At 42.9% G+C, this 72,089-nt stretch overlaps 2 long non-coding RNA genes across 2 annotated transcripts; both read left to right on the top strand.

The window, feature by feature from the left end:
- Positions 1-7,721: 7,721 nt before the first annotated feature.
- LOC131515089 (uncharacterized) lies at positions 7,722-13,642 on the top strand. Its single transcript, XR_009263429.1, has 4 exons — positions 7,722-8,166; positions 8,684-8,801; positions 11,711-11,745; positions 13,359-13,642. It is a non-coding gene; the product is annotated as an uncharacterized LOC131515089 (long non-coding RNA).
- Positions 13,643-41,320: 27,678 nt separating this feature from the next.
- LOC131515091 (uncharacterized) lies at positions 41,321-70,632 on the top strand. The gene is made up of 3 exons (XR_009263431.1): positions 41,321-41,545; positions 51,353-51,736; positions 69,842-70,632. It is a non-coding gene; the product is annotated as an uncharacterized LOC131515091 (long non-coding RNA).
- The last annotated feature ends 1,457 nt before the right edge of the window (positions 70,633-72,089 follow it).

Raw genomic sequence — 72,089 nt, 5'->3', positions numbered from 1 at the left:
GCCGGCGTTTACTATTTTCCCCTTTCCATGGGACCATAATTTCCTTGAGAGTCAGAAAATATGTTTTGTTCCTTTTATATCTTCAGTCTTTAGCATAGAAGTGAAGATGTTTGTTGACTGACTGAACATTTTTAGACTCAAGGACTCAAGACTAAGGGGGACCTCAGAAACCATCTTAGCCAAAACATGAGGAAACTGATATCTGAAAGGGTTTATTAGACCCTCTCGTGTACTGGACACCATGATCAAGCACTGTGCTGGCACTTCATTAATCCAGCGACAGTCGTGTGACTTAGGTGCGTCACCAATCCTTTCACAAACAAGGCAACTGAATCTCAGAAAGGGTCGGCAACCTGGTAGAAAGCAGTGAAGATTCGACCCAGGGTCTGTCATGCTTCCAATTGTGTGTTTTCCCCCATTATATCGTAGGATCATCCCTCACTATTGTCTGACCATCCTAGACTGATAGATGCTTCTAGATCCTTCTAGGATGGTCAACTCATTTTGATTCATACCCACTAAAGGGTATTAAGGTGAGCTAAACATGATCCCTGCCTGCTAACAGTTTACAATCGAGGAGAAGCAGATGTGTGCAAACCTGGAGTATTGCCATAGCTTCTTCCCCCAGTTTCCAGCCTTATTGAGGTATAATTGACAAAATTGTAACATGTTTAAAGTGTACGATGTGGCGAATTGATATGCATATACATAGTGAAATGAATACAATAATCAAGTCAGTTAATATATCTATCATCTTACGTACGTGTGTGTGTGTGTGTGTGTGTGTGTGTGTAAGAACTCTCAAGGTCTAGTTTCTTAGCAAATTTCAAGTATACAATACAGTATTATTAGCTGTAATTAACATACTGTACATTAGATGCTCAGAACTTATTCACTTAAAATTGGAAGTTTGTACTCTTTGACTGACGTCTCCCCTTACCCCCCACCCCTCACTTTCCTAGGCCCTGGCACCTACTGTTCTACTCTGCTTCTACGAATTCAACTTAAAAAAAATTTTTTTTTTAGATTCCCCATATAAATGATACCATCCTGTGTTTATTTTTCTCCGTTTGGCTTATGTCACTTAGCATAATGCCCTCCAAGTTCACCCCTGTTGTTGCAAATAGCAGGATTTCCTTCTTTATGGCTAAACAATAAATGGAATATTATTTATACACACACATGTGTGTGTATGTATATATATATCACAAATATAAATATCAGATTTTCTTTCTGTGGATAGACACTTGAGTTGTTTCTATATGTAAGTGGTTTTAAATAATGGTGCAGTAAACACAGAGATACAGATATCTCTTTGGGAAATGATTTCATTTCCTTTGGTTACATACTTACAAGTGTATTGTTCTATTATTAATTTTTTGAGGAAACTCCATACTGTTTTCTATAATAGCTATACCAATTCACATTCCTACCAGCAGTATAAAAGGGTTCCCTTTTCTCTATATCCTCGACAAGACTTGTTAACTTTTATGTTTTTCATTTTAACAGCTATGGGGTACTATCTCATTGTGGTTTTGATTTGCATTTCCCTGATGCTTTGTGATGTTGAGCATCTTTTCATGTGCCTAATGGCCATTTCTATCTTCTTTGGAAAAAATGTCTATTCAGGTCCTTGGCCCATTTTTTAACTGTGAGATCTATATCTATATCTATATCTCTATCTCTATCTCTATCTATATCTATATCTATATCTCTATCTATCTATCATCTATCTATATAGCTATTGAGTTGCAAGAGTTTCTTGCATACTTTGGATATTAACCCCTTATTGGGTGGACAAAAAGCTTACTTTTTGTCTATTTTTGTACTTTATACAAATGGAGTCATGTTGTATGTACTGTTTTATATGTGGTTTATTTTGCTTCTTGTTTTTGAGCTCTGTCTATACTATTTTGTCTATCAGCTGATAGATGATATACATTCTTATGTATTGCCAAGTAGTATTTCTTTATACACGTGTTGTTTATCCATTCTCCTGTTGATGGACTTTTTGGGTTATTTCCAGTTCTTGGCTATTCTTATGAATAACGCTGCTATTATCAGCCTTATATATGTCTTTTTGTGGAAATACATTTTAATTTTGCTTGAGTAAATATCTAGGAGTTGAATTTCTAGGTCACAGGGTAAATTTACATTGAACTTTATTAGAAGCTGTCAATTGTGTTTTTTCTTTCTCTCTTTATTGTCAGTCACACTAGGGATAAATCAATTTTACTAATATTTTTATCTTTACTATTTATTTACTTATTTTGAGAAAGAGAGGGAGAGCGCATGAGCAGGGGAGGGGCAGAGAGAGAGACTGGGAGAGAGAGAGAATCCCAAGCAGGTTCCACACTGTCAGCATGGAGCTTGAGGCGGGGCTCAAACTCACAAACTGGGAGATCATGCCCTGAGCCGAAAGCAAGGGTCAGTTGCTTGACTGACTAAACGACCCAGGTGCCCCTTACTAATATTCTTAAAGAAAAAACCTTTTGATTTTGTTAGTTTTTCTACTGTTTTTCATTTTATTTATTTGTGCTCTGATCTTTATGATTTTATCCTATTTACCTTGGGTTTAAATTCCTCATTGCTTTCTGGATTCTTAAGGTGAAAATCTAAATCACTAATTTTAAACCTTTCTTCTTTTATCATATAAGCATCTAAAGCTATAGTTTTTCCTCTAAGCACTGCTTTAGCTGTATCTCATACGATTCAATATGTTAGATTTACGTTAATGTTCAATATGAAATGTTTTCTAATTCCCTTGTGATTTCTTCTTTGACTCATTGGTTGCTTAGAAGTATATCGCACTAAGTCCAAACACTTGAGGGACTTCTCGCTTTTTAAAACTGATTTAAGATTAATTGCTTTGTGGTTAGAGAACATACTTTGTACGATTTGAATCCTTTGAAAGTTATTGATATTTGTTTTCTCCATTTATTTTTTGTTCCATTTTTGCTCTTTCTTGCCCTTTGAAAGTCAATATTTTTCATATCCCATTTTATCTCTTCTATTCGCTTTTCAGCTTAATTACTGTTTTAATTTCCTATTGCTGATATAGCAAATTGCAATAGATGTAGTGGCCTAAAACAATGTAAATTTATTATTTTATAGTTTTAGAAGTCAAAAGTCTAAAATTAAGATGGCTACATTTCTTCTGTAGACTTGAGGGGAGAACCCACATTCTTGCATTTTCCAGCTTTTCGAGGCTGCCCATATTCTGTGGATCATTGCTCCTTTCCATCTACAAAACCAGCTATTATGTCACTCTGACCTCTGCTTCCATTACCACATCTCATTTTCTGGCCCTCTTTCACTTATAAGGACCTTTGGGATTGCATTAGGTCCACCTAGATAAAACGCGATAATTTCCTGATCTCCACATCTTTAATTTAATCGTTATCTGCTAAGTCACCTTTTCCATGAGAGATTACGTATTCACAGGTTCTGGGGATTAGGGTCTGTACATCTTTTGGGAGCTGTTATTTCACCTATCACAATGACTTTGTTCTATCTATTAGTATTTGCTGAAGGGATTATAATACACATCTTTTATTTATCATAGTCTAGCTTGCATTAATATTTAATCACTTTGTGTGTCATTATGTGTTATGTAAGAACTTAACAACCATATAGTTTTATACCCTCCAATCCTTTGTGATACTGTTCCCACACATTTTACTTTTCTGTGTGGTATGCCTCCCAGAGGCATGTGGTATGCCAATAACTTTGTTATTATTTTTTCTTTAAACAGGAAATTTTCATTTAAAGGAATTAAGAGACAATAACGAGTCTTTTATATTTAACCATATATTTACAATTTCTGGCATTCTTCCTTCCATCAGGTAAACCTGTTTCTGTCTTATACAATTTTCCTGTAGCCTGAAGAAATTCCTTTAATCCCATTATGGAGGTCTCCTGTTAACTAATTCTTTCAGGTTTTGTTTAGCTCATAAGGTCTTTATTTCGCTTTCATTTTTGAAGAACATTTATGCTGAATGTAGAATTCTAGTTTAATAACTTTTTTCCCTTTACCACTTTAAAGATGCCATCGTATTGTCTTCCTGCTTTGCATGTCTGATGAGACTGCATTCATTCTTTTTGTTGTTCTTTTGTATAGAAGGTGTCTTTTTTTTTTTTTTCTTTTTGGTTTGTCTGCATTTGTGATTTTCTCTTACTTTTGGTTTCCAGCATTTTGAATATTATGTATCTTTGTGTGGAATTTTTGTGTGGGTTATTGGGTTTCACTGATTTTTTTTGGTTCTGTACATTTGAAATTTGGGAAAAAAATGGAAAAAATTCTGCCATATTTTCTTAATTTTTTGGTATCTCAATTTTTCCTTCATTGTTTTAAGTTCCAATTACATATATGTTAGATTTTTTGATATTATTCCACATACTATAAGGGTCTGTTCATTTTTATTTAGTCCATTTTCTCTCTGTGCTTCAGTTTCCTTGGTTCCATATTTGTCTTCAAGTTCACCAATATATTCTGCAATGTCAAATCTGCTTTTAATTCCATGCAATGAATATTTGACTTCAGATCTTTTATTTTTTAGTTCTGGAAATTCCATTTAATTGTTTCAAATATTTTCCCTTTCTCAGTTTAGATCCCTTATCCATGGAGTCATTTGTTCATACTTTCTTTTAAATATCTCAACATATTTACAAACCTGTTTTACAATTTTTATCTGATAATTCTAATAGCTATGTCATCTCTGAGACTGTTTATATCAATGTTTTTTTCTACCAAGGATTATGAATCACATTTTCTTGCATTTCCATATATCTAGTGCTTTTTGATTATCTGCTAGGCCTTGTATGCTAACCTATCGATAGTGTGGATTGTGTCCTTTACTTACAAGGAATATTAGCTTTTGTTCTGTCAAGCAGTGAGTTAAGAGGCTCAGTTTAATACAGAGCAGAAGCGCTCTTAAAGTGTGAACTTTCATAAGTGAATGCCCAGGGTGTCCATCTTGGGATCTCCACTTTGCTCGGTCAATGTCCCATGTCATACCATGATAAAACCTCCAGAATCTTGGTTGGACCTCCCCATATGCTAGGCTTTCTGAAGTCTTTCAGTGAGCACGCACTGCATCGTTTTGTTTGAAGACTCACAGTGACCCCATACAGATTTCTGGGAATCCTTCACTTTTCGCCTTCCCCCGACCTGCAAATTCTGGCGGCCGCCGTAACCCCAAGCAGATATCTGTTTCCTTTTTCCAGTGAGACCACCAATCTCTGTTTTGGTTTTACTTTCATGTGCTGCACTTTGTCAAGTGCTTCCAGGCAGAAAACTGGGGTAGATGTGAAGTTGATCTCTCGTACTTCCCTTTTTTCATGGATCACAGCCTTGTGATTTGTAGTGCCAATGTTTGAAATTATTTGCTTCATACCATTTGTGAAGTTTAGTGGCTGTTTACAGTGGCTGAGTAAGTCTGATACTCATTCCTCTATCACGGCCCAAACTGGAAGTCTATCATCAAAGCTATTTGAGTTTAATTCCAATTATGAAAACCTGCTAGTTCGCTTCTTGGTGGCTAAACCACCACAAGGTACAGAGTTGACTAACAGTGGGCCGGCTATGTTGTATGCCATGTATCTATAGACAGATCTTATTTCATATGTGATTTAGTGATGGGCCTAATAGTGTAATCTCAAACTATTGTTGAGTATAAATATTAAGACATCTGCAATAACTGTGATGGGATTCTTATTGATGATAAGATCACAGGCATTGCTAATATTACTTGACTTATAATTTCTATTTGGCCTAGTTTCAGGTTCATTGATCTTTTCTTCTTCAGTGTCCAATTTGCTATTAAGGCTATCCAGTGAGTTTTTAATTTCAGATATTGTATTTTTCAGTTTTAGAAATTCCAATTCTTTTTTTGCCCCCCACTCTCTGTTTTTATTAAGATTCCCTATCTTCTAATGCTACTGTGGTTTGCCGTCTACACTGATGGTTAAAGGAAGTGCAAAATTTCAGTAAGGGTACATAGATGTATTTTTTTTCCTCTCCAAATTCACGGGTCGCCTAGGATCTAAAATATTTTTTTTTAAATTTTTTTTTCAACGTTTTTTATTTTATTTTTGGGACAGAGAGAGACAGAGCATGAACGGGGAAGGGGCAGAGAGAGAGGGAGACACACAGAATTGGAAACAGGCTCCAGGCTCCGAGCCATCAGCCCAGAGCCTGACGCGGGGCTCGAACTCACAGACCGCGAGATCGTGACCTGGCTGAAGTCGGACGCTTAACCGACTGCGCCACCCAGGCGCCCCGGATCTAAAATATTAGTAACGGTTACCTCTGGGTGAGGATTATGGGAGATTGTTTTTTTCTTCTTTGTTATTTTCTGTTTTTCTCTCCTAACATTTCTTCAATGAGCACGTATTACTTTGTAATTATAAAGAACAAATGTAGCTGAAAATCTATTAACACTTAAGTGGCATGTAATATTCTTTTCAATAATGTTAATGTGAATTGAAAATATACTGTATAATTTTTTCATTATTATATTCTATTTAAGGTGAAATGATTAAACAGACATGTCAAAATGATGGTGATTTTTCTTAAGGATAGAAAACAGAGAAAAAAGCAATATGATTAAGATCATATTGATATCTTTTGTAACTGTTTTTTCAATTTTAACATATTTCATATCCTCTAATAAATTCATTTCATATATAGAAAAACCATTACTTTAAAAATGATAATTTATATGACCAGTATAACTGCAAATACTACGTGGTATATATGTGCATCTTTAGTCTATTACATTTTATTTTTCAGTGTTGGAATTCATAATAATTATGTCTTGTCATTGAGAGGAGATAGTTACTTGATTATTCATTACAGTTAACCACAAGTATCTAACCAGATTATTTAAAGGTATGAGTTATGTCGTGGGAGTAGGTTAAACTCTTGAGAAGTGAGTATTTTTTCCTTCAGGATATGTATTAAATCACTATTATGTGAACTGAGGTCATAAGCCAGTACTGATTAACTTCCAAATAATCATTTTAAGCAATCATTACTTAATATAAAATGATGCCACTTTCCTTTAGCTGTGTGTCTAATCCTGCTAGGCTTGGGCAGTGGTGTAGACAGAATAGATGCTGAAGGAAGCGGCATTTCTAGATAAATAGTGAACTCTATTTAAAAGGTGACCTATTTACAGATTTAAAAACACGAGACAGGTGACTGTTAAGTGAACCATCCCGTGGGACTTTAATAAAAGCACAAAGTCTTTTCTCTGAAGGTGAGCCCTCTTACAACTTGGGGTCTGGGGCAGTCTGTGGGATTCCAGCATGTTCCTCAAACACTGCCCTTCATGGGGGAAAAGGTGCCCGAACTCTGGATTTTGTCTGCCTCTCCAGTGCTTCACTGCCGTGTTCTGGGTGCCATTATTAACATTACTCGGTTGTACATGGCTAAGTGATCCAGCCCGGGACCATTAGTGCATTTCCCTTAGCGCATCTGGCATACAGATTCATTTCTAGGGGTATGGAAACAGCACTCCATCTTGAGCCCGAGCCCCAGTGATTTGTAGTACATTCTGTATTAATTGCTCACTATTCTGGGAACTTCACATATCAATTTGACTCTGTCATATAGTGCGATCATTCACCACAAATGTGTTGGAAATATATCCTTGCAGCAGCAACTGCTGAAATGAACAGATATTCCTTTTTATCGTAAAATGAGTTATATCCTAGGCCCTCAGGCTTGAAAGGGGGTGTGTGCAGCCACCTACATAAATAACAAGGGAAAGAGAGACCTTCATGTATAAGTTTAGGTGAAACATCTGGCAAGTGGGCGATATTTCGATTGTACGAAACATAGATGCTTGGCATCTTCCACGGTGGAGACGGTCAGGTCCTCCAGAAACACAATCGGCTCACAAAATGTGGTCAGGAAGCGCGCTCTCTGCTCGTCTCAGTAGAGGCCCCAGGACAGTGAGGGTGGCTGGGAGATTTCTGGGGCTTCGCATCACTTTTACATCAAAATGAAGAGCAGTGAGAACAGGTTCCATCACTATTTTCCTCTCCAAGGCACTCCAGTTGCAAGAACTTTCTGGAATTTCTGTCAGGGCACAAATTCCCAGAATTGCATTTGGGCCCCTCACCTGTACTTCCTCTCTCTCCGCTGACCTCAGAACGCAGGTACCTCTTTATTCTGGGTCCTCCACAAAAGAGGACACGCCGTCTACTACTTTTAATCATTCAGACTCCCCTTTCTTGAGTATATAAAGCTGTTGGCAGGGGCGCTTGGGTGGCTCAGTCGGATGAGCATCAGACTCAATTTTGGCTCAGGTCGTGATCCCCACATCAGGCTCTGTGCTGAGTGTGGAGTCTGCTTAAGATTCTCTCTCTCTCTCTCTCTCTCTCTCTCTCTCTCTCTCTCCCCCTTACTTGTGCTCACACACTCTCTCTTTTAAAAAAATAATAAATAAAAGCTGTTGTCTTGCTGATAACTACAGGAAGAGAGATAGGTATAGTATAAAATGACAAATCAGAGAGCTCATAAGAAATCTAAAAAAAAGTAGAGTAATGGTCCCCCCTTCTCTCCTGGTCTACACAGAAATAAAAAGTGAGGCAGGATATCTCTTAGGGCTTGCCTATTTCTTTGCGTGTTCCTTCCAAGTTATCTCCATCCACACCCCTCCCTTCTATTCTTTAGGATGAGGTGAATCCTGATTTTGCCCGACCGCACAGAACACAGCTTGCCGAACCACCCAATTATAGGAGATAACCGAAGCTCTGGGCAAAAATATGGATCGAAAGGCCCCACTCATGAGGTAAAACGTCAGCCTCTTCAGAGGAGAGAGTCTGCTTGTCTGTGTTTTAAATAATTGCTCAGGTAATTTATATTATCAGAGAAACTTGGGAAACATGGTAGAGACCAGCTTTTAGCACCAAGTAAAAGTCCCTCTCCACTTTTCTATCCACTTCTGGACTTCACACGGAGTGGGGGAAAGGTAAGGCTACACAAGCTGGTGTGCAGGGCACCTGGACGGCTCAGGCGGTTCAGCGTCCGACTTCGGCTCAGGTCACGATCTTGCAGTTTGTGGGTTCAGGCCCCGCGTCGGGCTCTGTGCTGACAGCTCGGAGCCCGGATCCTGTTTCGGATTCTGTGTCTCCCTTTCTCTCTGCTCCTCCCCCACTCATGCTCTGTCACTCTCTCTCAAAAAGAAAATAAACATAAAAAAAAAAAAAAAAAAAAGGAAGAGTAGGCCTGGTGTGATCTCCTGTCGTATGTGTGGAAATTGAAGGAAACGTCCGTGAGAACACAGCCCCCTGTTACTGGGGTGCGGAATGGGTTTGGGTTTTGGTCTATATAGTTCAGTCTTTGATGGTCTTCTACCCATATGTTGCAATACACAATAAATATTGTCCCTATTTTTAGAACTAATAAGAGCTTTTAAAAAAGACAGTCGCCTTTCTCAGCAACAGCCTGTTAAGCTTTCTCCACCTTCAGGAGGCCAGCACAGCCATTTGCGACTGATCACAGACAGCAGCTGAGGCCACCCCTCTGTGAACTGAATTTGATTGACGCTTTCATTCCTGTGTCTGGTTCCTTTTTGGCCATGATTAGATTTTCCGAGCCTCTTTTTTTCCTGTGGCCTTTTCAGGGAGCTCTGCAGAGGCCCCTGCTTCTCAGGAGAGCCATTCAGGAAGCCTGGAGATGGGCCGGAGCAGGGCTGCATGAAAAAAAAACAAAAAAACAACAGAAAAAACCCAAACGCCAAACTGCATAAGAAAACAATCTTCCTGCCATCCAGCAAGTAGCAAAGTGCTCTTTTAATTGTAGCCGTTGCTATAATTTAAACGGAAAGTATTTTACATCCATTTTTCTCAAACTGCTCTAATCATAGTAGTTTTCGTTTTGCCTTAATGTAGCAAATACATCCGACTACTTAATTTTGCTCCTTTATAAGATCTCACTTTACAATTAAGCGTCGCAGGCTGCTCTTGTGTGTTTCCAGAATAGAAATAGACTGAGACATCTCCCTTAGTTATGCTATGACTTTAAAAAATTAAACTGTACTTCCAAATGACTTACTTCATTCAACTCCAAATGAAATAATGGCTTTAGATGTCTCTTGTATTTTAAATTTAGATAATTAAATTCAACACAAATCACATCGGGTATATAATAGTCAAATATCATTTTAAGAGATTATTATTTGAATGGATCATTTTCTCAGGGGCTACTATTTGTAGCTAAGTGAATAACACTGGATTCTGCCTATCCTTATTAATGCCTGGGTATCTTTTCTTGTTTTCAATCCTACAGATAAAAATCTTTTTCCAAAGACAGATATATAGGGAGAGACAAAAATTCCCACGGGGATATTGTACTTTTTTTTTTTTTCTCCTAGGATAGATAAATTTCTCCATACACTTATCTTGAAATATTAGCTTACCCATTGTCCAGAGAGTGGCACTAGATTGAATGATTTTAAGTGCACTTTGAGATTATAATTTTTCCTGTAAACATTGTGTTTCAGGTTAATCAGCATCATGGGTGGGTCCTCAAATGATCGCAGATCCCGTGTGCCGTGAGGGGGGGAGGGGGGGTCAGGGCAGAAGTAAGCAATCACGTTGGACGGGAGTCTGAACTTGATAATGTTAACCTCTCAAACTTGATGCAGTCCTCTTCCAATTATTCTCTTGCCAAATCTGGACCAAGAGCCTGAAGAAGTGTAGCAAACCTGCCACAGAACAGAAGACTTGCCTACAGGTGTCGGTCACAGTCGGCCACGTCGTCTTGTAACTTTTGCGATAACCTTACGCTGCTTGACGTGACTAGTTTACCTGTCTGTTCTCACTCTTTTCATTTGAATTAAAATTTATGAAATGCACGAAGAGTATAATTAAGAGAAGTTAGCACCATTGGGCACAGATGTCAGTCTCAGGCCAAAGAAAGGGCTCATACCTGAAGGTAGAAGGTCTACACTTCATCATTTTTCTGTGCTCATTGCGATCTGGGGAAGGCGTGGAACATTTCAGGGCTATGTTCTCCTCGTCTACAAAGTGGAGATATGCTGGTGTGGCCCACGATGGACTTCACCTCTACCTTCACATCGAGCTAGATCACTTTTCCAACTGTGGTTCCCCCTCATTGTGTCCTACCGTGAATTGTTGTTTAAACATATGAAACAAGTCTAAAAGCGTCTTTAAATATCTATCGAATGCAAAGCATTGCCTTTAAGAGATTTGACATAGATCTTGGCCATCTTAAAAAAGATAGGATTTCAAAAAAAAAAAAAAAAAAAAAGATAGGATTTCGAGGCAGGATTCTGACATGAAGAGGGGAGAGGCAGTTATTTTTGGAAATCCTAAAAATTAAGCCTTATCTTTCCTGAAGAGAGAAAAATAGCTCTTAAATTTATGTTGACATGAATATTAAAAAAACCCAAATTCCTCCTTTGGTTCTGCAGGCAGGCCTCAGATGGACTAGGGCTGATAGGCAGTTTGTGGCAAAGGCTTTCATCTGTAGCTTGGCTTAACTTTTTCTGAATTACATTAAAAAAAAAATCGCTAAGCAGGTAACAAATTTCCTTAACTGGTTGGATGCAGCTTTTGCCTGTATTTAGGGTGTGTGATGCCTATTTTTAAAAAGCAGGACATAAATAAAAGATATAAATAAAATATCATTTCACTAACGTTTTTCTTTTTCTTTTTTCCTCCGGCTTTTTCCAAGGGTGTTGAAATCTGCTGAGATTTATTTTGATGAAGGTAAGTCGCTTCTCGTTATCAGGCAGTAAAGATGTTCTGTTATTGTTTACTGTTTCAGCAGCTCTGAAAGGTGCCATCTGAACACTTGTGGTTATAATAGGCAGAAACAATGAAAAGCCATTTTTTTGCTGGTTATGTCCAAAGCTTTGATTTACCTCTTCAGAAGGTGAAAGATCTATTACTGACACCTAAGGTGGTTTTGAAAGATAACGGGTCACGGAGCCTCGTGAGAGACTTTCGAGGTTTGATCTTGGGAACAATGGTTAGTAGATGGAGGACGGTTTTCAGAGATGTAGATCATGGTCACGGACGCTGTGAGGCTTGTGCGGACCAGGCGACCACTAGGTATAGTAATCCAGGTCAAGCAGAGAAGGTATAAAGTCATCACCTTGAGTTGCTTCTCGGAAAATGCCATGTGTTAAAGGGAGCACGTGTGTCCCAAGGGCAGTGATGCGGCCTGATCGTGTCTGTATATAACGGACAACCCTAGACTGGGGAACAACAGGACCTACCTGGGTCTGATGCTGGCCATGTGATCTTGAGCAAGTTATCTGCATTTTCTGGAACCCAACCCGGACTAGATCAATGACCAGGGAGCTCAAATCCCCCAAATGAATTTATTTTATTTAAATATGCATTTGTTGAATATCTAGATGTTAGGCATCTAAATGTGAATAAAACTCGGTTCTGGTGGTGGTGTTGAGCTAGATACAAAGGTGAATATGGACAGTGCAGTGTAGTGAGAGACATATTGGAGAATGGATATGGAATGACAGACACACAAATTTGGAAGCCATTTCTTTAGGGGTAAAAGGACTATTCAGGGGAAGTGAGGTTGCTTCTGGACGTCCTACGTGATGGTTCAGAGAAAAAAGGCTAACAGGGAAACAAAAGTGTTTCCCATAAAGGGCCAGACAGTAAATGTTTTTGGCTTTGCAGGCCACTTGGTTTCTGTGACAACCACTCTACTCCGACATAGCACACAGGCAGCAATGGTAAGCGAACATACGTGACCGTGTTCGGATAAAACTTTATTTATGGAAACAGGCCAGCTTTGGCTGGCTTGCAGTCTTTAGTTTGATGACTCCTGCTACACAAAGATGATTTGCAAAGATGAACTTCATCAAACACCCTGGTTAACTCATTGTGGCGCTTTTTCCCATCTTTGGGATTTTTACGAATGTGACTTCACAGACTTGTATATGGGGGTGTATGTCTAAACCTGGGCACGTGCATCAGGAAACTGCTCATATCCTTGCAGCACTTACAATTTCTAGGCGTGGGAGCCCCGCTTCCCTCTCCCACACTTGCAGCTCATTGTCTGCCAGAGCTATGAGGCCATGCATGGGGAGCGGGGCAGGCGTGACTCTCCCCTCCCCTAGGTTCTCAGTCAGTGACTGACTAGACGTGGCGGAAGAGTGTCTGGGCTCCTGCCCCCTGGGGGGCGGGTTCCCTCTCAGCATTGGCTCCATGGACTGTGTCTTAGCTCTCCAGTGGGATTAAGTCCAATGGCCCGCTGTTGTACCTTGCGTCACAACACGCTCTTATTGGCTTATTTCCTCCCCTGTGTCCCGTACCTCCTTCGCCTATACGTCCACGCTTATCTCCTAAAGCACCACCTTGTACTCAAACCCATACATTGACATTAGTTTCTGGAGGAATGCAAACCAAGACGGTATTTGGGACATGAAGGACATAAACTCACCTCTATGTGATTACTTAGAAACTCCTCATTTAAGCGAGGCTGTGGGAAAACAACAACAACAACAACGACAACAACAACAACAAAACGGTTCGTGAGTTCAAGCCCCGCGTCGGGCTCTGTGCTGACTGCTCAGAGCCTGGAGCCTGCTTTGGATTCTGTGACTCCCTCTCTCTGTGCCCCTCTCCTGCTCATTCTCTGTCTCTCAAAAAATAAATAAATGTTAAACAAAAATTTTGTTTTAAGAGATGGTGTGGAAAGCCCTTCTCCAAGTAGGGTCGTCGCAGTGCCATTATTGAAGATTTTATTTGGATGCAGGGACCCAATATTTTTCCTAACGATTGACAGATTTCCCTACTTATTGGTTAGGGTCAGTAGCAGAGGCCCCCATGATCTCCCTCTTGATGACCCCCACCCCTGCCTGTGGCTGATGATAGTAACCCCCCCTGCCCCTCTCTCAGGCACCTACATTCATCTCTTTTCCTCCTACTTTAGGGCCAGGCACAGGTGCATCCTGGATATGTTGAGTGATCAGGGTTGGAGGAGGTTTGGAGAGATGGGGCTTACTGGGACGGCTTGGGAGGAGGTGAGGCCAGACACACTGCAGAGGAGGGGTGTGGCCGTGATGGGCCCCGAATGACTGGCTGAAGAACTTGGATTTCATCTTGCACCTAAGTTGAGCTACTGGCCATCTTTGAGGACAGTGGCAAGAGAGCTCAATAACATTCAATAAGTACTTGTCGATGACCGACATATGCTACAAATAGTGAACAGGTGCAGCAGCGAGGACAGGGAGATGCTGACGCGTCACCTTAAAAGTCACTTTAGGAAACCCCTCCTGATCCTGCAGGTAGATGGCACCCCTCCGCATCCCACTGTTCCTTCTAATATGGCACCTCCCTCACTTTGGTGCATTTATGAAATACCACCCGTTTCCACCCCTACAGCCTGTCTTATCCACTTCCTCATTGAGCTTTGTGCTACAGTTAGCCATAATTAATGGGCTTCCCCAACTTCTTTTTTTTTTTCCTTTATGTGTCACTAGGTTAATAAAAACATTGAGCTCAGCCTCTAGGGAGAGAGAAGTCATAATCAGTCAACACGCTTCCTGAGAGGGGTAGTCTTCTTGCCCAAAGATCATCGATCATCTTTACCCTAATGCCCGAGACCTCAGGGCTCTTTAAGTGGAGCTTAGTTAGTGAGCTGTCTCTTTCTCCCTCCGCCAGATAAACGCCCAGGAAACTCTTAGACCCCTGGTTTATGGACCTGCAACTTTTTGAGTAAGGGGAACTCCATTAAGTATTCATTGTGAAGATTTTCAAACATACACGAATGTCTTAATAATGAGAACAGTAATAATGAATCCTCATATGCCCTTGACTCAGATTCAGTTGTCCAGAGTTTCCCTTTCTTGTTTCCTCCATTCACTTCTTTTCATTTTTGCTTAAGTGATGGGTATTGAGGAGGGCACCTTTTGGGATGAGCACTGGGTGTTGTATGGAAACCAATTTGACAGTAAATTTCATATATTAAAAAATAAATAAATAAATAAATAAATAAATAAAAAAGAAATCAGCTCAGGTTCAAAGCTCACACCCACTCTTACTCAGGTGTATGATTCAGCCATACAGAAAGCTTCTTATATATATTGTGATATCATTAAACATAACATTAGTGGCCTCATAAAATAAATAAATAAATAAATAAATCCCAGCCAGTTCTCATTTCACCCATACATACGTGAATATGCAGCTCTTAAAAACATGGCCATTTTCGGGGCACCTGGATGGCTCGGTTGAAGGTCTGACTCCTGGTTTTGGCTCAGGTCATGATCTCACAGTTCCTTGAGTTTGAGACCCATGTCGGGCTCGGCCCTGACAGTGCAGAGCCTGCTTGGGATTGCCTCTCTCTCCCTCTCTCTCTGCCCCTCCCACACATTCAGTCTCTCTCTCAAAATAAATGAACTTAAACAAAAAAGAAACAATGGCCATTTTCTCTCATGTTACTAACAAAATTAAAAAATTAACCATAATGGGTATCATCTAATGCCCAGTACTACACTTGTTGCCCTGATTTTTTTTTTCCTTTTTTAAAGTTTGAATCAGGAATTAAATGAAATCCACATGTCACTTCCTTGTGTTTTCCTCAATTTCCCCTCTGTGAACTCAGCGTTCTCTGCGATGTGACCTTACTTCTGCTGGGGACATCTAGACTTGTGACAATCTTTCTGTGACAGTTTTTCTCCACCTCCTCTTTCTTTTTGCCCTTTCTTAGTAGCAGAAAATTAGGCTGAATGTAGATCGTTTGGGCGGGGTACTGAATTTGAACCTGTGTTTTTATGTTAGAATGCTGGTTCTCGTCTTTGAAGATTTGGCCAGAAGGTTAAAGCATCGTGAAAAATAAAACTACAGGTGTAAACCTGCAGTCTTTTTACCCCTTACAGCTTTGGCCTTATTACCTCAAGCAATAAGTCTGACCCTTTTTCCTCGGTGTATTGAAACTAAAGAGTAAGTAGTTGATCCCCACTGTTCTTCCCACAAGTTTTCAGCAGGGTGAGGCCAATTCACTGCTTGTTTTAGGCTTAAAACTGCTCCTGACATGTAGGGATGAAAGGTGGTGTGTAATTGAAGTCGCTGGGTATTGTGTGCCTAAGATGGGAGAGTGAGTTGAATTTCATGGGCTTTTCTGAAGCTTGCTCTCTTAACTGAAAATGTTGGCATTTTCTGCGAAGTCCGCTGTATGTTTATGGAGAAAGAGAGACTTCTCTTCAAGCACGGTGTGACATTTCTACAAAAATCAATGATTTAGAGGCAGGTAACCGAAATGAAATGTGCAACTTCACTTTCCATCTGTTGGAAAGCCTGCTGGGCTGGTTTTGAAATCTTCATATATGTTTGGTGTCCCTTCGGGGGGTAAAAATTATATTGACTCTGCACTTTGGAACATGTAACAAATATCTTTCGGAATGTGGCAAGAAATAGAACAGCCACCTAGTCCTATGTTTTCCAAAATGGATTTTGTAGTAATGTCTTAATTAAACGAACAAACAAACAGAAAAACACCCACTTTTAGGACTAGGGTTTGCTTTTTCCTTTTTTCTTGAAAGATTTTCATCTTTATTAAACCTGATTACCTAATCCAGTGGAGGGGACGGTCATGAATGTGGCTCAGCACTGCCTTATCCGTGTGTCAAGCCGAAACTTGCTCTTTGATTATTAGAGGTAGTGAAGCTTATAGGAGCATGATGATGTTTTAATTTGAATTTTGAAAATTAAAAAAGCCAGGCGTAACTATTGACACAATGAACAGGGAGAGCTCAAGCCGCTTTGAAATCCAGCCCCTCCCCCAGGATCCTCGAGAGGTTTTATATCTTCTTTAAAGTCCTTAAAATATAAAAGGATTAACTTCTAAAGTGACTGATAAAGCCAGAGAGAAAAATATGGAAGAGTATGGAAAGGGTCTAATGAAAACTCAGCACAGGGCTGGCACTTAATTCCATCTCACAATAATAAGAGAAAAAGCATAATGGAGAGTGAGAAGCAGAGCCATTTACATAATAACTTCCTAGCAACAGCGTAATGAACAAATACGGGCAGATGAGTCAATTCTCCAAGACACCACCTCACATCAGAGCTTAGAAAAAAGGGGGAAAGGAAGGCACGAGTAAATATGGGAGAGCCCCTGAATTCGGGTTCTTTTCTATGCAGTTGCAGACCGGATCGCTTGCTCTTTGCTATTGTGGCTTAAAACCCGTTTGGCAAAGGAGAAGCAATCTGGTGAGAGAGAGAGAGAGAGAGAGAGAGCACGCGCGCGCTTGTGCGGCCATCCAGGCCCAGCCGTGGGGGATGGGAGCTTCCAGGGGGAGGTCAACCTTTGCTGCAAGTGGGTGTTTAGGGCTGATGCCTGTGAATTTCCTGGCTTGGCTCCAGGGGCACTAACATCAAAATCCTCCCCCTCCTCCTCCCCCCTCATCTCAATCCTCAGCATCACAACCATCACGTGCTGAACACTTCCTCGCTCGGTCAGGCACGGGCGCTCCACGCTCCACGTCTGTTTCTTGCAGACCTCGCAGTGCTCCTGTAAACGTACATATGATCGTCGCCACTTTACAGATAAGGAAGGGGAAGCTCAGAGCAGGAAAAGCGATTGATAGCGAAGTAAAAATAGTTCACTTTCATGGAGCGTGTCCTGACCCGATGTGCCCGGCACCGTGCCGAGCGCTTTCCACGGGCTGTGGGATGCGACCGAGCTCAGATCGTAGATGAGGAAGGAGAGACTCCGGGAGGGCAGATGATTTGCCTGAGGTCGCATAGCTGCTCCCGGTGAGAGCCGAACTCGAATTCAAGCGGTTGAGTCAGGAGGGGGCAATGTTAGGAGTCAGACCTAAGGGTGCCTGATGCTGGAGCTGGCGCTGGTGCAGCCGCTCACGGGCGTGCACTCACACTTGGAGAGTGTAGCAGCCAACGATCAGACTGGATGTCCTCATGGCCACGTCAGCGGATGGGACAAGATTATGAGCGGGCAACCTGGGCTTCTGACATCTAAGTCCAATCCTGGCCAAAATCGTAGAGTGTGCGTGTCTCAAAGTGTGTGGGGTGTGTGTGTGTGTGTGTGTGTGTGTGCTTCTTTTGGTGGCACTCCAACTAGACAGTATCTCTCACCCCGGGACTTACCGTCAATACGTACTTAACTCACTTACCTGTGCCTCGTTCGAGTAACTGGCCGGATACCCCGAGAAAACTCTTTGTGCCACAACTTTAACAACTAAGAATGGATCAAAGGATTCTCCTTCCAAAGTAGCACACACATTTTTTTTTTTTTAGATGCAGATGTTTTCAGTGCTTTAACCAAAGATATGAACTTCAGGCCCTTGACAGGGAGCAGGGGATATCTTGGTGTGTGTGTGTGCGGATGCACAGGGGGAATGGCTCAGAAAGGATTTTCCGGGCAAAAGAGAGACCTGAGTCTCTCTCTGTCTCAAAAAACTGTCAAGCAGGCCCCTGTTGCTTATTCCGTCTACGTTGTGATCCCCAGACCTACTCTTTTCTCCCTATTGGTTAACAGGAAGATTCAGCGAGGGGCAGGGATCTGGGGAGATGTAGCCCAAGGAAAGTGGGTCAGTAGGCTGAGAGACAGGGGACAAATCCCTATTCAATTTCCTAGATTGTGCCCTTTGTCAGAGTTGCCTACAGATACGTTGCCTGTGTTCCAATTTTGCAGAATTACCTTCCCTGGTTAGCACCTACCCCCCAACCGCAGGCTCTGCAGAAATCCTCCCCACCTACACCCTCTTCCCTTCCCCTCTCCTTCAAGCGGTTCATCCTCCTCCGGCTCTGCCCGTGATTTGGGGTATCTGAGGAATTCGCCGTTTATCGAGCAGGTCCTTAAGCACAGGTGAATGTCTCCACTGCCTTATTTTAAGCTGGCTCCTTGTCCCAGGGCACCTCTGAGTTCTCTTCACACAGGCAGGCTCCTCGGCCTCCCGGCCACCTGGAGGTGGGGGGTGGGGACTGGGGCGCAGTCAGCAGCCTGGGCGCGGGGCCCTGGCGCGCAGGGACGGCCGGCACCCGGCTCCCTGTGATCTCGGCCCGGCCAACGCTGCTCCACGGGGCTCGCTGGTACTCACACCTGAGGCCATTAAAAAAGGCCTAAGGCTTAACTCGCTGGCGCGCGGGGGGATGAATTACCCAGTAACCTCAGGCGCCGGGGCTGCGCAGAGACAACAGAGAAAACTGGGACAGCGGAGGTGGGCGGTGGCGACGTCCCCCGTGGAGTTCACCTGGCGTGTGGGCACCACCTTCTGGCAGCCTTCCCCTCGCATCCGGGGCGGGTGGAGGCGCTCCCCCTGCGGCTGCAGTCCTGGGGTGCGGGGACGCGGGGGTGACAGCCGACGACTCCGTTCTCCAGCGCTGGTGTCTGAAGGTCGTGAGCTAGACTCTCTTAAACATGTTTTTCTTTTTTTCTCTCCCTCACGTTTTCGCTCTCGGTTCCTCGCTAATCCTGGGATTGGAAAAATTCTTTGATTTCTAGCCTTGAAATGGTCGGGGTGGCGGGGGTGGGGGGTGGGGTGGGGGGAGACCCATCAGGCTTGTTTTTCCAGCTTTTGTTTGGGGTCCATAGGAAAGGTTTTGCATGGACAGAATGGTGCAAATTTCTTCTTTCTTCTTTCCCAGGTGGGAAAAAAAAAAAGTGCAGTTTACCTTCACAGTGAGAACCCCCCCCACCTCTCTTTTGGAGAATTTCGTTCACAGCCACCAGCATCCTATATTAATAGACCAGAAAGGGCTACATTTCCCACCATGGAGGTTTCCCTCTGAAGCGACAGTCCCGTTGGGAGACTGTGGTGGGGGCTTAAACCGAGCACCTAAGGTCCTGGGCCGGCGAGCATTTCCCCACCTCTCATCTTTTTCCCCCGAACCTTTCAATGGAACTTACGCTTCTCTGGGTAGCAGCAGGGCTTCCAGTTGGAGTTCCATGGCTTAGTTCGGTTCTTTAGAGAAGATTCTAAGACCCCCCAGTTGCATCCAGAGATGCACTGGCGGGCCTGGGTTTGAGAGGAAAGCGTGAAGCCTCACGCACATGCTGCGCACCGTGGTTTCAAATCGGGGCTTTGGAGATGAAGCCGTGAAGCCTCCCAAACCCAAGCCCTTAGCCGAAATCACCGGCTTCGATTTGCACATTGGCTTTGCCACAACGTTTTCGCTCAGCCCCGTTCCAGGGGCTGTGACGTCTGGCGAGTAAGAATATTTTCTGATGTTTAAGCCCTCTTGCTCTTTCCAAAAGTCAGCTGCCTGAGACAACGGAGGCACCTGTGCTGTGGTTTGCACGGTATTACTTCATGTACTCAGGGGCTGGCTGTTCCTCCAGCCTAAATAAATCTGGTGTCACCCTCTATTAAGTTGAAAAAAATATCTTTCCGCCGACTGAAATACGAAAAGAAAATGCAGAAAGCTTGGGCTTTCCTTTTGTTGTGCCTTCTCTTTTCAATCCTTGCAGAGGGTTGAAATACATATTTCGGTGTTCAGCCAGTGAGGCTGTGTTTTATTAGCGGCGGTTGGCATCGTAGGCTTGAATTTACCATTTGCTGTAGGGTTGATTGACCCGGTCACAGCCAGACCGGAGGAAGCCACTATTTCGCTGCACCTGTCGTCATCTTTCCCCTCCCTTCCATACCGGAAGGCAAAGCAATGTCTCTAATCGCAAGGGGTGAAAAACATGTTTATTGGTTTTTCGTTAATTGGTAAAAGAGAATTAAGTCCGTTGGCAACAGGTGCCTATTCTACCATGCGTCGGGGAGGGAGGCACCGGGTGACGCGGGCCTTTGCCTGTGCCTGTGGATCTAGGGCGAGCCGAAATCATAACCACTACCAACCCCCTAGCAAAGCCCATTTAGTTCCAGCAGTTGGCTCATTTGGCAACTGTTTGAATCACTACCCAGGGTTTCACAGATGCATTTCTGCTGCAGAGACCCTTCTCTTAGTCACACAGGAAAAGAAAAGGAGAAGAAAAAGAAAGGGGAGGCTATCCAGCAGGCGCACTGCTCATGGCTCAGGGTTGAGCACCCGCAGGCCTGATTGTTACAGAGTTTGTGGGAAGATGGCCTTTTCCTCCATGACCAAAACTGGTGAAGAACTATCAGGTGATGAGGAACCAAAAAGAAGGCTGGCATCTTTGAAATTTTTATTTTTATTTTTTAATGCTGAGTTATTTTTTAGAGAGCGAGAGAGAGAGTGAAAAGTGGGGGAGAGGCAGAGAAAGAGGGCGACATAGAATCTGAAGCAGGTTCGAGGCTCTGAGCTGTCAGCACAGAGCCCGACGCGGGGCTTGAACTCACAAACCACGAGATCATGATCTGGGCTCAAACTCACAAACCACGAGATCATGACCTGAGCCGAATTTGGATGCTTAACCAACTGAGCCACCCAGGTGCCCCTGAAAATTTTAACTAAGGGTTTTGTACTAAGAGCGTTACATGAGGCCCAGGTAGCTTAAGGCCCCTTTAGACCTTTCTGCTCTGAGAGCCTTCTTTTAATTACTTACAGGAAAGAAAGCTCTTCGACTGCTGGTTGAAATATATGTAAACAGATCAGACATCCCACAAGTTTTTGATCTTGAACACTGCTGTAATTGAGTATCCCACATAGAATGTTAAGGTGAGGGGTCATTCTTTTTGAAATATATTCTAAAATCTCTGATGCAGAAGCATTCGTCTCCTTGTTAAAGATGTTAGTCATGAAGGAAGTTCTTATCTTGGAGACTTTGATAGTTGATACAAATCTTGAAAGCTCTATTTTCTTGAACTGATTTTGTCAAGGCAGATTTCATTTGGAGTAATAATTATCCACCCTGGTCTTACGATATCTCAAGGCACCACTAATTCTTTGGTACTGAAAACTTTTCTGTTTTCAAAACTTTTCATAGATCTTTTCAAGACAACATTTTGTCCCATCACCTTGTCTCAAGACTTTTGATGGTTCTCCATGGCCCTTTGAATCTCGGAATGGCAGGGACCATCGAAGGTGGAAATAATCTCCCCAATAATCTTTTTTTCTCTGTCCCCAATTTATCGTTTCCAGCACTAGGGACTTCACTACCTCATGAAGTAATTGGTTTCATTTTAGGCAGTCTGAGGTATTAACATATTTGATTTTGTATTGTGGTGAGCTCAGTTCCTTGAAGGTTGCACCAGTTGGACCCGGTTTTGCCCATGAGAGCAACTATCACAATATCTGATCTCTTTTAGATATGATATTTGAAGACCTTACTCTGTCTTACATTATTCTCACCGATGTGGGCTCGGAGTCCTTTCACTATTTCACATGTCTGGTGGCAAGACTAGGAAAGCCCTGGGGACGGTTTCATTCACCATTGCTTCTCTCAAAGTGCACAGCCACATCAAGCCCACACTTACCAGCTTCCGAGAGCTGCCCTGCCAGCCTGTTGTATCTTATCCACATTTGTTTACAGGACTTCCCAGTACAACCCCCCCCAACTCAGGCTGTCTCTTCACTGTTGCCTACATATAGGAATGATAATTCTTTTTGGTCAGTCTGTAAGAAACAAGAGAAATCTAAGTTATGGTAATATAATAACATCATGATTTCAGGATATGTGGAGTGCTGATGCTGGATGAATGAATCATAGTCTCTGCCATCTTGGGGCTAACAGTAAGCTGCTTAGATGGACGGTAAAAAAGAGAACAAAGAGATTAGTGATTGCAAATTTCAGTAAGTAAATTTCAGCCACAAAGCTGAGAGCCATGGGGCGCTGTGCTGGAGAGTTATGCCTTGGGTAGGTTTGTGTATAGGAAACCCAATTTAGATAGGATTGTCACGAAGGCCTCTTTAGGGAGACAGTATTGAAGTGATGTCTGAAGGATGGTAAGAGGCTGGGGCTCTCGGAAGAGTGGAGGAAGAAGAGGAGAGGAGAAAGAGAAGGAGGAGGGAGAGGCGAGGGAAGAGGAAGAGGAGACAGCTGCAGGTGCAGGCGTCAGAGGCGGCAAGGGCGTCCGTGCTCTAGGAACCTAAAGAAGCAGCAAGGGGCTGGGGTGCGGAGAGAGTGTTAAGGGCAGAGGCCAGATCTTGAAGGGCTTTGCGAGCCATTGGAAGATTTGAATTTGTCCCTAAAAGCAAAGGGAAGTTCTACTCTGAAAGTAATAAAACAAAAGTGTGCGTGTGTGTGTGTGTGTGTGTGTGTGTGTGTGTGTGTCTGTGTGTGTATGCATGCATGTGAGTGCTTTTGTGCGAGAGGGAGAGGGGAGGAGAGAGGGAGAAAGAGGAGGTTCAATTTCAGAAAGATTACCCTGGCAGCAATGTGAAGAAGGATTCGGATGTCCAGCCCTGAGATGGGTGCCATGGTGGGGGAGCCTGGCCGTGGAGGGGACGGTGGAGAGCATGCCTGTCTGGTCAGAGCTTGTCCTGAGAGTCTCTCAGGGTAACTGGGTATGAAGTAAGAGCACTGCAGGAGAGCTCAGCGTGCGCCTGCCCACCAGGCGGGGCTTGTTCAGAGGAAACTCAGGCAAGAAGAGCTTGCACCTTGGTAAAGCTCCATGGTAAAGAGCTGGCACCTGAGGTCTGGGACCGTTGGTCAGTTCCCTCCACTGTCTTGCTCTCTCCTAGGGACCTGGAAAGCCACCTGACAGTAGGGTCTTAGTGACCCCAGAGGGAAGGATTGCTCTATTTGGAGGAGGAGATAGACTTGACGACAGGTGCATACGTGGGTCTTCCTGAGTTGTGGGTGGGAGGCACCCGGGAGAGATGTCAGGTGAATGGAGACCAGACTGGCTTCCTTCAGTCTGTGCCCCTAACCCTCATCTTTTCAGTCTGGCTTCCTGGCTTCTCAGAAGTTCGGTGAGGATCAAGGTGGTGAAGAGGGAGGGTAGGTTTGTTCCTCACCCCAGCCTCAAAGAGGGGTATTCCTTCCCTAAGCCCCCTCCCCCATTTCCTTCCCATTGTTTTCAACCCCCTCTGGTCCTTCCTTAATTGTACCTGAACTATAGTCCACACCACCACCCAGTGAAATGAAAGGAAGGATTTAGGCGTACGCATGCCTCTAACCTTGACCTCTGCAGGGAGGGCCTCACTCTATTAAGCAGACATCACAGGAAGAAAGAGTCCTTGTTTTTAGTTATTAGGCTTCTGCACTTGAGGAGAAACAGCCTGCTCTGGGTCCGAGTGGATGAGGCCCAGGGAGAAGGGCAGTTAGCGGTGGGAGAGCGGGAGCTTAGAAGTGGAGAAAAGCCATTGAGAAAGTTCATCCAGCGGCTCCTGGGTTGGCTCAGTGGGTTGAGTGTTCAACTCTTGATTTCAGCTCAGGTTATGTTCTTACAGTTGGTGGGATTGAGCCCCGAGTTGGGCTTTGCGCTGACAGTGCGGAGCCTGCTTGGGACTCTCTCTCTCCCTCTCTCTCTGCCCCTCCCCTGCTCATGCTGTCCCCCTCTCTCAAAATAAATAAACATTAAAAAAATCTTATCCGTTTCTGCTGGGCGGCTTCTGTAATGAGACTCCTCCCCTATTTCTCCAAAAGAAAAAAAAAATCAGCTGAATATAAATTTCCCCCTGATCTACAGAATTGGACTTCTTTTTGGCTGCCATGAGTTAAAATGCTTTTTGCCAGCTCGATGCCGAGGGCAGGGTGTGTCTGTGGGGCGCTGTGAAATCAGTTCACAAACTTGCGAAATAGAAGGTGTGCCCGCCGCACGCACATGTGTTTATATTGGTTTTGTCTTGAGTTTTGGTTGCCTACAGTTTTTGGTTACTCACGAGGCCCGTGCGCCTTAAAATTCTGCATTATCGTTGATTCACGAAAGAGAAGAATCCGGTACTTCCAGAACCCTGGCACGGTATTCTGTAATTGCATTATATTTCATAATTGTTTGGAGCTGGATTATTTGTCCAATTCCATCACACATGATTATTTCCTTCTCTTGCCTTATAAATTGGATAAAGCTCTTATCAGTATTCGCTCAGCCATAGGAAACAGACTGAGTTTTTCAGGCCCTCACATCGTGCTTAAAGAGAATTTTAACGTATCTAAAAATACCAGGCCCGGCGCTATTTGTTTAACACTGTTATTGCAGAGCTTTTTTTTTCTTTTTTTCAACTAAACCAATCCCAGCTGCAGAAAGCAAAGATTACAATGAATGAAAATCCAGAAATCGGGAGCACTGCTAGCTGGCAGATGGTAGATGGAGAAAACTCAGCGGCTGCTGCCTGGGGTCAGTAGACAGGGTCTTTGGCACAGAAGGGGCAGCTCGCCATTCCCTCCGGTGGACGGCCGGGAAACCGGCCTTCTTGGGTTTCCTCGTGGAGGGTCTCAGAGCCTGCCCGTGTAGGGACAGAGGCACTTTGTGTGGCAGGCAAGGCTCTGGACCAGCGGGGATATTGGTACCGTGTGGCCCCGACGTCCGTCTCCAACGATCTCTCCATCACCTGTATTTGTAGACACCGTGATGCACGCTCGAACATACTTTTGCTTCCCACCAGCCTTAGGGAGGATGCAGAGATGGTGGGATTTCTGTGTACAGATGAGTGATTCCCGTCTACAGGCTCAGAGAGGGCTCATAGCACAAATGCAAGTCGGAGACTTCAGCGGGCCTTGAACCTTTGCTTTCTGACTCTGCTCTGAGCGCTCTTTCCACAACATTTTGCTGGCTTATTCCGCTCCCTGGGGCAAATGCTTCTAGCTGTGCAATAAAAGCCTTGAGTCAGGGAAAGGCTGAGATGGCTGGGTTTGAACATTCTTGACGTCAACAGAGATTTTAGCAGAGAGAGAAGAGGAGGGTTTGGGCTTTCGCCCAAGGGATTGGCTCAAGCTGTTTTGTGGACGTTGTATAGACCAGAACATTCAATAGCGCGGCCTTGGATCTGGACAGGTGTAGGTAGCTGAGACCCACACCTGGGCTTGAGGTGACATTTGCATGACGCTCCTTTGGATTTGGGTATTCCTAGCTTCAGCCCCTGGGTGTTATAAAGTAAGTAAGGATTTAAAAATACCCTGAATCGTGAATGTTCACGATAAGGGCAGCAAATCCTTTTAACGGAAGGAACCATGAGCACTGCCTGAGTTCGGGGAATCTGATATAATTTCAAAGAGAACACTCACTATTTTAATTTTTGTTGTTAGCTGTAATATTCTTAACAATCCTAATGTATCCCTAACCAGTTTTTACAGAGTTAAACAGTCTGGTTAAAAAAAAAAAAATGTCAAAAAAAGTTAAAATTTCTAAAACGGATTCCTGGGTTGGATTTATTTAAACTCTACTTATGTATTAGTATATACAAATGACAAATATAAACAATGTCACAAAGCAAGAAACACAACCCATGTTTAAAATTCTATTATTATTCAACTAAGAAAAAGCTGTTCTATTTTTCATTTGAAAGAACAGCTTTCCTAAGTGAGGAGTCACTAAGATTACTGATAATATAGCATGATGAATTTCACAATGTTACAAGTGCTTCTTAATTTCTCTTGTGTTTCTTCCCTTCTGCTTTTCGACTTTGCCTCCCATTCAGTTGTACAAGTTTTCTGTTCTTTTCTGAATGGGCCATCTTTCTTTTTTTTTATTAAAAAAATTTTTTTAATGTTTACTTATTTTTGAGACAGAGAGAGACAGAGCATGAACGGGGAGGGTCAGAGAGAGGGAGACACAGAATCCGAAGCAGGCTCCAGGCTCTGAGCTGTCAGCACAGAGCCTGACGCGGGCCTCAAACTCACGGACCATGAGATCATGACCTGAGCCGAAGTGGGACGCTTAACCGACTGAACCACCCAGGCGCCCCAAATGGGCCATCTTTCTGTGTTTTCATCTCTGCTTCCTGTCCACCTTGGGCCTGGCTCCCTCAATGTAAAGGTCCTTGATTTGTATATGACATCTCCACTCTTCTTTTAGTAGCTACGACTGGTGGAACCATCTCGACCGTGGATGTGGTCCCCCTCGAGGATAATGCTTTGGTCCCCGGCACCTGAAGCCTCAGGTAGCTTTCAGCCTTCGTGGCATTCACTGCTGACCTGCCCTGGGATCTGAGTTCCCCGATCAGGGGCTTGGCCAGGTCTAGCTGACCAATGTGATGGATGGCGCCAACATTTCCTTTGTTCTTCTCTTTCGAATTCAAAAGGAGACCTCAAAGGGAATTCAGAGCTATTGCAAGTCTCCAGGCGGATAGGTTGCAAGTCAGGAAGACTTTTAAATGAAGATACAACCGAGGGTGTCTGGGGGGCTGTCAATTAGTATCACATGGAAAGGTGTTTTGGAATCTAGCCTAGACCCCTCTCGACTTCCACCGAGAATCTCCATGGGGGCCTCCTCTTTGGAAAAAGTTGTCGGGGGATGCTGGCCGACCTCACACTGAAGAGCCACTGGTTTAGAAAAAATTACCCCTCGAGTTGTCTGGAGGCCATCGGACATCTGGGCTGTGGGGGTATTCCTCCCGGCTTTCATCCCCTGCGGCACACATTGTTTCCTAGGGCATCAAGGTATCTCTCACTCAGAGCGCCTGACATAGTGCTGGAGGGCGGACCCGTGGGTGCTCACTCAGGAAAACAAGTATTCAGCAAGTTCCGTCATCCTTCACTGCGCAAAAGAACGTAGGCACCTTCACTGGGGAAGGGCTGGGCCGAGAGCCATGGGCTGGTGATAAGCAGACAGATTCTACTCCCAGCTCTGTTTTTAATTAGCTCACTTGATTTCTCTGGGCTTTGGTTTTCTTGCTGCTAAAACGATTAGATTGAGTAAGGGTAAGGTCCTCTGAAGTTCTAGGCTACTTTGAGTTCAACTTAAAAAAAACCTTAAAGTGTTAGACAATTGACCTATTTTTACTGTAGAAAACCATAAAACGTTGGGGTAAGCAAAAAGGAAAGAAAAACCTCATTATCCCATGAGCCCGCCACCCTGAGATGACCTTTAAATATAATTTTTTTTCGTTCTTATGCGATGATAAACACAGATTTGGATGTGTGCACATAAACATGAAAATTCATATATTTTAATGTGATAGTATTTTCCCAAAAGGTGTTCGTCCTGTGTGCTACCTTATGATCTGTCTTTTTAGTTAATATAACAGGAACACGGGAAGACCTTTCCAGGGCACTAAATGCACATTTGACACCTTTAACTTGGGGGCAGATAACTTAGTGATCAAGAGCCTGGCCTTAGAGACTATCACTGGCTCTGCTGTTCACTAGCTGTGTAACCTTGAGCAAATCACTTCACCTCTCTAAATCTCAATGTCCTCCCGTGGAAAATGGCCATAATAATAATACCCACTTCATAAAGTGTTCTGAGGGTTAAATCAGACAGTGCATGTTAAGTATTCAGTGCAGTGCCTAGTAAGGGCCCATAGCAAGGACCCAATAAATGGTAACTAAGAATGCTGCATATCAGTTCATTTTGTTAACGTGCATAGTTTAACCAATTCTCTATTATTGCTTATTTAGATTTTCCTTTGCAATTATACACAATGCCGCACTGATTGTTTCATAGATAAATATTTGTATCTATTCTTAAGGCATACTTCTAGAGGCAGAATCACTGTGCTAAAGGACACTTACTTTTAAAGATGTCGATATGTAAACCCAACGGGCCCAGTAGAAGTAACAGTCTAGGAGAATGCCCATCCCCCACATCTAAGGGGTGCATTAGTTCTCCTTTATCTTAATTTATATTTTTTTCAAATGCTTTTTTATTATTTATTTATTTATTTATTTATTTATTTTTTGAGAGAGGGAGAGACAGAGCATCAACAGGGGAGGGTCAGAGAGAGGGAGACACAGAATCGGAAACAGGCTCCAGGCTCTGAGCCATCAGCACAGAGCCCGACGTGGGGCTCGAACTCAAGGACCGCGAGATCATGACCTGAGCCGAAGTCGGCGGCTTAACTGACTGAGCCACCCAGGCGCCCCATATGCAAACAGAAGAAAAACTGGGTGAAAGTGCCATCTTTTAATTTTGCATTTATTTTCGTAAACACACTCACTTTGCCCAGGCTTCTGCAGTGTTTGCCTCATTATTAAGGATTCGGGACGATGTTCACGCATCTAGAGACACAGCCCTTTGCTTCAGGTATTCATTCATGAGCGTGAGCTCCGCAGTCAGGGGCTGGGGTAGGCGCCGGTGGTGAAGATAGCAGTCCCAGGTCCTTGCCCTCATGCATGTAAGGTTCAGGGAGAAAGTGGATATTAAAGGAATAATTAAAACCTGCGACGAAGGAGGAAGACAGGACCATCCTGGGAGACTTCCTGGAGACGGTGATGAGTGAAGAGAAACTCAAGAGGACTAAGCTAGGTACAAATGGGGTTTCAGGCATGGAGAAACATTTTCCTTAGTTGGTTCTTTGCTTTTTTTTTTTTTTTTTTTAACTTGGCTCATGGTCTATGTTGAAACCTCAAGTTTTTTAAATGAGTAAAATTTATAAATGTTTATATTCATGTGTATTTTCCACCTTTGGTGTTTTGCTTGGCAAGCATATCAAATTAGGTTTTTCTTGTAAAATTTTAATACTTCTAGAACCCTTCATCCTATGTGAGACAGATGCATGTTTAAAAGAAACACCAAAGATTGTACTTCTAGAAGTATCTTGTGGGGCTAGGTTCATGGACAGTAAGACTAACATTTAAAACCTGTGCTCGGTGGTGACAGAAGCTGGATAAGAGGGAAAATGTGATTCACAGGAGACCTGGGAAGAGGAAAGTTTATTTTCAGACCTCTCTCTTTTGAGCTATTTGATTTGTGGTACCTCATACTGTTAACAAATCTCTATGGCCCCAGGTCTTGGTGCAAGAAAGTTTTCTATCAAACTAATTCATGCTAACATGTGAATGGCTGAATAAGCTGTCTGTCTTTAGTCTATTTAAATTTAACAGAGCACCATAACGAGGGATCAAAGCTTACCCAAATAAATGGGAGAATTTCAGACATCCAAGTCAGACTGAACGTAGGAAATAGTTTTGGTTAAACGAATCCTCCCTGTATTCCTAGACCTATCCATGAAAGCATCAGACTTACTCACCTTAGATGCTAAAGGCTGAGAGGTATTGAGTATACTGGGTAAGAGAATGAACCCAAGAGGCAGAATACCAGGGTCTGGTTCTAGGTCTTTCATTGACTCATTATGTGACTGTGGGCAAGTTTATTAATCTCTCTGTGCTTCAGCGTCCTTATCTGTGACATGACAATGAATGTACCCATCTCATAGTAATGGTGAGAAGACTGGATGACTTATTAAATGTCTGGTACCCAGATCACTGCCTGATACAAAGCCGGTGCTCAACAGATAATAGTAATTGTTGGGGCGTCTGGGTGGCTCAGTTGGTTAAGGGTCTGACTGTTGATTTCGGCTCAGGCCATGATCTCACAGTCATGGGATCCAGCCCCGTGTCAGGCTCCACACCCTGCTTAAGATTCTCTCTCTCCCTCCCTCTACTCCTCCCCAACTTGTGCACACACACATGTGCATGCATGCTCGCGCTCTCCCCCCCCCCCCAAAACAGTAATAGTTATTTCGACTGAGGACCTTTCCTTAAGGAAAAACTAGAAAGCTGGAATCTTCCCTTTATGCATGCCCTGGGGATTTCAATATTTCATTCTCTTGGTTTTCCTCTTACCTACCTAACTAACTCTTTGTTTCTTTGTTTCTTTGTTTCTTTTTTTTCCTTTCCTCCCTCCTTCCTTCCTTCTTTCTTCTCTTCTCTTCTCTTCTCTTCTCTTCTCTTCTCTTCTCTTCTCTTCTCTTTTTTTTTCTTTTCTCTCTTGACTCCTCCGTGCTTCACACTTCCCTTGCACATGATTTACACAACCTGATTCTTGTCATCTTTTATCCCTCATTCCTCTCTCCCTGGACTGCCCTTGCTCTCTCACTTCATGTATCACCTCTTTGAACTGGTTTCCCAAATGTGTATGACCAGCCCACGATACCAGTACATAGCATTTGGATATTTTGTCAGTTAATTAGCTGGAAAATCCAGAATATATGGCTTCAGGTATGGTTTGACCCAGGGGCCCCCATGGTATAATGAAAGCCCTGGATTTTCTCATGTTTGCTCTGGCCTTCCCTGTGATTGGATCCATTGTCTGACAGCCAGGAGCTGAGCTAGAATCAACAAAGTGCTCATGCTTCTTTGCCTACCATATTACTGATGGAGAAGGGAGAGCCTCTGTCTCTTATTTCTGAAGGGAACCAGTTTTGCCACAGTGCACAGCTTAATATCTGGGCACTGCTTTATGGAAAGAAGTGTGAATGGATGCCGATGTGCAAAGCAGCAGAAATTCCCTGCAAATGTATCGCTTTTCCTCAAATTTATCATAACACAACCAAGAGTGTACTTAATTCCTCTGTTTTGACTTGGCTAATTCTATTGGGGCAGTTATCATTATCCATGATCCCATAGGTTCAAATGTTCAGTATACACATTTGTGTTCCCTTCTTGATGACGTCACTTGTGTTCCAGTTCATAGATCCTAGAATACACTCCCACCTTGATGTTGATGCCTCACTGACTGGTCCCGTTCAGTATAAGACCTATCTGCTCTGTACGGTGTTCTGTGGACACTAGGATCCACACTGAATTCATCTGCCCAACTCTTATAACAAGGATATTCATAGTATTCATGCATTTCTTTTTTTTTTTTTTTTTTTTTTTTTAAATTTTTTTTTCAACGTTTTTTATTTATTTTTGGGACAGAGAGAGACAGAGCATGAACGGGGGACGGGCAGAGAGAGAGGGAGACACAGAATCGGAAACAGGCTCCAGGCTCCGAGCCATCAGTCCAGAGCCTGACGCGGGGCTCGAACTCACGGACCGCGAGATCGTGACCTGGCTGAAGTCGGACGCTTAACCGACTGCGCCACCCAGGCGCCCCTCATGCATTTCTTATTCTATTCTGTTTTACATTATTATTTATCTCTACCTTATGTCCTTTCCTACTGTTACTGCCCAGTTGGACTTGGAATGCCTCAGAAGCATATCTCCTATTTCCCTGAGTCTTTCCACACTGTCTGGTGTAAGCTCTCTGTGGTATGGAGACTCAGTTAAAGCTCCTGTTGACTGGGAGAGACCGGACCCCATGGAAGCATGCTGGGGTAGGATTCTCTGCAGTCAGCATGTACTTTGGGTTGGCCCAAGTCTTCACAGAGCTGCCCAGTGATGTGCACTGTGGAATTGTGTGTCCACAGCATATGAAGAGATGTGATATGGAAAATGTTCAGGGGTCAGATATGTTGGAGGAATGGCGTCTCAAACAAGGTTAGCATTTTCTTCACTATATGAGTTTTCAGACCCTTGATAGTGTAATATGTGTGTGAATCTGCATAAAAAGGGTTGTGATGGCTAGACTGTATACGTCCCAAATTCATATGTTAAAGTCCTGACCCCTTGTGGAACGTGACTGCACTTGGAGTAGGGTCTTTTCCCCCAAAATGTTTATTTATTTTTGAGAGAGAGAGAGTGCACACATGCCACAAGTAGGGGAGGAGGAGGTGGCAGAGAGAAAATCCCAAGCAGGTTCTGCTGTTGGCACAGAGCCTGATGCAGGGCTTGATCTCATGAATCATGAGATCATTACCTGAGCTTAAATCAAGAGTTGGTCATTTATTTTCATTTTTTCCCCATATTTATTTTTTTATTTTTATTTATTTATTTTTTTTATTTTTATTTTTATTTTATTTTATTTTATTTTATTTTATTTTATTTTATTTTATTTTATTTTATTTTATTTTATTTATTTTTTTATTTATTTATTTTTTAATATATGAAATTTACTGTCAAATTGGTTTCCATACAACACCCAGTGCTCATCCCAAAAGGTGCCCTCCTCAATACCCATCACCCACCCTGCCCTCCCTCCCACCCCCCATCAACCCTCAGTTTGTTCTCAGTTTTTAACAGTCTCTTATGCTTTGGCTCTCTCCCACTCTAACCTCTTTTTTTTTTTTTTTTCCCTTCCCCTCCCCCATGGGTTTCTGTTACGTTTCTCAGGATCCACATAAGAGTGAAACCATATGGTATCTGTCTTTCTCTGTATGGCTTATTTCACTTAGCATCACACTCTCCAGTTCCATCCACGTTGCTACAAAAGGCCATATTTCATTTTTTCTCATTGCCACGTAGTATTCCATTGTGTATATAAACCACAATTTCTTTATCCATTCATCAGTTGATGGACATTTAGGCTCTTTCCATAATTTGGCTATTGTTGAGAGTGCTGCTATAAACATTGGGGTACAAGTGCCCCTATGCATCAGTACTCCTGTATCCCTTGGATAAATTCCTAGCAGTGCTATTGCTGGGTCATAGGGTAGGTCTATTTTTAATTTTCTGAGGAACCTCCACACTGCTTTCCAGAGCGGCTGCACCAATTTGCATTCCCACCAACAGTGCAAGAGGGTTCCCGTCTCTCCACATCCTCTCCAGCATCTATAGTCTCCTGATTTCTTCATTTTGGCCACTCTGACTGGCGTGAGGTGGTATCTGAGTGTGGTTTTGATTTGTATTTCCCTGATGAGGAGCGACGTTGAACATCTTTTCATGTGCCTGTTGGCCATCCGGATGTCTTCTTTAGAGAAGTGTCTATTCATGTTTTCTGCCCATTTCTTCACTGGGTTATTTGTTTTTCGGGTGTGGAGTTTGATGAGCTCTTTATAGATTTTGGATACTAGCCCTTTGTCCGATGTGTCATTTGCAAATATCTTTTCCCATTCCGTTGGTTGCCTTTTAGTTTTGTTGGTTGTTTCCTTTGCTGTGCAGAAGCTTTTTATCTTCATAAGGTCCCAGTAATTCACTTTTGCTTTTAATTCCCTTGCCTTTGGGGATGTGCCGAGTAAGAGATTGCTACGGCTGAGGTCAGAGAGGTCTTTTCCTGCTTTCTCCTCTAAGGTTTTGATGGTTTCCTGTCTCACATTCAGGTCCTTTATCCATTTTGAGTTTATTTTTGTGAATGGTGTGAGAAAGTGGTCTAGTTTCAACCTTCTGCATGTTGCTGTCCAGTTCTCCCAGCACCATTTGTTAAAGAGACTGTCTTTTTTCCATTGGATGTTCTTTCCTGCTTTGTCAAAAATGAGTTGGCCATACGTTTGTGGGTCTAGTTCTGGGGTTTCTATTCGATTCCATTGGTCTATGTGTCTGTTTTTATGCCAATACCATGCTGTCTTGATGATGACAGCTTTGTAGTAGAGGCTAAAGTCTGGGATTGTGATGCCTCCTGCTTTGGTCTTCTTCTTCAAAATTACTTTGGCTATTCGGGGCCTTTTGTGGTTCCATATGAATTTTAGGATTGCTTGTTCTAGTTTCAAGAAGAATGCTGGTGCAATTTTGATTGGGATTGCATTGAATGTGTAGATAGCTTTGGGTAGTATTGGCATTTTGACAATATTTATTCTTCCAATCCATGAGCAGGGAATGTCTTTCCATTTCTTTATATCTTCTTCAATTACCTGCATAAGCTTTCTATAGTTTTCAGCATACAGATCTTTTACATCTTTGGTTAGATTTATTCCTAGGTATTTTATGCTTCTTGGTGCAATTGTGAATGGGATCAGTTTCTTTATTTGTCTTTCTGTTGCTTCATTGTTAGTGTATAAGAATGCAACTGATTTCTGTACATTGATTTTGTATCCTGCAACTTTGCTGAATTCATGTATCAGTTCTAGCAGACTTTTGGTGGAGTCTATCGGATTTTCCATGTATAATATCATGTCATCTGCAAAAAGCGAAAGCTTGACTTCATCTTTGCCAATTTTGATGCCTTTGATTTCCTTTTGTTGTCTGATTGCTGATGCTAGAACTTCCAGCACTATATTAAACAACAGCGGTGAGAGTGGGCATCCCTGTCGTGTTCCTGATCTCAGGGAAAAAGCTCTCAGTTTTTCCCCATTGAGGATGATGTTAGCTGTGGGCTTTTCATAAATGGCTTTTATGATCTTTAAGTATGTTCCTTCTATCCCGACTTTCTCAAGGGTTTTTATTAAGAAAGGGTGCTGGATTTTGTCAAAGGCCTTTTCTGCATCGATTGACAGGATCATATGGTTCTTCTCTTTTTTTTTGTTAATGTGATGTATCACGTTGATCGATTTGCGAATGTTGAACCAGCCCTGCATCCCAGGAATGAATCCCACTTGATCATGGTGAATAATTCTTTTTATATGCTGTTGAATTCGATTTGCTAGTATCTTATTGAGAATTTTTGCATCCATATTCATCAGGGATATTGGCCTGTAGTTCTCTTTTTTTACTGGGTCTCTGTCTGGTTTAGGAATCAAAGTAATACTGGCTTCATAGAATGAGTCTGGAAGTTTTCCTTCCCTTTCTATTTCTTGGAATAGCTTGAGAAGGATAGGTATTATCTCTGCTTTAAACGTCTGGTAGAACTCCCCTGGGAAGCCATCTGGTCCTGGACTCTTATTTGTTGGGAGATTTTTGATAACCGATTCAATTTCTTCACTGGTTATGGGTCTGTTCAAGCTTTCTATTTCCTCCTGATTGAGTTTTGGAAGAGTGTGGGTGTTTAGGAATTTGTCCATTTCTTCAAGGTTGTCCAATTTGTTGGCATATAATTTTTCATAGTATTCCCTGATAATTGTTTGTATCTCTGAGGGATTGGTTGTAATAATTCCATTTTCATTCATGATTTTATCTATTTGGGTCATCTCCCTTTTCTTTTTGAGAAGCCTGGCTAGAGGTTTGTCAATTTTGTTTATTTTTTCAAAAAACCAACTCTTGGTTTCGTTGATCTGCTCTACAGTTTTTTTAGATTCTATATTGTTTATTTCTGCTCTGATCTTTATGATTTCTCTTCTTCTGCTGGGTTTAGGCTGCCTTTGCTGTTCTGCTTCTATTTCCTTTAGGTGTGCTGTTAGATTTTGTATTTGGGATTTTTCTTGTTTCTTGAGATAGGCCTGGATTGCAATGTATTTTCCTCTCAGGACTGCCTTTGCTGCGTCCCAAAGAGTTTGGATTGTTGTATTTTCGTTTTCGTTTGTTTCCATATATTTTTTAATTTCTTCTCTAATTGCCTGGTTGACCCACTCATTCGTTAGTAGGGTGTTCTTTAACCTCCATGCTTTTGGAGGTTTTCCAGACCTTTTCCTGTGGTTGATTTCAAGCTTCATAGCATTGTGGTCTGAAAGTATGCATGGTATAATTTCAATTCTTATAAACTTATGAAGGGCTGTTTTGTGACCCAGTATATGATCTATCTTGGAGAATGTTCCATGTGCACTCGAGAAGAAAGTATATTCTGTTGCTTTGGGATGCAGAGTTCTAAATATATCTGTCAAGTCCATCTGATCCAATGTATCATTCAGGGCCCTTGTTTCTTTATTGACTGTGTGTCTAGATGATCTGTCCATTTCTGTAAGTGGGGTGTTAAAGTCCCCTGCAATGACCACATTCTTATCAATAAGGTTGCTTATGTTTATGAGTAACTGTTTTATATATCTGGGGGCTCCGGTATTTGGCACATAGACATTTATAATTGTTAGCTCTTCCTGATGGATAGACCCTGTAATTATTATATAATGCCCTTGTTCATCTCTTGTTACAGCCTTTAATTTAAAGTCTAGTTTGTCTGATATAAGTATGGCTACTCCAGCTTTCTTTTGGCTTCCAGTAGCATGATAAATAGTTCTCCATCCCCTCACTCTCAATCTAAAGGTGTCCTCAGATCTCAAATGAGTCTCTTGTAGACAGCAAATAGATGGGTCTTGTTTTTTTATCCATTCTGATACCCTATGTCTTTTGGTTGGCGCATTTAATCCATTTACATTCAGTGTTATTATAGAAAGATACGGGTTTAGAGTCATTGTGATGTCTGTATGTTTTATGCTTGTAGTGATGTCTCTGGTACTTTGTTTCACAGGATCCCCCTTAGGATCTCTTGTAGGGCTGGTTTCGTGGTGACAAATTCCTTCAGTTTTTGTTTGTTTGGGAAGACCTTTATCTCTCCTTCTATTCTAAATGACAGACTTGCTGGATAAAGGATTCTCGGCTGCATATTTTTTCTGTTTAGCACACTGAAGATATCGTGCCAAGCCTTTCTGGCCTGCCAAGTTTCAAAGGAGAGATCAGTCACGAGTCTTATAGGTCTCCCTTTATATGTGAGGGCACGTTTATCCCTTGCTGCTTTCAGAATTTTCTCTTTATCCTTGTATTTTGCCAGTTTCACTATGATATGTCGTGCAGAAGATCGATTCAAGTTACGTCTGAAGGGAGTTCTCTGTGCCTCTTGGATTTCAATGCCTTTTTCCTTCCCCAGTTCAGGGAAGTTCTCAGCTATAATTTCTTCAAGTACCCCTTCAGCACCTTTCCCTCTCTCTTCCTCCTCTGGGATACCAATTATGCGTATATTATTTCTTTTTAGTGTATCACTTAGTTCTCTAATTTTCCCCTCATACTCCTGGATTTTTTTATCTCTCTTTCTTTCAGCTTCCTCTTTTTCCATAACTTTATCTTCTAGTTCACCTATTCTCTCCTCTGCCTCTTCAATCCGAGCCGTGGTGGTTTCCATTTTGTTTTGCATTTCGTTTAAAGCGTTTTTCAGCTCCTCGTGACTGTTCCTTAGTCCCTTGATCTCTGTAGCAAGAGATTCTCTGCTGTCCTGTATACTGTTTTCAAGCCCAGCGATTAATTTTATGACTATTATTCTAAATTCACTTTCTGTTATATTATTTAAATCCTTTTTGATCAGTTCATTAGCTGTTGTTATTTCCTGGAGATTCTTCTGAGGGGAATTCTTCCGTTTGGTCATTTTGGAGAGTCCCTGGAGCGGTGAGGACCCGCAGGGCACTTCCCCCGTGCTGTGGTGTATAACTGGAGTTGGTGGGTGGGGCCGCAGTCAGACCTGATGTCTGCCCCCAGCCCACCGCTGGGGCCACAGTCAGACTGGTGAGTGCCTTCTCTTCCCCTCTCCTAGGGGCGGGATTCACTGTGGGGTGGCGTGGCCCGTCTGGGCTACTTGCACACTGCCAGGCTTGTGGTGCTGGGGATCTGGCATATTAGCTGGGGTGGGTAGGCAAGGTGCACGGGGGCGGGAGGGGCAGGCTTAGCTCGCTTCTCCTTAGGTGATCCACTTCAGGAGGGGCCCTGTGGCAGCGGGAGGGAGTCAGATCCGCTGCCGGAGGTTTGGCTCCGCAGGAGCACAGAGTTGGGTGTTTGCGCGGAGCGAGCAAGTTCCCTGGCAGGAACTGGTTCTCTTTGGGATTTTGGCTGGGGGATGGGCGGGGGAGATGGCGCTGGCGAGCGCCTTTGTTCCCCGCCAAGCTGAGCTCTGCCGTCCGGGGGCTCAGCAGCTCTCCCTCCCTTTGTCCTCCAGCCTTCCCGCTTTCTGAGCAGAGCTGTTAACTTCTGACCTCCCAGACGCTAAGTCGCGCTTGCTGTCGGAACACAGTCCGTCCGGCCCCTCCGCTTTTGCCAGCCCGACTCGGGGGCTCTGCTTGGCCGGCGAGCCGCCCCTCCGCCCCGGCTCCCTCCCGCCAGTCCGTGGAGCGCGCACCGCCTCGCCGCCCTTCCTCCCCTCTTCCGTGGGCCTCTCGTCTGCGCTTGGCTCCGGAGACTCCGTTCTGCTAATCCTCTGGCGGTTTTCTGGGTTCTTTAGGCAGGTGTAGGTGGAATCTAAGTGATTAGCAGGACGCGCGGTGAGCCCAGCGTCCTCCTACGCCGCCATCTTCCGGAACTCTCTCCATATTTATTTTTTTTTAAATTAAAATCCACGTTAACATACGGTGTAATGATGATTTCAAGAGTAGAATTTAGTGACTCATCACTTACATATAGCACCCAGTTATGATAATACCCAGTTGTAATGCCCGTCACCGATTTAGCCCATCCCCCCACCCAACACCCCTCCAGCAACCCTCAGTTTATTCTCTGTATTTAAGAGCCTTTTATTTAACAGGCTTTTGCCTCCCTCTCTGCTTTTACCTTATTTTTTCTTCCCTTCCCCTATGTTCATCTGTTTCGTTTCTTAACTTCCACATATGAGTGAAATCATATGATATTTGTCTCTCTCTGATTGACTTATTTCACTTAGCATAATACACTCTAATTCTATGCATGTTGTTGCAAGTGGCAAGATTTCATTCTTTTTGATGGCTGAGTAATACTCCATTGTATGCCGACACCACGTCTTTATCCATTCATCAGCCAATGGACATTTGGGCTCTTCCTATAATTTGGCTATTGTTGACAGGGCTGCTATGAACAGTGGGGTACATATGCCCCTTCTAATCAGTATTTTTGTATCCTTTGGAGAAATAGTAGTGCAATTGCTGGGTTGTACGGTGGTTCTATTTTTAATTTTTTGAGGAACCTCCATACTGTTTTCCAGAGTGGCGGCACCAGTGTGCATTCCCACCAGCAGTGCTAAAGGGTTCCTCTTTTTCCACATCTTCACCAACATCTGTTGTTTCCTGAGTTGTTCATTGTAGCTATTCTGCCAGATGTGAGGTGGCATCTCATTGTGGTTTTGATTTGTATTTCCCCGATGATGAGTGGCGTGGAGCATCTTTTCACGTGTCTGTTAGCTGTCTGAATGTCTTCTCTGGAAAAGCGTCTATTCATGTCTTTTGCCCATTTCTCCACCGGATTATTTGTTTTGGGGTGTTGAGTTGGATAAGTTCTTTATAGATTTTGCATACTAACTCTTTATCTGCTAGGTCATTTGCAAATATCTTCTCCCATTCCATTGGTTTCCTTTTAGTTTGGCTGACTGTTTCCTTCACTGTGCAGAAACTTTTATCTTGATGAGGTCCTAGTAGTTCATTTTTGCTGTTGTTTCCCTTGCCTCAGGAGATGTGTCAAGTAAGAAGTTGCTGCAGCCAAGGTCAAAGAAGTTGTTGTCTGTTCTCTCCTCTAGGATTTGGATGGTTTCCTGTCTTACGTTTAGGTCTTTCATCCATTTTGAGTTTATTTTTGGGTATGGTGTAAGAAAGTGGTCGAGGTTCATTCTTTTGTGTGTCACTGTCTGGTTTTCCCAACACCATTTGCCAAAGAGGCTGTCTTTTTTTCCATTGGATATTCTTTGGTGCTTTGTCAAAGATTAGTTGGCCATATGTTTGTAGGTCCATTTGTGGGTTCTCTATTCTATTCCATTGATCTACTTGTCTGTTTTTGTGCCAGTACCATACTGTCTTGATGATTACAGCTTTGTAATACAGCTTGAAGTCCAAAATTGTGATGCCTCCAGAATTGTTTTTCTTTTTCAACATTGCTTTGGCTATTTGGGATCTTTTCTGCTTCCCTACAAATTTTAGAATTGTCTGCTCTAGCTCTGTGAGGAACACTGATGTTATTTCAATAGGGATTGCATTGAGTATGTAGATTGCTTTGGGTAGTATTGACATTTTAACAATATTTGTTCTTCCATTCTACAAGCATGGAACGTTTTTCCACTTCTTTGTGTCTTCAATTTCTAACATAAGCTTTCTATAGTTTTCAGAGTAGAGATCTTTTACCTCTTTGTTTAGGTTTATTCCTAGATATTGCATGGTTTTGGTTGGCCATTTAACTGACTGAACCACCCAGGCACCCAGAGATAGGGTCTTTAAAGACACTATTAAGTTACATTGGGGTCATATGGAGGGCCCTAATCCAAAATGACCGGTGTCCTCGTAAGAAGAGATTATGGCATAGACCTGCACAGAGAAAAGACCATGTGAAGACACTGGGATAATATGAAGAATATGGTTGGTAGACCCCAACCCTGCCTACACTTTGCTCTTGGACTTCTAGTCTCTCGAATTGTGAGAAAATCAATTTCTGTTGTTGAAGCCCTCCAGTCTGGGGTACTTTGTTATGGCAGTCCTAGCAAACAAATACAGGGGTGTATTTGAGTGTGTTTTTCCAATGAACTTGACCATACAGTTCCTCTTTTGAACCAACAAAATTTCCTAAGGTGACATCTGCTGTCATTCCTTAGGCTGCAAGAGTTGTTGGCACTGCTGGGCATGGCAGATGCCTCCTAGGGACAGACTGACTGGTGCTGTGTGCTCTGCCCTTTACACACGTCCATACACTTGGGAGCTCTGCTGTGTCTCATACCCACATTCATGTTCTGATAAGCTGTAGAAAATGGTGGGTCCTAGTTTTGATCTTCATAAGCTATGGAAGACTCTGATTTCTACAACCACACAATCTTAGTTGGGAGTCCCTGGGAGTCAGAGATGGTGTTTACTATGTATGCTATAAAGTGGACACTTAATCCTGAAATTAGGAAGGAGATTTAGATAGGCATGCAATATATTTCTTTTTCAAAAAAGATCTGTATTAAAATCCTCGCTTTGAGTAGAAGTTTCTTTCTTTTCCTTGACCAATGCGTTGTCCTTCTGGAGCATACTGTCTCTTTTTTAGTGAAATGTTTGCCCTATGACATAATGGAAAGGTTGAATGACAAGGAGATAAGCTCTTTTCCTTCCTCATGAATATTTTCTGTTCACCAAGATTTCTCCTGGTTTCTTTCTTGTTGTCGTTGTTGTTCTGTATTTCCCTATTTGCTAACAATAATGGTAGATTGGAGGATGGCCAATGAGACAGAAAAAAGAGACGGTGCTATTTATTTATCAGAATGTGTCAACGGATGTTTGAGAGTGGTGTCAATGTCGAGCACACATGGTAAGTAGTTTTTGTAAGACTTTCATGGAGGAACAGAGAGGCTCTTAAAAACGAAATAATCGTTGCTATTGGAAGTATAGCGAGAAGAGGCGGGGCTCCTGGTTTTCTCTGGTCAATGCAGCGCTTGCTCATAGGGTCAAACGAACTTCTCTAGAAAAGTCACAGCACAGGCTTCTCCGGAGAAGAGAGTCAGGTAAGGACTTTTACTCTCTTTTATAAGTGCACGGCTGCATATGTGTTTATGGACTCAATGGAAAATAGCACCTCCAGTGAGGATGTTGATGGTGGAGAGTGGGACCAGGGAAGTGGCTGTGGACACTGGGTTTGAAAGGTGGTCCCCCAGCCTTCTGGTGCTCATATGGGGTGACTGGGACTGACCAAACACAACTCAACATGGACGGTCTCTGGATGTCAGGAAATTAAGATGCATATCAAGGTTCGTATATCAGTCTTCTGAGGTCAGACTACTACACTGAGTTGGAGAATCACTGTTGGATGTTTGTTAAAATACAGATTCCAGAACTCTTCTCCCCAAGATTTGGATTCGTTACATTGGAGTCTGCATTTTTAGCGGGTGCCCAGGTTATTTTGACATAGTGAGTCTTCAGACCCAGCTTGGAAACAACTGGCCTAGAAGCTTCCATTCCTGGGCGGTGGATGGGCCCGGCTGTCTCTCTCCTGCAGAAGGGCTGCCAGGAAACCAGGCAGCCTGGCTGTGTTATTGAGATAATACTGCAAACGGAACCCAGATGAGTCATATGTAAACTTATTAAGTTCAAATGTTTTCATAAGCAACTTGTCCTTTCCAAAAATCAGGTTATAATAGATCTGAGAGGAAGTCTTTGGGTTTGCTTGTCAGAAGCGATACCAAATGTAGATTTGGGGACGTTGCCACCCAAGCAACAGATTCTGTCATCGTAAGAGTGCAAATCTTTTTGACAATCAGATGACAATTACACTGGACTTCTCTGTAGGGGCCCAGCTGCGTGTTAACACATATTTGTGGCCTCTTATTTGGAATGCAATAAGCTAGATGCCTATTAAAAGCCCTTCATTCACTTTAAAATGGTCTCAGGAGATTATTTCTTTCTGTCCCACAGAGTTTAGAGACTTGCCTGAGGAATGGGCCTCAATCTTTGCTAAATTAGCTCTTCAGGTATTATTCCTCAAGAAGGGGCATCTCAGTTGTTCACAAATGACAGAGTCCGTACTCGGTGGGTCCCTTATGTAATTTGCAGTCCTGTGTTTAACCTAATCCTAAAATGGCTTAGAGTTTATGCAAAGCTAGTTTAGTACTGATCACGGCTGTACTCCCTTTCAATCCGCTGATAAAATAATGTAAGAAAATTACAAAACTTTTCTTAAGGTTTCTTGCTGTTTCATTGGTCTTTAACACCCAGACAGGATTTTTTTTTTTTTTTTTTTTTTTTTTTTTTTTTAAAACCTCAACACGTATCTCAGGCCATGAGGGTTTCTCAAAGTCCAATTCGTAATGCTATTGCCAAAATCAAAGTGGGAGAGACGTGTTTTTTGTCAAGTCAAAATCCAGTTTAAGTGATATAAAACAAGGCCGTTCTTCGGTTAAGCATGTATGTAAGTAGTGATGCAGGAATTAGATAATTTGGATGCTTCTCTATCTGTCATGGGAACTGAGAAGACACATACCCACTTTTATGTTGATGACATAATCTTAATATCACTTATTGGAACAGCTGTAAAACACTGATGAGCCTGTTGGCTGATTATTATCAGAAAGAATCACTATCAACTAAATGAACACTGAAGTTGCCGTGGTTGGCTGAGATGTCTCAAGAGTTGAGCCGGATTTTGTCATAACTGGAGAGTTTTAAATGAAAAAGCAACTCATTTAATGTTAAAGAATGATAATGAATGAAGGTTTTGTCACATTAAAGAGTGTTTTTGTATTCTTGGGTCTACCTGTGGGAGCTAAGATTGTGGTGGGCTCATCAGAATTCTGAGCTATCGAAAATCAGAAATTTTCCTGGGGCCATGTTGGGATTTTAAAATTATTGAGGTAGCCAACCAGTAAGACTTAAGCTTAAAAAGTTTCAGACCAAAATCTTTTGTTTTCTTTTTTGACATAGAAATTTGGGAGTTGCACCCCAAAATCTATGGGCACTTGGCAGGTTAAAAGTCCAGTTTTTTGAAAGTCTTTGGCCCAACATCTAGGCCATTGGTTCTTAACTGGGGTTATTCTCCCTACCCCCAGGGACAGTGGACATTTTGCTTGTCACACCTGAGCAGAGGTACTACTGACATCTAGTGGGCATCTAGTAGGATACTAATCATGCTACAGTGCAGGGGACAGCCTTCTCCCTGCCCTACCCACCTCCCCCCCCCCACCCATGTCCTAGAGTTTATCCCCACTCTGTGTCAATAATACCACAGTGGAGAATCCCTATTCTAGTCCATTGTGGGACCACACTGGGTGTGGTTCTGGGCTGGCATCCCCTCCATGACTTACTGATAATGAAGACCTTGTCAGCGACGTTCACTCCAAAAGCGATTCAGAATTTGCCAAAAGGTCAACTGAGTTTTGATTTGAGTGGTATGGTCCAAGGAAAATTTTGCCCATTCACTCCGCTAGAGTCTCTAAAATCTTTCTCTGCATTGCATAGATGTTGAGAGAAAACAAGCAGACAAACTTAACATATGTGCATTTTATTATTAGTTTTCCAAATATTTCCTAATTGAGGTGATGAGATGATAAGCCCCTAGGATGGGTTCAGTTAATGAAGGAAAACTGTAGAGTGCTCTCTGAGTTTCCTGTTGATGATGATGGTGGAAGGTTTTCTTATAGCTTTTTCTGTGGCGGTATTTAGGAAGCCTTCGTATGAGGAAGATTTCTGTGACTTTATACATCCCACATGTATGACTGTATGTATCCTACAAGCTAACAGTGTTGAGTTCCTGAGAGATACAGCACAAGGAAGACTCCAAGCCTGTTTTCCACACTTATTAAATCTCCCCAGGTGACACAGGAACCTCAGTGGCCTTCATAACCTGGACCAGACCCAGCCTCGAAGCTTTGGGCCTTTACCTTTCCATCCCCAGGTGCTGGCCTGGCCCAGTATCCAGACCCAAGCTCTTCATAAGGGATCAGCACCCTGAGTCCCAAGTTTCATCTTCCAGAGAGAAGGCGGAGGAAGCTGGAAGTTTCTTTAACCCGCAGCTTGCTTCTGAAGATTCTGCGGCAGGCATTAGGTGAACATGAGGCCATAACAACCTCTCTGAGAGGCCTTTGTGCGGAGTTTGGGCTGAGGTGGTGAGTAGGGTGTGGGATGGAACCCACATTAGAGGTGGAGACATCCCTTACCTATCACTTTTTATATAAGCATGCCAGCAGTAGCATCATCCTGGAATAGGGTACCTGGAAGATCAATTAATCTCTTTTCAGTGAACTTGGATAGTTCCTTCTACTAGGAAACCAATGTCAGCTAATAGAAAGCCAGTGGGAATGCATGGTTGTAGCAACTGATTAAACTCAGACGCCTGCCCCTTAATTGGTTTTGATCTGTTTTTTGTTTTCTGTTGTTGTTGTTGTTGTTGTTGTTGTTTTAAACCTTGAGTTTTTCTACATGATTTAATGATGTAAGACAACCTATCTACTTGGGAATGTGAGCAGGGTAGAAAGGATAAGTAAGTGTCAGGTAAAAAAAAGATATGAAATTTTTCGTTTGTTTTCTGAGAGAGGGTGCAAGTGAGTGAGGGGCAGAGAGAGAGAGAGAGAGAGAGAGAGAGAGAGGGAGGGAGAGAAGGAGAGAGAAAAGCGGGGCTCACCCAAAGCGGGGCTTGTGCTCATCCGAATCGGGGCTTGGACTCATGAACTGTGAGATCATGGCCTTAGCCAAAATCAGATGCTTAACCAACAGAACCATCCAGGCCCCCAATGTATGAAGTTTTAAAGTTAATGCCTTTTTAGTAACATGAAACTAACCAGGAACTTTTGCTAGCTGTGGTATGAATAAGGAAATCATGGATCATTTGTGTAATTTTTTTAGGGTGCGAGTGGTTCCCATGGATGTGAATGGCTTCCCCAGCAATACTTTCTTATCTGCCTTGCTCATCTCTCAGGGACTGGATGTGGTCTGCCATTCCTACTGTTAGTATTCTTCTCCCTCCTCCAATTCTGCTTGTACCCTTGCCCAAGCTTCGATAATTTTAAAACCCACAAAGCCTTGAAATAGGTTAATTCCTTTGCAGAGAAGATTGCCTGTTGGTTGTCCCTACGCTTGTTACAAACAGCACTGCAGGAGAGCAGAAATCATGTTCAGGTCCTCAGTTTCTGAGATGACTGGTTTTAATGCTGCCAGTGTGGACTGGGTCCTCCTCTTTCTATCCTTAGCATCTTCTGCTGCACTGAAGCTTCTCTTTCCCTTAATTCTAGTTCTATCTGCCACAAGGAACCTTGGGGATTACCCGTCCTCTCCCGTTGGATAATGGGACTAAGGCCCCCAAAGCATGAGGGCCGTTGTAAATTCTTCTTGCGGTCTGATGCCCTTCCTACAATACTCTGAGGGACTAACTCCCAAACCATTTGAAACTGAGTTCTGGCCATTGTTATTTCACAGAGCAAAGTCATAATAATTCAGGTGTCCTAAAGTTAGAATTTATGGTCACTCACCTTTAGTTAGCCAAAGTGTAATCTTGTGCCAGGTATATAGACAGGGTTTGCTAAGTCAGCATTTCCTACGGTGTGCTAGTCTGTCAAATGCTGGAAAACACAGTTTTATCATCAAATAAACAACGTGTGGGAACCACTACATATTAAGCCTAGCTCTTAAGAGATTCAAAATGTACATTATTGGTACATTATAGGCTCAGAGCATTCTTGCAGAGTTCGAATTTATGTATTTATTTAACTCCGTATTTCCCAAACGTGCTTAACCATAACTTCCTCTACCCCCTCTCTATCCTGCCCTCCACCCCTCCATATATATATAATCAGCTAATAACATTCTGGGAGTTACGATTCCCTGGAACACAGTTTGGGAAAAGATGTTCTAAGCAAAGACATGGGGGGACTCTCAGAGCCCCTGACACTGTAAAGTTATCTGGAAAACCGTATTTTGCCATTCTGCATGGAGTCAGCCTGCATTTTGCATCCGTCTCCACGTAATAGAACATCTACACGCATCCATTTTATCTGGATACTTCGAGGGCTCAGTATTTTTCTGGTCCATAATCTCTCTGATGGCACCAAGTTATAAACAACTGGCAAGACAATGTATTTTAACCACAAAATGAAACTGCAGTTCCTGCAAAAAAAGCCGGGATTTCATGAAGTCCATGAAAGTGATGTTGGAAAACAGCTCAAAGCTTATGGAAAGCCACCTACAAATGAAATTCCGTGAGAGTTAACCTACATAAGAGCCAAAGAAGAAAAACTCAGGAAGAATGAAGACTAGACGGATCTTCCCAGCAAAAAAAGTTTTCTGAATCTCCAATGAATTCGAGAGGCTTCAGGCAAAATCCATCATTCCATTAAATATGTTTTTGCAAGATGACCTTCTTCATATTCATGCTTTGGAACTCAAATGCAAAATAAAGGGTATCAGAGAATTTTATCAGAAATTTAGTAAAATTGGTCTGCTCAAGGGTCATTTGTTGTTTATCCTAAGAATTCATGCCTTCCTAGTTTACCTCCAAAATGCAGTCTTCAAAGCTATCACCTTCATCATCATTGACCACTGAGTTTTGGCCACTGCATTTAGTTTAAGTGCCCTTTTCCCCCTGGTATTAACTATCCTCAAGGGAGAACGGTGGGTTTTGAGAAATAGTACTTCAGAGGACAAGTGGTTTTAGGGACTCTCAGACGTTCCGTATGTTACCTGGGGATGTTGCTGATTTAAAATGGGTATTATTTGTTTTTAATTTTTTTGGTGTATTTATTTTTGAGAGAAAGAGAGAGAGAGCACGAGCAGAGGAGGGGCAGAGAGAGAGAGAGAGGGAGACACAGAATCTGACGCAGGTTCCAGGCTCTGAGCTGTCAGCACAGAGCCCGATGCGGGGCTCGAACTCACAGACCGTGAGATCATGACCTGAGCCGAAGTCGGCTGCCTAACCGACTGAGCCACCCAGGCACCCCTAAAATGGGTATTATTGAATGCCGAGGCAGCTCCACTGAGTAGGTGTTGTGTGGTGATGGTGAGCATGGGCCTCATGGGAGTCAGACGGTGGCATTCAAGGCTCAATTTCATCCCCTGCTGCTTCTGTGACCTCGGACGCTGTTCTTAGTCTCTCTGAGCCTCAGTTTTCTCTCTGAGATGGAACAGGAAAAGCACTTGCCGGATGGGAGCATAGTGAGGATTTAAGGAATCACCTGCATTGGTTTCCTAGAGCTACCATAGCAAAGTGCTGCCAACTGCGTGGCTAAAACGGCGGAAATCACTTTCTCCCAGTTCTGGAAGCTGGAAGTCTAAGATCAAGGGGGCAGCAGGACTGCTCCCTTCTGAGGGCTGTGAGAAGTCCGTGAAGCCAGGCTTCTCTCCCAGCTTCTGATAGCGTTGGCGAGTAGATGGTGTTCCCGGTCTCTTCAGACCATCTTCTTCCTGTGCACTTGAATCTCTGTGCCTCGATTTCCCCTTGTATAAGGGCACCATTCATATTGGATTAGGACTCACACCAATGACCTCATCTTAGCTTGATTACCCCTGTGAAAACTCCACATAAGGTCACATTCTGAGATGCAGTGGGTTCAGAGGCCAATGTATCTTTTTTGGAGGATACAGGTCAAACTGTAATAATGTTTAGGAGGAGGTGTTAATAACACAACACGTGGTAAGCCTTCATCAAATTTGAATAATGATTCTTGGGTTCATCCACATGAAATTGCTGATATTGACCATTTTGCCCTATAAAAAATGCAGATATAATATAATTAACCTTTTTTTGCTTTCCTTTACTTCCCGTGGTCTCCGGCTAGACGCTCTTTGTCCCTGACACAGATCCCTGCTTTGGGTAACCGGCAAGAGGCAGGCTCTGCTAACCGCAGAAGGAGAGAGTGCTGGACTGACTCCTTTTGCCCATTGCATTCAGAGGCATTCATCTGTCTCGGCTCTGGAATTTCTTTTCAAATCTTTACCTCCTGAATGTAATAGATGTACCATGAAGCTTACCTGTCAGGCCCCCCCACTTGTAAGGGATCTTTCCAAGGCCCTGGGAGAGGCTCCCCAACATGTATGTGTTTTTGTAAAATTTGCAGAAATAACATATTTCATCCCGGCCAGATTAAGATCACCATCTCTTTGCTCTCCAACTTCTGTCACGCTTTCCCTCATCTTGGGTAGCACTGGGGTGGCCCTGAAGAAATTTTTAAAAATAAAACTTAATTTTGTTAGAGCGCTTTTGGTTCACAATAAAATTGAGTCCCAAGTACAGGGATTTCCCATATACCCTCTGCTGCTGCCCATGCACAGCCTCCCCCACTGTCCCTCACGAGTGGGACGCTTGTTATAACCAGTGACTATGTCAACATATCCAAACCCACAGTTTACATTAGGGTTTACTCTTGGCGTTGTACCTTCTCTGGGTTTGGACAAATGGATAATGACATGTATCCGCCATTATAGTATCATACAGAATAACTGTGCCTTAATAATACTCTGTGTGCCACCTGTTCTTCCCTCCCTTCTCCCGACACCTGCCGACCACCGACCTTTTTCCTTTTGGCACAGTTTTACCTTTTGCAGAAGGTCATATGGTTGGAGTCATACAGTATATAGTCTTTTCAGATAGGTTCTTTCTCTTAGTAATACGAATTTAGGGTTCCTCCATGGCCTTCATGGCATGATAGTTGGCTTCTTTTTCAAACCGAGTACATTCCAACGTCTGGAGGTACCACAGCTTCTTTCTCCAGTCACCTACGGAGGGCATCATGATTGCTCCCACGTTTTGACAGCTATGAACAAAACTGCTATAAAGCCCTGGGCAGTCTTGAGGTAACTTGAAGGAAAGGAGACGGGAGCACATGTACAGTGGGATTCGTGGGATTCACGTCTATGAGTTGCGGTCACTCCACGTGTCACCAAGCACTCTTAGCTATCCTGGTGTAGGAATGTGCCGGGTCGTGGCCCGGATGTGCTGGGTTGGACATCACCCAGCCATAGGACTGTGTTCTCCTTCCCTGCTTCCCGAAGTGTGTGGCTCGGTGGGGAGAAACCAGATTTGAAATGTATGGAGTCAGACGCCAGTTAGTGAAAATTTCATCAGATGTATGACCTTGTAAGTGGAGGAGTTGGTTCTTATCAACACCTCATCAAATGGAAGTTCTCTCTGTCAGGAATATATCTGTTAAGGCAGCACCTTCCTATCAACTCTGCTAGAGGAAAGATCGAACTATCATTCTCTATGTAGAATACATATAACCTTTTTGTCTTGTGAAGAGGTGCTCAAAGAACATCCAGCCCCCCCCCCCAAAAAAAAAGTGAAGGAAAAAGAAAGTATTATAGAGTTATGTGAGTTATTTGGCTTAAAAAAAATATGGTTTTGTTGGATTTTTATCCTTGGTATTTGTCAGATTAAATTACATAATTTGAGATTTCTTTTCTCAGTTATATATTAAATATACTTACATAGAAAATTTTAATTTTGTATTCTTTTTTCTTAATGAGGGACTCAGACTGTGGAGCCTTCTAGTCTGCTGAGCCTAGATCCTTCTGTGTCCCTGGGCTCCTTTATCTTAAGATCTAGCTGCTTTTTGTGTGGCATCTGACCAACTCTTTTTATTACATCTGGGCCATTTAAATACCCAACAATAAAGCAAATATTAATTTTAATATGCTCTTGACTTACAGAGAAAGTAAAGGCAACTGTGTATAAAGTTGTGTGTCTTAGTATGAATGGAGGGATCTGTATGAATGGAAAGATGGAGAAATAATCTTTTATCATATAATTTTACAAATGTTGCTATTATGCTCGTGGAACAATTAAACAATGCTTTATAATTCTGTAAAACTCCTATATTTTCTTGATGTTAAGATAAATCCTTGATCTTTTATCACAACATAGGTGAGGTCTACTTTTAACTAGGGAATATCTGACTCTGGTTAACTATATTTTAATTTATTTAATATAAACTCTCTATACCTGCTTTTCAACTTACTCATAAAATGTTGAAAAAGATCATAAATAATGACATGGTTTTGTCTGTGGAGGATGCTGTTAGGACTGGCCTTAGTTCACAGCTAGTAGAGAGATGATATACATTTCTAAGTAGCTCTGTTCCCCAAGCCCCACTTTTGTTGTCATTTATTTGTTACTTGAGATCCAGTTTGGTTATTTTACTTGAGCTGAACACATTTTGGCCTCATTTAGGGGGGCAGCCTTAGCTGCAGATATATGAAAAGTTGCATATTTTGGTTCTAGAAAGAGACACAATAAAGGATTTTGGATATTTATGTGGCTAGTTAAAGTTTCTTTTAATGTTTATTTCTGACAAGAGTGTGAGCAGGGGAGGGGCAGAGAGAGAGAGAGGGAGACACAGAATCCCAAGCAGGCTCCAGGCTCCAAGCTGTCAGCACAGACCCCGACGTGGGGCTCGAACTCACAAACCGTGAGCTCATGACCTGAACCGAAGTTGGAAGCCTGACTGACTGAGCCACCCAGGCGCCCCATTGTGTGGGGTGTGCCTAGAAAAAGGCTGGGCTCCCTTTTAGTTCTGTTAGTTTCCTGAGTATTGCTGAACGTGTGCAGCCAGCCTTTGTTGCCAGCAGCAAAGGGACCGCTGCTGGTTTGCATCAGTCTGTGTCAGGACATTGAAACCTTCGCTCCTATTCTTCTTTCCAGAGTGGAGTGCATATGGTGTCCACGTTGCATCTCATGCCTTTACCGTAAGAGATGTCGACATTATACAGATTCGGTGAGGATTGCAAATCCGAAGACTCCTGAAACACATTTTCTGGCATTGCCTTCAATTGTGCAAATCTTACAGAGTTGTCCTTAAATTATGCAAATTGTGTTATAAAAAGGAAACAACATAAGAAGAACTATGTCGGTGTCACATCAAAATGACTATAATGCCATATAAAAGAAAAACGGCTTTTAAATTTGATTTCATTCACTCATTATTGGCAACATGCTTTGAGGTACAGAGAACTTCTCTAGTCACACAGGCCTAGCTGGAGTTCTAACCCACAAAACGTGGCGGATCCCAAACATCCCTGAGGGGTGGTAAGCAAATCATTAATGTTTTCAGTCCTCAGCTCCTTCCTGAGCCACTGCTGTATGTTTGGCATGGTTTCCAGCCCTACAGAGGCAGTGGTCAGTGTGGCACAGAAGTCCCTGTTCTCAGAAGGTTTCTCTTTTAGCGTGATGGGAAATAAACCAGTGAACAAATGCATGTGTCACACAGGCATCACACAAGCAGGGTGAGGGAGCGGAGACTGAGGGAGACGGTACTTTAGGGACAGCTCTCCAAGAAGGCTTCTGGGAGGTGGTGACATTGGAGTAAGGACTCTACATGCAGGAAGAGAGGACGTCATGTGTGTTTCTAAGAGAAGAGTTTTCCAGATGGAGAGAACGTCAAATGTCTTGAGGTGGGAACAAGCAGGGTCGTTTAAAGAATAGCAAAGGGCTGGCGTGACCAAATGGAGTGTCCGGGCTGGTGATGCAGGCGGAGAGGAAGCCGGGGAGGGGAAAGGTGTGATTTATTTGGTTTTCAGTTTAAAAAGACGGCCTGCTGTCCTCTGGAGAGGATGTCCTATGGAGGGGACACCACTGGGAACGGTGTTTATTCATTAGTGTTTGCAGATAAACCATCCCAAGATGTGAGAGTTTAAGGCAATAGCCATGTATTTTGGCTCCCAAGACTGGGCGATAATAATGTGGGCTGAACTTTGCAGGTCGTCTCCTCTGTGCTGAAACCTTTCAGATCAGAAGGGCAAGGTATTCATGAATGTTGTGTGGGTAGAGAGGCATAATGTGGGAGCTGGTACTTGACTCTCTCAGACAGATGTGGCGGGTGTGGACAGTGTGCTGAGGGCCTCTGGGAGGAGGGGGAAGCATGAAGAAAGAAGCTGAGGGGTGAATGCACATGCTGTGTTGGTCATAGGGTGGGAAACCAGTCCAACTGGAGATGATGAATCTCGGCCAGTGCTGCATAGGTGGGAGGGTATGGCCAGGCTTTGGAGACACCGGACAGCAAAAAGATTTAGTTCTGAAGTCAGAGGAAATAGCCACAGAAGGCTTTTGACTATGAGAGCCGCATAGAAGATGAAGGGGAACCTTGCCATTGTGCTTGATGATGGGGACTGGGTGGGGACTAGGAACTTCCCCCGCCACTGGAGAGCCTGGCACTGAGAGAGCCCCCCTCCCAGGAGTGATCACCTGTGGAGTTGGGAAGAAGATAGGCAAGCTAACTGGTAAAGTGAGGCGGAAGGACTTGCCGATGCGCTGGATGAGAGAGGGAGGGGAGAGGTTCACAAGAGGTGATCCTGTGGCATTCCCGAAAGTGTGTTCTCTGTTCCATAGTATAATGCTATGTACTGCTGTTCTCATATCATCATGATGGTCAAATACAAAGAAATGACTCTAGGGTGTTCAAGAAGGAAGAGATTTAATACAGGGAATACTTAGCTTTTAGAGAGACGGGAGGTTGTAGGCGTCTCCAGGAACCATCAGAGGCAGCTGCCTCCAGCACAGAAAGTTTAAAAAGAGAGAAAAAAATCCCTGTCTTGCCAAAGCCCTCACTCACCATGCCCCGCCTGTCAGAGGAGCACTACCATGATGACGGTTTCTCTGGTGCTTCCCAAAGCATGCATGAGTGCTCCTCCTGGGTAGAATCTGGCTGGGAGTCCTGCAGGCAGAGATTCTGGAATTGTAGGTATTAGATTTCCAGCTCTGAAACTCGGGGGGATAAGGGCAACAGAGACCGATTCATGTGGGTCATTCCTTCCTTCCTTTCAATTCCAGTTGCAATTCCTACAGAGAGCCTTGCCATATTTTATAAGATTTCTTTTAGCAGAGTTTGGTCAAAATCCACTTTGGCACTTCCATCGAAGTTGCAAAGAAGAATTTAATTTTAAAGACCATTCAGCGGTGTTTCTTATTGTATCCTCTTACGGAGCAAGGCTGGATAGAAAATTTGGTGAAATAGCTTATTGGGTTGGAGGTAGACTCATTTGTACCTGCCCTATATGTGTTTTCAGCCTGTACATTTGTGTATCTATACATCTCTCTCTATATATATTTTTATATATTGATTGAAATAGAGATACTGATTTTTAACTTGCTAGCTGATTGAATTTCAGACTCTCCTGCTATGGACTGTAACATCAGAACATACAGAGATGGAGAGGTGTTGCTCAAAAATATTTTTATAGAGCTCTACAGGCCAGCTTTCCTAATTTTTTTCTCCTTAAAGCTTTGGTGGAACAAGAAAGGAAGAATTAATAAAGGAGAACAGAGACTAAGAAAAGTTAGAAAGAAGGCTCATCAGAAACCAAGAGTGAGAGGTAGATTTCTGGGGCACCTTCTTGAATCTTCATTGCTATTAAGTGTGTCGAGAATGCTCAGTGGCCATTCTCACGCCATCTCCCCCACCTTGATTTTTCTATCCCTTCATTTTACAAATGTGTATTAGGGGCCTATTGTATGCCCAATATTGTGTTAGAATTGGAAGTTGAAAATCTAGTCTTAACTCTCAAAACCTCAATTTAATGCGAGGGAATAGATATATTGATACATAATTACCATATAGTGTGAGCCTCGCATAGCAGGACCACAAATTTACAAATATTTCAGGAGGGTAAACTTAGCTTCTCTGTGTTCTATTAGTGTCTTCTCTTTAAGTCACCATGATGGTTAACTTTATGTGTCAACTTGACTGGGCTATAGGATGGATGCCCAGAACATTATTAAACCATTATTTCTAGGTGTGTCTGTGAAGGGTGTTTCTGGATGAGATTTGAACCAGTGAACTGAATAAAGCAGATGGCCCCTCCAGTGTGAGTGGGTACCATCCAATCCTTTAAGGGCCAGAATAGATCAAAATGCAGAGGAAAGGAAGGGCAGCTGGGTGGCTCAGTAGGTTAAGGTCTATGCTGTCAGTGGGGAGCCTGCTTGGAATTCTCTTTCTTCCTCTCTGCCCCTCCCCCACTTGTTCTCTCCGTCTCTCTCTCTCTCTCTCTCTCTCTCTCTCTCTCTCTCTCTCTCTCTCTCTCTCTGTCTAAATAAATAAACTTAAAAAAATTCAGAGAAAGGGTTTGCTTTCTTTCCACTTGAGCTGAGATCATCATTTTCTCCTGCCCTTGGACATCAGGGCTCCTGGTTCTCAGGCTTTTGGACTCAGAACAGGACTTATGTTGGTCCTTGTTCTCAGCCTTTTGGTCTGGGACTGAATAACTTCACCGGCTTTCCTGGTTCTCCAGCTTGCAGGTGGCAGGTTCTGAGACATCTTGCCCTCCATCATCATGTAAGCCAGTTCCTATAATAAATCTCTTGTATCTACTTACCTACCTACCTATGTATCTACTTATCTACCTATCATCTGTCTGTCTATAATATATCTATCAATTATCTATCTATCTATCTATCTATCTATCTATCTATCTATCAATCATCTATCTGTCATCTGTCTGCCCATCTATCATCTGTCTATCTACCTACCTACCTACCTACCTACCTACCTACCTACCTACCTATCTATCATCTATCTGTCATCTGTCTGTCCATCTATCATCTGTCTATCATCTATCTATCTATCTACCTACCTACCTACCTACCTACCTACCTATCTATCATCTATCTGTCATCTATCTGTCCATCTATCATCTGTCTATCTGTCTATCTATCTATCTATCTATCTATCTATCTATCATCTATCTGTCATCTGTCTGCCCATCTATCATCTGTCTGTCTACCTACCTACCTACCTACCTACCTACCTATCATCTATCTGTCATCTGTCTGTCCATCTATCATCTGTCTATCTGTCTATCTATCTATCTATCTATCTATCTATCTATCTATCATCTATCTTATTGGTTCTGTTTCTCTAGAGAACCATGACAAATAAAGTCCCCATCCAACTCGATCTGTGTTTGTGTCTGTGTGTCTCTATGTGTTTTAGACTCTAACGGGCCAGTTATCTCAGTCTAGCTAGTTACTTTAGTTACTAAATTAAATAGTAAACTAAATACAAAATACTACCAGTTAGGTAAATTGTCTCACTTTCTTCTAGCATAAATAATCTCTTACGAGTAATTTAATTCCTTTTCAGTTACATGTTTAACCTTTTTGCTTTCTTCCCCCCATTGCCACCCATTCTGAAATGGCATGAGCACATGGTTGCTGGTGGTGGGGAGGAGAAATGGCTCATGGGCTTCTGTGCTGGTCCCTCTGTGGTCCTTTATGTCACCAGGCCTCTGCATGTCCTGTCTTCTCTCTGGGACAGATGTTACTTTGGCCCGGTGCCCTTCCCTCAATGACAGGGCTCCTCCTCAGTGCTCCCCGGCATTTCCCCCAGGCCTTGGCAATGCAGTGACTTTGCCCCAACTTTCCCACATTTCCACCCGCCCCCTCCCACCCCCCCATCTCCCCACCTTGCTAAGAAGCACCATCAGCAGCTACCTTCCATTTCCTGATGGGGCAGGTGGGAGCTTCTTCTGCCCAGAGAGGTAGAGGGAACCATGGAGGTGACCACTCAGGTTCTCTTTGCTTCACCACGGCGTGTACCATTTTTACTCAGCGCAGATACCCCGCATTGCTAGCGGGCCAGCCTGCCAAGCATTTCCTCTTCCATTTTTATTCCAGGCAGAAACTGGGGCACAAAGCCCATCTCTTTTACTTTTTTTCTCAACCTAAGCCTTCGCTCCACAGGTGAGAAGCCATAATCTGCATAATTTACCAATTGTACCCTGTCTTCCTCCAGTTTTTCCTTTTCTTTCTATCCTTTGCTAGGCTGGAAAGGTCAGGATTTCCATTTCTTCTTATCCCTGGAAAGGACATCCTCGTTGACATATGCTCCTTCTTGCCATGGGAAATAAGTTTTACTGGCCTGACTTCAACGGTAGATGGTATGCAGGGAGAAAACGAGGTTTACCACGGTTTACCAATATGTGTACAAAGGCACACATCTTGTGAATACTGAATCACCATCTCTGTGGTACATGCTATCTGGGAGAATCAGTGGGAGCTTCACAGAACAAGTAATTCTTTTTTTTTTTTCCTCATTTTGATTTTTGAGACAGTGCAAGCAGGGAGACAGAAGATCTGAAGTGAGCTCTTCGCTGACAGCAGTGAGCCTGATGTGGGGCTTGAACTCATGAACTGTGAGATCGTGACCTGAACCAAAGTTGGATGCTCAACCAACGGAGCCACCTAGGTACCCTCAGAACAAGTAATTCTTAAATTGGGACTTGAGGAATAAGCTAGAATTTTCTAAGTAGACCAGCATAGGAAGAACATTCCAGGATAAAGCACAAATATTTTCCAAGTCCTAGAAGTACACAAGTTTGATAAGCTCAGAAAAAGAGTTTTTGGTCTCTGTTATTTCAGAAAGTCCTGGACAAGAGTTGGTTTTTGTTGTTGAGAGTAAACCAGGCAGCACAAATGAGCTGAAAATCAAAATGTGTGGCTCCAATTTAAGACAGACTCTGAACTTGTGCATGCCTCTTTCTTCTCTCCAAAAGTTGCCTTTCAAATGACAATAAAGGGATGGCAACAGCAACGATAATGATAATAATACAGAAACAAATGACAAAAATGTAGGAATTGCCTTTTATGACCTGACCCTTTATATTTTTAAATTATAGTTCCTGGAGTGAAATCTGAGGGAAAAAAAATCATATGTAACACCTGAACCCATAAAACATTGAAGAGAAAACATAGGCAATAAGCTCCCTGACATAGGTCCTGGGGATGACTTTTTGAATCTGTCACCAAAACTAACAGCAACAAAAGCAAAAATAAACAAGTGGGGCCACATCAAACTATAAAGCTTTTGCACAGCAAAAGGAGCCATCAACCAAATAAAAAGGCAACTTACTGAATGGGAGAAAATATTTGCAAGTCATTATGTCTGACGAAGGGTTAATATTGAAAATATATAAAGAATGCATATAACTCAATAATAACAACAAAAATAATCTAATTAAAAATGGGCAGAAAGTCTAAATAGATACTTTTCTAAGGAAGTAAGATAGATGGACAACAAGTATGTGAAAAGATGCTCACATCATTAATCATCAGGGAAATACAAATTAAAATCACAATGATATAGTACCTCACACCTATTAGAATGGCTATTATAATAAAGAAAAGAAAGGCAAGTTAGGGGTGCCCGGGTGGCTCAGTCAGTTAAGCATCAAGACTCTTGATTTTAGCTCAGGTCATGATCTCACAATTCGTGAGATCAAACCCCACGTCGGGCTATGTGCCCGATAGCATGGAGCTTGCTTGGGATTCTCTCTCTTCCTCTCTCTCTGCCCCTCCTGTGCACTCTCTCTGTCTCTCTCTCTCTCAAAATAAATAAATTTAAAAAAAACAAAAAGTAAAAAGTTTGGGCTTTGAAATTCTACAGAACTAGGTTAGAATTCTAGCACTGCACATAGTAAAGAAAAAAATCATAAATAGTAAAAGAGTGAGTGAGTTTTCCTTGGAAGAAAGAGAATACCCCTGAGAGCCCTTTGGCATCCACTACTCTCTTGCTTATTCCCCCCAGCCAGAAGATGGGTAGTTTGACTTCTAGGGTCTCAGTTTCTGCAGTTCTGCCCTCACCTCTCTTCCCAGCCAGAAATACCCTGCTAATCATTTATTCTCCAAATACTGCTTTTGTATATTTTATTCTTGAAAGAAATTTTTTTCATGTTTATTTATTTTTGAGAGAAAGACAGAGTGTGAGTGGAGGAGGGGCAGAGAGAGAGGGGAACATAGAATCTGAAACAGGTTCCAGGCTTGGAGCTGTCAGCACAGAGCCCGATGTGGGGCTAGAACTCGTGAACCATGAGATCAGGACCTGAGCCGAAGTTGGACACTTAACCGACCGAGTCACCCAGGTGCCACTGTGTATTTTATTTGTAACATAACCTTCAGTCCTGTACTGTCTCTGCTCTTCTGAACCCTGAAGTCTCTTCTGGCCCCATAGTTCCACTATCTGACCTATCCTGGACTTTCAGCCATACCTCACTTTCCCTCTCCTTCCTGTTTCTATGCAACCCAGAGTTGCTGAAGAGTGTCACCAAAATGTGTTGATTGAGTCTCCTAAGAGTTCTTTTGCTACATCATACAGAAAGTGGGAGTGTTCTTTTTCCCTAGCTAAATTCTTTTTCTCAAACTCTCAACCCAATGCCCCTCAAGCTTCCATGGAAAATGGCCTTGACTCAACTTTAATGTGAAGAGTGTTCCCATTTATTTATTTTTTAAGTTTATTTATGTATTTTGAGAGAGAGCATGCATGCAAGCAGGGGAGGGGCAGAGAGAGAGAGAGAGAGAGAGAGAGAGAGAAATAGAGAGAGAGAATCCTACGCAGGCTCTGAGCTGTCAGCCCAGAGCCCCACGTGGGGGCTCAGACTTATGAATTGTGAGATCATGACCTGAGCCGAAACCAAGAGTCAGATGCTTAACTGATTGAGCCACTGAGGCACTCCAAGAGTGTTTCCATTTACATTCGGCTCCCTCAACATCTTTCCTCTCCAGCACTTATCTGTATTTTCTCCTGTCCTTTCCTGTGTCAAGGGAAGAAACTGCCGTTCGCTCTTACACCCTCCTGTACCCAAGCTGTGGGTTGAATTCCCTTCTACCTTCTAGCACAGCTGGCACCATCAGTGTTCTGCACTTTTAACCCCTTTCCTCAACCTCTCTCTTGCCAGGGCCTGTTCTTTGTCTTTATATATATTAAGGTTTCCCAATCGTAAATCTTCCCTGTACTCTGCCATCTCCTTGAGCAACTCTTCTAAATTCCCCTTCTTTCTGCCTCCAGAATTCTTGAATGACTGGCCAACTCTTCCTGTTCCTTATCCTGTGCTTCTTCACTCTAACCCTTAAACATTGGCTTTGCCTCCAATCGTCTATTGGTATTTCTTTCTTGAAGGCCATGAATGAACTTGACTTTCCGTATCTACGATCTTTTCTCAGGTATAATTTCCCCAGACCTTGTTTTAGCATTGGATATTGTTAATTAGCCTTTCCAGTTTCAAATCCTCTCTGCTCTTTGTTTCCGTGGCAACTCATTTTATAGGTTCTCCCCTTTTTGTTTTCTTTCTTCTTTTTTTCTTTTCTCTTCTTCCCCAAATGAGCACATCTGTTTATGATGATGATGATGATGTTACTAGTATTGCCATGATTATTATTACTAATATATTTTCCTTGAGCCCTAAATATCCACCAGACACCCCTCCAGGTGCTTTCCATATGTTAGCATAGTTAATAACGACCACAACCCTTGGTGACTACCATTATTCCCCTTTTACAGATGAGGATACTAAGGCGTGGAGAGGTTAAAAAAAAAAGCCAGGCGTTCTGACTCTGAAGTCCAAGTTCTGGACCATTTTGATAACCTTTTGTACTCACCGTGACGTTTTCCAGGCTATCTCCTCTCCTCCTAGCCTTTGACTCTCACTCTTAGTGTATGGTGAGCATCTGTACCTTTTTTTTTTCTCTCTAGCCTCACACTATGACCTCGACAGTGCAGCTTTGACACCCATGTCCCATCAAGACTGTGTATTTCCTCCCCCAACAGTTTCACCGACCTGACATCATTACATTTGTTAACAGTCCCACCTGCTTCTAAACTTGTCATTGTCACTGATGTTTCTGCAGGTAATCACACCTGTAAATTCATCTCATCAACATTGCTGCCTCTGCTGACATCATCAACTTCATGCTCAGTGTTCTTCTTCTAGTGGCCTCTAGGCCAGTTTACCACTCATAAGAAAGCAAGATTGATGATGTATGAATAAAATATATAGTTGCTATTGAGTGGGCTCTTTGGCCAATTTCTCTGTGTTTGATATGTCACCAAAGGGTTGCTCCCATTTTAACATCCCTTTTACTCAACTCTGTGTCCGTGGGCAAGATCCTTAGCCAGGCCAGGTCTTAAACATAAATGTTTACAACTTTGGAAAATAATCTCCCATTTGCCTCCACAAAAAGGTGCCAACAGCTCCGTGAGTTGGCTTCCAAACCCTCTTGAAACAAACGGATTTTGTGTGATTGATAGAAGACTGAGACAAAATGTCTTCCCATGAGATGGAGTTGGCTGTATGCCAGGCTGGAAGAGCAGACCCCGTTGAGGGGGAACCATGGAAGTTGGTCCTCATGATAAGTCCTCTCGACAGTGTGCTGAACCCTGACTTTGGCGCGTTGGTTCAGCTCCTGTTCTCATACCTAGTTGTGCCCAGGGCACTGTATCTTGGATTTCCCTCCCCATCCTTACCATTGTGGCACATGAGTCCCCTTCTCTAGATTCTTAACCCTAAGGTTGCTTTTCTCAATGATCTAGTCTAGTGTATAGAGTACTGTAGTGTATACACTAGACAGAGTGCTCCCTCAGAGCCTGGGGAACCTGGGGGATCCCATCTAGCCCCTGCCTTCTCTCTACGCAGCTCTTGAAGAGGCTTTGGTGGGTGTGAAAGGACATGAGTGTGGAGGAATGATTTACATGGAGTCCTTGGTGTGGGGTTTCCTTCCTTGGTGTCCTTGGGTAAAGCACTCAATCCCCTGGAACCTTGGTTTCCTCGTGTTTATGACTTGTCTAGTAAATAACACTTGCCTTACCTATCCATACCTTAAAGGATCTTATAGGTAAAGTCTTGTTTTTTTTAGAGGATAATATTAAAAAGGGGGGAAATTCCTGCAAAACTAGGAAAAGTTTTGCAAATTTTAAATGCTGCATTTGGATTAAAAGAACTTTCCCAAATTTAATCAATATTTAATAAATGAATAGGTCTCTTTGATTATTTGTCGCTACTTCTTTCCCATCGTGGCTCCTTCAGTAAACAATTCCAAAGGTTACTGTTTTAGGCAAAAACACTATAAATGTGCATAACAAATCTCATTCTTTCTAATATGAAATGGGTACACACTAGGGCATATTTTGTGTTACAACTGTGGGATGCTTTGAAAGTGTATCATTGACTGAAAAATACAGGTTCTTATTTTTGTTTTATATTTGTTCTTATTTTTCATGTTCTACATCTGAGAGCTACAAGAAAAAATGCCCCAAGACCAAGGTAATGGGGGCTCGTTTATGTATTCAGCCCTTTATGCCCTGCAATATAATTCAATTGCTTGAATGTATTTTGCATGATTTTCCCATAGAGCATGCTGTATTTAATAGCATCTGGCACATCTCGGAGAGCCCCATTGCATATCATGAGATGTTTAAATTGTATTGAATACTTTATAAAAGCAATTTCCATTCTGTTGTGTTCTTTTTGCAGATGGTGATCTGAAACAGTTAACAGTGATAACACTCTTTACTTTCTTATTTGTGACTTATCACTGTTGCAGATGAAGAAACAACATTTATGGATCACTCTTTCTATTCCCTGATTTTGAGGCTGACTTCTCCTTAGACAATACACCGGATTTCACATTTAGGTCTCTAGTGCCAGATGGAAGCTAGGATTTGTGCGTGTGGACTTGATTTGTACCTGTAATAGTCAAGTAGAGTGCTCGATTTAATAATGACTGGTACCTACAGAGACCAATGAACTCGATTCTTAAGGTAGTGGAACCAACACAAATACCATTTGAAGAATGTGTCTGTCTTGCCCAATTTCAAATGCCCATGAGCACACACTTATTCAACGAACATTGAGCAAAGTGGTTGACTCTATGGGGATGTACTGTTAATAAGGCGCACTTCCTGCTCTCAGGGATTATATAATCAAGCAGGGAGGAGTTAGGCAATGATAACAGATATATATCAGATGCCTCCTTTGTGCCAGGTATTGTATTGTTCAAGACAGTACACTTGTATTTTCTTTAGAATATTTCAAGGTAACTCAAAAAATGCACAAGTTGAAGCTTTCAGGGGGAAAATAAATGCTATGAAAGTCACTGTGATAGATTTAATAGCCTCACCCAGTAAGCTCTATCTTGGTAAACTGGACATTCTGGTTGGCAAGCCAATCGTCACCTATTAATTCATTCACCAGTTACCAAAGATGTTTCCAACATTCTGCTTCCAAGATGCAGAAGCTAATGTTTTGATCTAGGGAAGAGAAATAAAACTAATATAAGGAAAGTTTCTTCTAATTCATTTAGAGAAATGTCCAGATTATTTACATCTTCATGATGGGATTTTTAAATATAACTGCATATGTATTCACACACACATGCTAAAATGCTTTTTGTATATAAAGTGTAACCATATCATAATGAAGTTGATGAAATACAAGAACACACACACACACATACACACACACATACATCTTCATATATATGTATGTATTTCTATAGCTCTCAAATGTCTGTTGTCATTCTATAGGCAGATAGATGTTACTGAAATCACGCAGTTGAGGATAGAGAAGAAAAAATATGTCAACATTCATCTATTTGTTCATTCCATCATATAGTCTTTAAAAATATGTACGGACTAATACATATAAATGTTTAAAGAGTATCTATTATGTGCTAAGTAAATACTGGGTGTTGGAAAGAGAAATGAATTAGGCAGCATCCCTGCCCTCAAGGAACATGAAAACAAATGCCTTTAATACAGTGTGAGGAGAATTTTTGCAGAGGTGAGCAGTGGACAGAAAAGGATGACTTCTGCCTTGAGGGCAGGGTGAGTGGTGTGGACCGTATGAGTTAAGCTTTCTCAGAAGAGAAGATGGCAAACGTGGGACAAATCAGAGCTGTCTAGGCAGGTAACAGGTATGAATGCACTTGGGTGGAAGCACTAAGGTGCAGTGTGTGTGTGTGTGTGTGTGTGTGTGTGTGTGTGTGTGTGTGTGAAGGCTCATGGGCTCGAAAGCTCACTCTGCGTGTCCCATGGTGGGTCATTAGATCGGAGCACAGGTGACTGGAGACAACTGGCCAGAGATGAAGGCCAGATGATGGAGGGTTTGTGCATGGGTGACGCTGAAGAGTTTGGACTCCAGGAAGTTCTCTAGGCAATGAAGAGCCAACAAAGTGTTTTAAGCCATGTCATGTTTTCATTTTATAATGATGCCTCTGCGAGTAGTGTTGAGGATAGATTCAGAAGGGGTACATTTGCAGACAACTATTTAGTTAGGAAACTGATCAAACCACAACTAGTGAAGGGCCAGGGGGATGTTCAAGAAGGGGGCATTGTGTAGGGATGAATGGATGGAGGCTGGGATGAGGGAGAGGAAGGTTCTTAGGGCAAATGCCCGATTTTGGAAAACCAGAGGGGTGGCGGTGTGTATTTCTCAGGAGAGAGAAATGGTGAGAGAGGCGATCTTTGGGTGCAGGGTAGTAATTGAGTTTTGTGTCTGTTGAGGAGAAGGGGATGCCGGGCAGTGTGGGAGAGAAGTCCTACAGGCAGGGTTTGCAATATATGACTCACTCTACTCTGCAGCCCGGGAATATGAAGGTAAATAAAACATGAGTTTCTGCAAGGAATTCACAGCTCAGTGGAAGACTGAGTGTCCACATTCTAGAAGAACGCAAGCCCAGGCTGACCCTGAGCTATGATGGAAGACATTTCCAAGCTTCTGCTCCTACTTATCTTTCTGCCTCCAGCCTCTCGGCAGCTCTCCAGCTCCCTGAAATCCAAGCCCCAACCCCCGGCCAGACTTTGGAATACATATTTAATTACATCCCTCCCTAGTTAAGAAAACCCTTTGATGGCTCTCAATTAACTGTGGGAGAAATCTCACACTCCTTAGTGTGTCCTTTAGGGATCCTCAGGGCTCACACTCCACACACCCCGTAAACACGGATAATTGGATTCTGCATTTGACAGGCTATCCTTGTGCTTGTGTAGTTCATGATCCTAAACTTGGCCTGATGCCTTTTCTCGGCTTGGCCGGGCATCCCTCGCTGCTCCGCGGGGACAGTGGTCCTTACTGACACTTGGCCTTGACTTCTGTCGCACCTAGAATAATTGCTGTGTAATAGAAGAATATGTAATGAGGGGTGGATACTAGTTGTGAGACCCGGGTTCTTGTCTCGGCCCTGTGCTTTCCAAATCACATGGCCCGTGGTCAGTCATTAAATTTCTTTAGATTTCATTTCTTCATCTGTAAAATGGAGGTAAAAATGCTCTTGCAGTTTTCCCTGGGTGATGGAGAAGTTCAGAGTGATAAATAGACATAGAGTAACTTGGAAACGAAATGCTTTATAAATGTATTTTATATGGACATTTCACTTTAGGCATTGAAATGCCCATTTCTAAATAATATGGCAAAATGTGCAATTAATGACGTCCTTCAATTGCAAACCTTTTTTCTTCCTGAGACATTTTTGATGAATACATACTGCAAATAGGGAGGAGCCATCTATCACCAGCCTAAATCGATCACTTGCTTTGTACTTGGGGCCCCGCTAGGTACTGAAAACTTATCATTTATTTTCTCCTTTTGGAGATTATGCGTATTTATATGTCGCAACTGACTAAGAGACCATGTTCTCTTCTATTTTGGAGAAATTCAATTTGATCTCAGATTCCACAACCAACTTTTCCTTAGATGTGGCTGCACCATGGGTAATAGATAAGTTCTGGTAGTTTGGCTGGCTAGTCCTCAAATATTTATGATTTGTTCTTCTTCTCCCTGCGTTGAGAGAAGACGCATTTAGCATATGATGGCACTTAGCATATCCCTCCGTGAAGACGGTGCAGCTGGAACGACGGTGACGGGTAGCCCCCTTGGCAATGACATTCAACTTTTTATCTGCTTGTCCATGCATTTGCAAAAGTGAATGCACAAACACGGAGAGAGAACAGACGACGAGGCTGCTGTGCAGATAAGCGTTTGAATGTGTCATCTGAAATGCGAGTCCTAATTGGCCCTAGACAGCTGTTAAAAACATTCCTGTGCCTCTGAGTTGACCAGAGCTTCTGCGTCGGAAGTAATTATTTCTTTTTTCTTTCATCTAGGTTTCTGTACCCACCAGCAAATATACGCGAAATACACGCACATCTCCGTTTTCTGAAAATTCGTGTTTTCACCCGCCACCCATCCTTAGCTGCTGACCTTTGGCTTCCGGCATCACTTAGCAACACTAATAGCAACACTTATCTTACCAATATCGTAGCTGGTTTTATCGAACATTCCACGCGCCAGGCTCGGTGCAGAGTGCTTTGTTCGCATCATCTCTTTTATTCTTACAATGTAGGTCGGTAGGAACAATTATATTAATAGATAAGCACTAGGATATCCCTACTTTCCTGATGAGAAAAAGGAAGCATGGAAAAGTTAAATAATTTTCCCAAGGGCCCCCACCCTACACCAGGTAGGGGGAGGGCAGAGTGGAAAATCCAGAACTTTCTGATTCTGAAGCCCAGACAGCTAACCACTGAACCCACACGAGGTCCTGGGGCTCTGTTTAAGGGACGATGCGTTAGTTTACGTCACAGGCTGCTTCTCTCTCCTCCTTTCTCTCTGCCTAATTAAATCCCAACATGCACCTGCCTGAAAGCAAAGCGTCTGAACCGGAGGGCTTTGAGTGGGTGACCAGGGGTGATGAGTGATCCCCTGTGTCCCTGGGGCTGCCAGGCCTGTCCTAAGGTGGCTGGTGGCTAGGGCCATCGCTGGCTGTGAGCGGCACCTGTTTACTCCACGAGGTACACAAAGTTGAGGGTCGGTTAGAGTCTACGCCAAGTCTGTCTCCTTCAGGAAAGCCTTCCCGGAGTTGTGGCTCCTCTGCTCTCATGACATTACATTCACTGAATCCAGCTGCGAATGGATCATTGTTCACATTCACTGATCTTTCTAGAGTCTGAGTGTTGACTTCAATTAGAATAAAACTTCCTGAGGGCAGTGCCAGGCACACGGGAGTTGCTTGTTGATAGATGAGCATTATTAATAAATAAGCAAATAAGCTTCTGCCCTGTACAGTGACCTGTTAGCATCCTGTGACTAGGTTTCTAAGTCAAAGCGAAATGGAAAATTGAGGTAATTATCTGGGCAATTTAGCAGGAAAATAGTGGCCGGCTAAATTTTTCAGATAATGTGTGAGTGCTTCCCGTATCACTGAGATTAGGGGATCTGCCCTATGTTTGCACACCTGGTCCTATATATTAGGATTCAGCTTTCAGCCCTTTAGGAGAGGACTCTGGTTGTTTATCCAGAGAATTCATCTAAATTCACGTCTCCAGCCTGGCCTCTAGGAACGTCTGCAGCACGGTCATGCATCACACAGTCTGCAACTCCCCTTGACCGCCCCGTTGGAGAATCAGGTAACCCACGTATAAATATACATGGGTCACATGCCCCCAAAATGTTCATATACGGTGGTGGTGGTGGGGGGGATGTTTGCAAATGCCGTGATGTGCACGCCACACGTGGCCTGGGTAAAATGCTTTCTTTATAGAACCATCCCAGGCGCAACAATCCTCATCTAATTAAGGCACCAAAGCCCAGTCCACCAATAGCAGCAAAGGACACAACAACACCGAAGCATCTCTTTCTCCCCAAAGGCACGTTATTTTGTGCTGGAGACTCTCCATAGGTGGAAAAGCACAAAGAGAGACAGCACAGCATTTGGGCTCTTCCATTAGGGCAGAGCGGTGGGGGGTATGAGTAGGGCAAGAGGGTGGGAGACGACTTATTTCTGTTTCTAAATCACACCTGCCACTGGCCTCTTTCCTTGTAGCAGTCGCAATACCCACGGGCGTTTCCCTTCCTGCCCAGCTCTGCAGTTGGGTATTTCCTCTTTGATTTCTCAGATCAGTCTGTGGTAGCTGGTATAAGCCAAACAGATCCTTAGAGCACTTAATAAATCCAGAAGAGGCATATAGGGGAGCCCTTATAAATATATAATAGCCACCTCTGGATAACACTTAGACATTTTAACTCCCTGAAAGTGATGTATTTGGAGGGTCCCCAGTCGCAACCTCATGAAAGGAGCCACACGGGGGACGTGGAAATGGAAGAACATAATGCATTTAACATGGCTTTTTCGGACCACTCTTTCATCAACTATTGATTTGATTGCAAAAGCCTTTAGTTAGTGCAGGAATTCCACTGGTAATAATTAAATTTTCAAGGGATCCGCTGGTAGAAGCAATGAGGGGAGCAGGGGAGGGAGGGGCTGCATTGCAGAGTGGGTTCCACGAATGTTAATGACTCTGTTAGAGTTACATAAAATTAACAGAAATTAGATCTATGGTTATTGAAGAGCCTCCTTTATATTGAGAAGAGCCATTTAAGTATAACGATTGGGGATTATGGTTCAGTGGAGCCTTTTAACTGTTCATTTGCCTGCCTAACTGACCGCCGGGCGGGCGCGATAAATTCAGGATCTTGTCAAGCGGCCCCCGGTTTCCCTTTCATTTGGATCCTTTCCCCAGTTCTCTCCGGAACATCACCGCGAGGGTCAGGGCCGGGTTTTGTCCTTTGCTAAGTGGGGTGCCCTGCAACTAGTAATTCTTTTTTTTTTTTTTTTTTTTTTTTTTTTATTTATTTATTTTTGGGACAGAGAGAGACAGAGCATGAACGGGGGAGGGGCAGAGAGAGAGGGAGACACAGAATCGGAAACAGGCTCCAGGCTCCGAGCCATCAGCCCAGAGCCCGACGCGGGGCTCGAACTCACGGACCGCGAGATCGTGACCTGGCTGAAGTCGGACGCTTAACCGACTGCGCCACCCAGGCGCCCCGCAACTAGTAATTCTTGTGGAGCCTACAGCCCCATTTGCCTGGATTTCTGTCTACAGGACCTTCCCCCCTCATTTCCGAAGAATCGAATGGGACTGTCGCGTTCGTGAGGGTTTCCCTCCCACGGCCCCACAATCGCTGTAAAAGGGTACCATGATCTGACCGTGCCTTGTCTCAAGGTGGAGGTGGGTGAACGTTCTGACTGCCAACAGCAACGTTTAAGACGATGGAGGGCAGCTCCTGCAGTCGATGGGTTTTTTTTTTTCTTCCCATGGAAATATTTCGTATGCTAATGTGTGCTTCTGATGGCGAGACCCGACTTTTTACTGCTAACTTCAGCACTGCTTGCCGAGTGTGTTAGCTCAGGTTTCCTGGGAAAAGATATTCTTTGTGAGTAATGAGCTGAGAAGTGAGGGGAAGGATGTAATCTGACTGCTCATGATGGAGACTTGACAAGAAAGAGTTAAAACCCAGTCTATTGTCTGAGACGCGCTGAGTGTTAGGAAACTGGGGCATAGAGATGAATTCACTGGGGGCCAACTGTTTGATTTCTCTCCCTGCTGCTTGGCACAGGAATGAAATTGTAGCTGCGTTAATAGCAGAAGGTTGGATTATATTCTCTTTTGTAGGAATTAAACCCCACAGAGTAATTTATGGACAGCCAAGCAAAATTAAGCCAAAACCTGCAAAGAGAGGTTGGTGGAGTTATCTTGAGGCAAACGCCCTTGCTTTCGGTGTTAAACGTGGGGTTCGTGGTGAGTGCCATCTTTGGATGACCCGTGTCCTTTGGGAGAGAAATGTATGCAGAATCTGCTGTCGCCCCTTGCGTGGGGTTCTCTTTTCCACTTTTCTTTCTGCCAGAACCCAGGGAAGCTGGACTCCTTCAGAGAATGGACAGACTCTTTCACAGTGCCCCTGGGATTCACCACTAGCTGACGGACATGATGCTTTTACTGGGATATGAGTCCATAGGAAAAAGTGTGTCACCCATGAGCCTGTGACTTAATGTGCATTTACCCAGGGTAAATAATTCAGGTGGTATAGGGGGAAAGCTAGGTTTTTACATCAATGTTGAAGGATCTGCTTTAATTGCTTATTGTGCCCAGACGGCCACCACCTATTAGACATGCGAAGGCCAACGTTAAAATGATGAACTAAGGCACGGGATGACTATTGTTCTAAGGGGCTGTGCCAAGAAGCGTCAGGAGGATGAAAGGAAGATCAGTTGCGGGACATTAGTTCAGCGCCCCTCCCCCCAGTATGCGATGCTGTTTTAACAAGTGCTCCCCAAAGTACTTAAGTGGATGCGGCACTCATTGCCAGACACAAAGGAAACCTCCCTCAGGAGGGGGCCAAGGGCCCTGGTTCTAGATCAGGTTTAAACCCATCGGTATTATTGTTCTTATTGTAAAACCACAGGCGATTTTTTGGGGAATGTGGTGTTTTTTGAATTGAGGAAGAACCCCGTCGTTGCCAAAGAGCTGGGGAGTGAATGCGTATATGTCCGTTCTGCTCTAACACTTGTTTTGAAACCTCGAATTTATTCCAGCACCATTGATCCACCAGGGGACAGGTTGAATACCCAGCGAATTCTGTTTATGTTGGCTTGCGCCCGATTTCGTCAGCAAGGGACACTAGGTGGATGTGGGCCACTGTGCCCAGCTGAATCAAGCCACATCGGGACATACGAAAGGCACATGCCTCAAATATCTGTCACCGGGCTCAGTTCGCCTCGTGTGTCATGAGCCACGGCCACGCACAAGGAGAATAGCGGTGCACCTTCCCATCCGGTTCACAAAACCTGCAGCCATCACCTGAGAGTAATATTCACAACCTTCGACACCCACAACATGATGATGGTAAAATGCCTTTTTTCACTGTGGTATGCTTGTTTCTTAACCATCTCCCCTGGGTGCCACTGTATTTCATAGGTTCTTATTGAAAACATTTTGAAAAACATGTCACTAAGTTGGTTTTTTTTTTCCATGTCACTAAGTTTTTGAGTGTTGTGTCCTAATCTCATTTTCCCCATAAACCCTCTGGTTTTTATTGTGTGATTTTGCATAGTGCAGTGCTATTTAGGAACCCATATGTCACATTATAGCAGAACTGACCATATTTGTTCCAGTCATTCGGCAAAAAGTGAAAATTTTTGTTCTCTCTCTCCCCTTTAAAATATGTGTTTCCTGGGTTCATTAGAACCTCTCCTAGTTCTTAACTAGCTTAACATCAAATAACATTCACCATCACCCATACATTTGGTTTTATAAAACCATAGATCTCTTCATATTGAATAATCTCAATAAATGTTTGTTGAAATAATTTGAATTGGCTTATTCACTGTTTAAATAATAGAACCCGCAATTAGGGATGCTAAGATTCCTGTCTTAGATATCTGTCCAAGCTCACCACACTCATGTGCGTGAATCTTCCAGATCTTATTTGCAGAAATAAAATTCTATGGAGACAGCAATATTTCCAAGGGTTGGATTTCATAATCACCACTGACAGCAAGATTTTGGTGACCAATGGTGTAAGGATCAATCCACCTTGCTTTCTCTGTGGCTTGTAAATGCTCTCAGTCACAGCTTAATCTGGAAGTGGGCTTACCAGGAACTCTCAGCACGGTCCTTCCTGTGTTAAGTTCATTCTCACCTTGGCGTTGGCCAGGGCATATACCTGGCCACAGCTCTAGCATTGCAGGCTGGATTGACAAGGGTAGTGTGAGGAATTGTGTGTGGAAGTACTTCACACATGGTTTATGAATAGATGTCATTCTCGACTGTTTTCAGTTATTTCATAATTTCCTTCCTTTTTTCAGAGGAAGAAAAAAATGCGATAAGTATGAAAATTCCCAATACTTTTTCTTTTCCCAGTATGGGAAATAAAAGTTTCCCATCCTTGTACAAGAAGAGAGAAGCACTTAAAACAGATATTCCCACCAGTTATAGTCTCAAGTTTAAATTCGGTGACCTTCTTCTTCCTCTGGGGTTACACCAAGTGGAGGTTAGGGCAATCCTGGAGCAGATCACAATGTTCTATTTGGTTGACGAGTTTCTTAGAACAAATGTCTTAAAAAACTGCATTTGCTGTCAGTGAGGTTTGAAGCATTCAAAAATATTTCTATGAGATTTTATTCTTAAAACATTAAATTAAAAACTTTAAAAACATTTAGAAATTCAAAATTCAAAAAAACACACAACAAAACTTTTCCTTTAGGGTGATTTCATTTCCTGGCATTTTCTGTCATTTTTTTCCTGATTCTTTTCTTTTTCTTTGCTATCTTAATATTTTTGTATAGCTTTTATGCTAATTCCTTTTTTATTACTGCTCCTAACTATTCGCAAGGAGTTCCTGTCATGGAGAGGCCAGAATCATGGCTATCAGCCATGATATTCTATGGAATAAGGAATAGTTCTCCTTATTCCATAGGGAGTATGTGAGAGAAAATTCTTTTACTGCTTACGTCTCTTCAGCCAACAGAATATGGAGATTGTAGACCTGTTTACAATCTGACTCTCTCCTTCACCATAACTCATTGACAGATTGCTTCCTACAAATATGACTTGTTTGTGTAATTCTTTGTTCAGACTTAGTATTCCACATATGACTGAATAAAGCTAGAGAGGAATATTGCCCAATGGGAAGTCGACATGCTGTCTCTTGGATGGTGGGAAAGAGAGATTGATTTTAGGGAGGCACTCAAAAATGTTCATAATACTCTCACATAACTTGGAACTAATTATACTCAAATTCTACAGATAATTCTCCAAATTGATTTAATTAATATTTTCTAC

Source organism: Neofelis nebulosa, chromosome 6 (assembly GCF_028018385.1).
Source record: "Neofelis nebulosa isolate mNeoNeb1 chromosome 6, mNeoNeb1.pri, whole genome shotgun sequence".
Lineage (NCBI taxonomy): Eukaryota > Metazoa > Chordata > Mammalia > Carnivora > Felidae > Neofelis > Neofelis nebulosa.
Note: the sequence above shows the minus strand (reverse complement) of the source record. Positions and strands in the feature narration are given on the sequence as shown.